Source organism: Ceratotherium simum, chromosome 27, assembly GCF_057802395.1.
Source record: "Ceratotherium simum simum isolate JZ-2026a chromosome 27, ASM5780239v1, whole genome shotgun sequence".
In the NCBI taxonomy this organism is placed as follows: domain Eukaryota; kingdom Metazoa; phylum Chordata; class Mammalia; order Perissodactyla; family Rhinocerotidae; genus Ceratotherium; species Ceratotherium simum.
Genome location: NC_141926.1, coordinates 4,288,308 through 4,359,284, shown reverse-complemented (window position 1 = coordinate 4,359,284; position 70,977 = coordinate 4,288,308). Strand labels below are relative to the sequence as shown.

The following is a 70,977-nucleotide window of genomic DNA, read 5'->3' as shown; positions in this document are numbered from 1 at the left end:
CGATCCATTTGTGTTGTTATAAGCCACTAAGCTTGGGGTCATTTGTTGCAGCAGCAACAGGAAAGCAGCACACCTGTGGTGGATCAGCCTCACCACTGACCTGAAGGGATCAACAGCCTCTAACTCAACCTACTCATAAACCCAGTTATCTTTATGTTCTATAGGCTTACAGCAGGGCACACCCTTATTCCCATTCCTTCAGCGTGTGTCAGCTGGTGGCATGTGGGTCTGAGTGCCTCGAAACCCACACTGTAAGTGTTCTCTGAGTGTGGGTTACACCATGGTTTCTGCATGGGCTTCCCCAGTCCACCCACACACCCACTGTCCTTGCAGTGGGCACCACCTGGCCATGAGGTTGCGCTGAGAGTGGTGCCTGTCCCTATCATCCCATAAGGATTCGAAGAAGACGATGGAATAATCATCCTCAGGCACTTCAAGTTCATGAATAACAACACGAATAGGCACATGGGCGGAGGAGCATGAATGTAGAATCCCAGATCTTCCACCACGCGGCTGTGTGAGCCTGAGCAAGATGCTCAGAGCCCCTCAGCCCCAGTCTCCTTTGCCCTCAAGATGAGCACGAAAATAACACCCCCTCAGGGTTTCCATGAGAAGCAGGAGGTACCTCCTTGAGACATTCAGCTTAGAGCCTGGCGTGTGGCGAATCTGCCTAGTGATCCAGCGCCTCGTCTTCGGAGTCCCACACAATAAGAACCACTCTGGTGGTCTGGTGGTCCAAATGAGAACTCACCGTGAAAGGAAGGGGAGGGTAGAGGGGTGTCCCTGCTCCCCACCACAAAGCAGAGGTCGCGGGGCCACTGGTTCTGACAAAACCGGAAGCCCCTCGACCAGCCATGTCGGCACAGAGCAGGGTTTGGGCAAGTGGGTGAGCATGAAATTACAAATAGCTGTAAGTCCCCTGAGCCAAGGTGGACACCAGTGCAGGTGCTGGTGGGAGTGTGGCCAAGCAAGTCCACATAGACCCTCTGGTTCTGGGTAAGCCCCCATGTACCTTGGACATTCAAGAGGCAGTGTGCTCAGCTAATAAGTCTTAAGAGGAAAATACTGAACTTTCTGTATTGGGTTGAACTGTGCACCCCCGCCCGCCCCGCAAATATGTCCACCTACAACCTTAGAATGTGACCTTATTTGGAACAGAGACTTTGCAAACGTAATTAAGGTAGGAATCTCAAGATGAGATCCTTCTGGATTTAGGGTGGGCTTTAAATCCAAAGACTAGTGTCCTTATAAGAGAAAGGAGAGGGAGGCTGGGGACAGAGATACAGGGAGGAGACCGTGTGAAGACAGAAGCAGAGATTCGGGTGATGTGTCTACAAGCCCAGGAGAGCGGGAGCTGCGAGAAGCCAGGAGAAGCCTGCAACAGATTCTCCCTCAGAGCTCCAGAAGGAACCAACCCTGCCCACATCTTGATTTCAGACCTCTGGCCTCCTGAACTGTGAGAAAATAGATCTCTGTTGTTTTAAGCCACCCTGTTTCTTTGTTACGACAGCCCCAGGAAACTACTACTCTTCCTACCAACGAGGAAAGCAACGGATGGGAAATCCAAGAATTGTGAGCGCATTTGTGGCCCCTACTGACAAAAGGACGGCCAAGGTTTCCTCCACACGGGTTGTTCTCATTGACATTACTTCTTCTATTATGACTACAGCAATAAGGTCTTGTTTGCTTTTTCTACTTGACCTTTGTCAGATGAAATAACACATCTTCTGAAGTCACACAAGACAAATTTCCTCACCGATTACAAATCTCTGTCTTCTGAATAAACCTTGGGAGGAGTTCTCCATCCGGGCTCCTTATGTACTTAGTTAACACGGTGGGGAGGAGGAAGAGGGAGAACCACCTGCTGTGTTGGCAAAGGTGTCTCCACTAAGGAGTGTCCACGGTTGTCCTTTGTGTTTTATTTCTCTCTTGAGAAAGTACAATTTCATGTTGTCACAAGATAAGGGGGACCATGACTCATGACCCACAGCTACTCGGCCAACTGCGTGTTTCCCGCAGTGGACTCACACTCCCTGACCGGGACGTATGGGCATCCCACAGGAACAGTACATTGGGGCACTGGAAGGGAGCATGTCATTGTGGGCATGTACCCCAGCCATCTCAGTCCTGGGCTCCCTGGACTCAGAATCTTGATTTCAGACCACTGACCTCCGTCCTCTGTGGCCCCCCATCCTGACGTCCAGCACATTTTTCCATCAGGAAAGTTCTCTTCGGAGTTGGGCAGACAAACTGGCTGGATCATCTCTGTTTAAAGGGGAAACAACCACTCTCAACTCAATTGAAGCAGTAGTCCGAGGAAACAATCTCATCAGGGCTTACCTCTCTGGGGAGCGCAAAGATCTCCCAAAGAAAGGTCAAGTCCTTGGTTGTTTGAAAGCTCAGAGCAGGGACCCCACCCCCTACCACCAACCAGAGCACTAAAGCCTTAAGAAAACCCTAGACTGTGGCAACACGAGCGAGTCTAGACCACGGGCCAGCAAACTCTTTCTGTAAAGGGCTGAATAGTAAATCTCTTAGGTTTTGCAGGCCAAGTGGTCTCTGTCACAACCCCTCAACTCTGCCACAGTAGTGTGAAACCAGCCATGGCCAAGAGTAAAGAAATGGGTTTGGCAGTGTTCCAATAAAACTTTACTTACAAAAACAAGAAAAGGTCAGATTTGGCCCGTGGGCCATAGTTCGCCCACTCCTGGTGTAGACCATGGGGAGGTTGCCTTACAGAACGTCACTCCATGAATATTCCTATGCCTCCTGTCACATCTAGAGGCAACAAACTTGCCTGTCCCTGTGGGCTGTGTCACATAGTCCTCCACCAAAGACAGAGTCATGGCTGTCGTGAGGCTTTCACGTGAATACACTCTGAGACGCGCTAAGCTTCCCTGGGTATGACACTAGTGGACAGGCACAGAAGGAATAAGGGGAGGGTTCATTTTAATTTTCGTCAAAGTGCAAGTGTTGGCACCTCATTTTGAATAACCAAGTATCATTAATAATAATTAACAAATGAACACTACATTACAATTTCTCTTTGTTTCCCTAGAAAGATTTGTTTTAGAGCGTACGTGTGCCACGTGATAAACATGCCGAGGATTCTGCCAGGTCAAACCTGCAGCTAGTCTTGCGCCAGGATTCTGCTCCGATAAGGGGCCTCATTTCTTACACTCTGCCCACACCCCAAGCTGCCGTATTCCTTGGAAAGGAGAAGGGGGGGCTTTAATTTACTTAGGAGGAGGCCCCTAATGCTTTGTTTGCATCTGCAGAACATTTGATCCAGTGTGGCTTTTGTGGTGTTTTTATAACCTCCAGAGGCCAGGACTTGACTTTTCCCGTGGAGAAACAGAGCCTGCTGAACTCAGCAGCTGGTTGGGAGAGAATGTTTCTGAGTACTTCAGGGAGCTGAGGATGCCCGGGATCTTCTAGGTGGTAAAGAAATGGCTGCAAGAAGGATCTCCCCACAACCAGCTGGCTGCCCTGGGAGGTGCTCTCTTTCTTAGATAAGATAGAGACTCTCATCCTCCATCTAGAGACACTGGGCAAGCAGGTGGCACTGGCTGGGGGACCACACCACAACAATCCCCAGATAGGACAAAGCTCTTTGTCCCCATGGGCCAGAGATGCCCTTCCACCACCTAAAGGCACCAGGCAGCCTGGCCTGGGGAAGCTCATTTCATCTCCAGCTGGCACCAGCAGAGAGAAAGTGGCACCAATGGGAACCCCAGGGGCATCAGACAAACCAAGTTGACCAAAGTAGAACCTCAAAGGCTCTGAAATCAAATTATCATCCAAAACCACAGCCCACAATAGTAGATCAAGACCTGCACAGTCAACCTGAACAGGGTGACCGCCTGCTAAAATTGAGGATGCGTGTAGGACCCAGCATCTCCTAATATAATAGCCCAAATGTCCAGATTATGATTGAAAGTTACTCATCATACCAAGAACCAGGAAAATCACAACTTGAACGAGAAAAGACAATCAGTTGATGCCAACACTGAAACGAATCAAGTGTTGAAATTATCTGACAAGGCTTGTAAAGCAGCCATCATAAAAGTGCTTCAACAAGCAATTACAAATTTCTCTGGAAACAAATGAAAACAACAGAACAACAAAGAAAGCCAGACGTACCGTTGAAGGTGAGTGGCCCAGCCAGCTTCATGAGGGCGATGTCATTGCCCAACCTCTTTGGCTTGTACTTGCTGTGGTAGATGATTTTTTCCACCAGATGGGAGGGGGCTGGGCTGTCCAGCAGGGAAACTAGGCCCACCTGGATGGTCCATTTCTTGGGGAGGTACAGGCTGCAATGAGAAGACTGAGAGGTAAACAGGAAAAACCCAAGCGCTTTAACACACGGACATCAGGTGTCCCGTGAGCCAGTGCCAGGGAGATGGCGGGAGACTTCCCACTGCCCTGCTTGCTTATGCCTGGATCTGACCTCGGCTCCCACGCCCTGCAGAAGCTCAGACGCACCCCATGCATTTCCTAGATAGATCTTGCTCCCTGCACCTCTGAGTGCATCTTCTCAACATTGGAGGACTGAGCTCAACTTTGCTGACTGTGAGGGGTCCATCAAGGCCTCTTCTCGATCAGACAGCAACCAAAATAGTGGCAGGTAAAAATAACAGGGAGAATTAACCTCCGTGTTTGGAAGTATTTTCTGTGGTTTTCTTCTATGCTACCCTCCCTTGAGAGAGACTGCTCTGGGGAGACTAGATGCCCACCAACACCCTGCACCATCTCCAGACCACAACATGGTCCACCATAATTAACTACAGGGAGATCTAGGGCCTTTATGTTGGTGGGTTTCCTCCTGCAAGAGAGCTTCTTTCCTCCTCTTTCTATCTTTTCTATAAGAGCTGCAGGCCTGAAATCTTTAAAATGAGCTCGGGGTCACCAATCACACCCAGCCAATGGTGACAAGTCCACGGTGAGGAGGAGGGGTTCCTCCGTGGGGACATTACTTCGTGACAATTTGATCTGTTTGCCTGCTCTGTGGACCTGCTGCTGATCACCCAATTCAGCCCCATCCCCACGTGGCCCAGACTGGACAGGGGGCTGCAGAGGACAAGGACCCACACCCAGGAGGTCGGGAGACTCACTCATACACACAGTGGGCAGCGGTGACAATCCACACGGGGGTGATGACGGAGCCCCCGCACAAGTGGTAGCCCTGAAACTGAAGGCTGGCCTGCCAGGGCCACTGCGCCAGCGAGGACATGTTTCCACCCACGATGCGCGAGCTATAACCCAGTCTCAGACCGCAGGCTGCCAAGGGAGAACGAGGGTTGGGGGGTCGGTCCCACAGACCTTTCTGGGGAAAGTGGTGTCGCAGCCACAGACCTCTCCCCCCCTCACATCCTGCCTCCCTCACAGAGCTTGCAGCCCGGGAAAGAGCGCTGTAGGGGGAGCACAGCATGAGGGGTGGCGGCAGGTCCCCGGAGACGTGGGACGAGTGGGCTATTGTGGGGGTGCAGTGGGAAGAGCCTGCCAGAGCAAAGAACCTGGTGCTGGCAGCACCCCTTCTCATGATGCCCATGTCCCCAGGATGATGCCAACACGCCAGGAGCATGGGGACCTTCCACAGCCCCCTCCTCACTGACGCAGGGGCTGGCGGGCATGTGCCTGACCTCTTCAGCCCCCAACCTGCACAAGAACCCTCCGCCCTGCCAGGAACGAGGGGCGTCTGTCCCGGGAGGAGGGGGCCTGGGGCACTAAGCAGCCTGTGCACACTTTTCTGCTGGGGGAGTGGGGAGGATAAAGTGACTGGTGAGTCAGGCTACAGGGGCCACCACGGAGTGACAGGACATCATGGACCATGGTCCTGTCTGCTGCTGAGGAGTCACTCTGGGCTGCCTCCCCGCACCTGACAGGTGAGACCAGGCTGACTCTGCTCCCCTCCTCCGTCAGGTGGGGTCCACAGAGTTCCCACCTGGCACGGAGGAGGAAGGGACTCCCAGCAGTCTGAGGAGGGGACAGGGACACAGGAGTCTGTGAGTGAGCGCTGCATTCCACTCATCTCTGCGTCTCTGACTTACCTGTGCACTTCAAGGTGACCACGTGGCCCGAGGCACACCCCTCCCTAAAGAGGGAAAAGAGTGGGCTTAATGTTAAATACCCAAGGCTTGTGAAATGAACACTTTTGTTTTTACTTAATCTTGGAGTAAAAGAAAAATACACCCTATTCCCCTGCTCTTAAATACAGATTACAATTTTAGTGTATATAAAAATACCAGGAGAGTGAGGTCTCCCAATTCATTATAAAACCCTCGACTACAGAGAAGTATTGTGTATGTGAGAGGCTGTTGAGCGTTTCTAAGCCCTGTGCAGCTAACGATAACAGATGCACAATGAGCTATATTATATAAACGTATACTGGTGTCATTTGCATGTCGGTTTTACCCCGATGTTCCTCACTGGCCCCTGGGGGTGATGGAGTGCACATTGGACGGCGTGGCAGCTCTCCTGGCATGAAGTCCTCACAGCCTGGGGCACACACACCTCAGAGAGGACTCCTCCCTGGAGTAGAGATATGATTGCCCCGAAAAGGACACCGCTCCCCCTGCAGGGCTGGGATCCGGGGCGCGTGCTTGCTTACACTCCACCCCGGATCCCTTTGTAACTTCTCCTGCCTTCAGAGCCCCAGTCCTGTCATGCAATCATGCAAACAAAAGCTAGTGTCACCAGACTGAGGTTTAGAACCCAAGAGATGTGCTGTCCCTACAGATCGCCTGTGGGTCCAGAGGTGAGTGTTAATGATGTGATGGACAGGCTGACAGGCTGCTGTCTCCCAGAGCAGAGAATATCCTCCTCTTGGGGTTTGGTCCAAGGTGTCAGAAGAGCATATGGAACTTGGGTTCAGAATATTTGACTGTATCTCCACTCACCTGGCAGGTGACCCCTCTGAGCCTCAGGTACCTGACTGTCATTTAAGGACACCTCATTTTACCTCCCCCATGAGGTGTTGAGGGAAGCATGGAATATAAATGGTGAACAAAGAAGGAAACATTTCTTTCTTAATTTCTTTTTCTCTTCCTCCCTCTCTCCCTCCTTTCTTTTCTCCCCATCTCCCTCCCTCCCTCCTTCCCTTCCTTCCTTCCCCCAAACATATCCAGAGCGCCCACTGTGTGAGAGGCGCATTTATGACGTGCACATCACTATTTCTCCTTTACCATCCTTCCTCCCTTTCTCTGTCGGGCCTTATTTGCCCAGTTTGGGGTTAAGTTCTTGCACCCCAGCCTGGTGCGTGAACCCAGTCTAACCAAGGTGGCCAAACCCCCACCGTGCACTTGGAGAAAACACCCTCACACCTCTTGAGTCCTTGTGGAGCTGCACACAGCTTTGCAAACCTAGCAGATGCTTGACCCCAGTGCGGACAGCAGCACTGCCCAGCCACTTACCTCACGTACACCGAGTGGTGCAATGCGGTCACTTTGTCATCCGGCAAGAGGTGATTGATGGAAGCAAAGTCCTCTCGGAACTGCTCCTCAAGCGAGTCCACTCGGAGGGCATCTGAACTTACATAACTGCAAACACATTAGAAACACAGACTCGACGTGTGAAATTGACTCTATGCTTCAAATCAACCTGTGCTTGAGTCACAACAGCACAAGGATCACACTGGAGGGATGTCATTTTGTCCCCCCAAACTGTCAAGGGCTTCCTTTCACCAATTTAGCAAGGCATTGCAGACCTGGCATAGTCTGGGTTGGTGGACCTTCTGGCCCCCACCCCACAGCCCCACCCACCCTCCATGGGCTCCAGGCACATAGGAGGGAAGACCTCTTCCTGGTGTAGCTGGTGGGCCCCCTTGACACATTCCACTGAACTGGGCTTTGCTTGGCCTGAAGCAAGCCCCCAAGGGAACAGAACACAGAACTAGGAGGGGCCTTTTCAGGTGGGCACCAAAGTGGGTACCGAGCACCCCAAGAACAACAGATGGGGGAGGATGAAGGACTTTCCCAGTCTGCCCAGAGTGGGCGTGGGCTCCCGTTGGAGAGAGATGAACACGTAGAAGGAAGGGAATCAGGGGGCACCAGGAGCAAGTCAATGTTTAAAGTTTCAGGAAACAGGTCTTCTGGAGAACAATGGTAAAGAAGGCACCCTTTTTTAAAAAATCAAGTGTTTGAAGAGTTATGAGATGGGCCATGGCGAATGAATGGCCATTTTCCCCTTTCTTCGTAGAATGAACAAAACACAACACAGCTGGCTTGCTTCACGCACTCAGACACCAGCCTATGAAACAGGCCTTCATCAGATTACTGTGTGTGCTGTGGAGAGGAGCGCACATGGAATGCAAAGTTCAGACAAGTTGAGTTCTGAGGAAAATGTAATCAAGGCAGCAGCAATGACCTTCCCAGCCCTCCCAGGCATTGCTCAACCTGCTGATAGTGTGGGCGCTGGGTGAAAGATCGGATTGCTGCTGGGATGGAGACCCCAAGACAGGTGGGCTGGGCTACAAGGAGGGGGAAGTGTGAAATGCAAGGGGACCCCAAATGCTGAAACTGGAGCCCCCTAAATTGCCAAAGCCTTCAAGTGGTAGTAACAACCACAACCACAAACTCACAGGGCGTCCCTATGCGCGGGCTCACTTCCAATCACTTCAGGTCCTTTGACTCTCATGATGACCCTTTGGAGCCCATCTATTACGATCCCTATTTTTGAGGCACGAGTTATGTAACAGGGCTGAGCATGCACTAGGACTTGAACCCAGGCGATCTGACTTGACGGTCTATCATTTTTTTAATCATAGATGTCTGACATAGGATATAGTAGAGCAGAGAAGATCAAAGAAGGGCTTTAAAGAGAGAAGTAGGAAGAATAAACAAAAAAGAACACAGAAGAAAATTTTAGAGTTGAAGCAAAGACAGGAAAGAAAAGAACAAGTTTAGAGTAAAGGAAACGGACAATGTGGAGGAGACAGACTGGAAAAATTGCGCTCTCCAGACCTGCCCTTGGAGGGAGCACTAGGGCAGGAAGTGCTATCTCACCAAGTGGCTGGGGTGGACAGAGCGGGCTGCCCAGAAGAGTGGGGTGGAGAGGGAAAGGGGTCAGCTGGGTCCTTCTGCATATAATAGAGGGGAGGCCTGGGATTCGAGGAAGGAGTGATGCCCCAGCAGGGAGGAGGAGGAGAGACAGGAAGAGGAAAGGACGCCCCCCTGTAAGTCCAAGGAAGGGCCTCCGCAGGGAACAGGAACGCCGAATGGGGAAGCTTTCAGCTCTTTGAGTGATGGGGGGGGGTGTGCATGTGTGTGACGCGTGTGCATGTGTGTGTTTGTGCACGACGTGACGTGTGTGTGCATGATGCAGTGTGTGTGTCTGTGTGATGTGTGTGTGTGTAGGTAGGGTGGGGGGTATGTGTGTGATGTGATGTATGTGTAAGTGGCGCGGTGTGGTGTGTGGAAATCTAGCTGATTTCTGGATCCGGGTTGTTGCGAGGTGAGAAGGAGGCAGGTCCAGGGATGTGGGCTGGAGGACATTTGGGGCTTCACTGGCTATGGAGAAAGGGGCTGAGAATATGAAGCATCGCACTGGAGAGGGAGACTCCGTGGATTCTGAGCGCGCGGCTCCCTTGGGCGCAGAGAGGGATGCTGACCTCCTGAGAGGAGCGTGGGACCTCAGCCTGCCTGCTCTGAACTCTGAGAACGGAGAGCAAAGAGGAGCAGAAGTGAAGTTGTGGGCGCCATGGAAGACAGCAGTTGTCGGAGTCAGAGGAAGGGGCCGGAGAGGGAGGGGGCCCACGTCAGGGCGAAAGTGTGTCGCCTCAGTGCAAAATGTCACGTAGACAGAAAAGACATGCTGAAGTCCAAACCCCTAGTACTTCAGAATACCGCCTTCTTTGGAAATAGAGCCTTTACAGAGGCAATCAGTTGATCCCAGTACAGGCCAAACGCTGAAAGTGAAGAATCCGCTACCACAGTCCTTTCCTCTACATGTTGCTAAACAACTGTTTTGAATGATTGTGCTTTCACTAAATTGCCGACTTTTCAGACTTGGATTTTTAGGGGTCCTTGGGAAGTGTGTATGAACGGCCACATGTTGCCCACCAGCAGGTGGGGGTGCCCGGGAAGCTGCCCTACAGCTGCAGCCTGGGATCTAGGGGGTTAGTTTTCAGCTCCAAAGCTCTTTCTTGTATGTTTGTATCGAGGGTCCTGTCCTGGCGCTGAGACACCCCCAAATGTGCCATTTCCTGAGCTACCTTGAGCAGGTCACTTATCGCATCTGGGCCCTGGTTTGCACACCTGTAGAGCGAGGATGATGTCAGCATTATAGGGTTGCCATGATGACGCAATATGATAACAAGCACCTGTAAGTGCCCCACTAAACGATGGGTGTCTCTCTCTTGATCATATTATCACTATTAATGTTTTACCCATGAGCTGGAAAGACTCCTTAAATTACCTTGGAAACCCCAGCTGGGCACAGGCGACATTAGCATGGTGACCTTTCCAGTCGTCAGAGCACACGGTCCTCCAGGCAGCAGCTGTGAAGACCTGGAGCACGGCGTTCTGCCCGCTCACGCGGACTGGCCGATGCACGGGAAGAACAGTCCATCAGTGGCCGGCAGGGCCCTGAGACCACAGGCGGAGATTTCTCTGCAGCCAGCTCAGATCCCTGCTCTGCTGAACCTGACCTGCTCCTCACCCACAGCGCCCCCCACCCTCTCAGGGCAGTGACAGTTCTTACTGTCTGGACCCCCTGAGCTCTCTTAGAGGTCTCTTCTTATTGCTTGTGTAGTCTCCTGAACTGAATTTAAGCTCCGGCCTTCCCTTTACACCCAGCCCAGTATCTCCTGGGGCGAATGGATCCCAGTTGAGGACATGACTTGACAATGGCACCGACTTGGACCCATTTCACAGATGGGAAAGTCAGGGTGGGGCTGTGCTGACTTCCTCCTGCTTTTGCAGTGAAAAGGGATGCCCTCACCACATCGGTACTCATCCTCCGCGTCTTTGCAGTCTGAGACCCCGTTGCAGCGAGCTGTCAGTTCAATACACTTAAAAGACGACCGGCACCTGTACTTTCCGGAGCAGTCGAAGTGGACTGAGGGAAGGGGCAGAAGGGAGTGTTAATAAGGAAGGGCTCCTTCAGTGTACAGCACTAACAACCGCCCACCTGCCACATGGCCTTGAGCTTGCGCGTTAATAATGAAACCTGCATTGAAATTGCGCCTCTGTCAGCAGCCGGTTTCCCTCAGCCCAGTTCCTGTTCCAAATGCCCGGGGGTGCGGCTGCTGCCCCACTTTGTCTCACTAAGTGGCCTGGAGCCACGGCTTAAGGCGAATTTAGACTCCGGAGGGCTCAAGGTCAAGAGAGAAAGCGCACGGCGGCTGCGGACTGACCGGCTGAGCCGGCTGAGCAAGGAGCTCTGAGTGAGGACTCGCCCCTCCAATCCACCTCCTGTTCTCTCTGACTCGGGGCAAGAAGTGAAGGAACTGTGGACGACGACGCAGGTAAGCAGGTGGAGAATTAAACTGATCTGTGATCGAGTCACTTGAAAGAGAAAATGACAAATTGTTCGCTATGAGATGCCGTTCAAATGACTCCGTTTCTCAAAAGCCACAAACACCTTATTTTAAGAACGGCCGGCGTGCGCGGCCTTGCATGAACGGCCTCCTTGTCTCCTCCACTCAGCTCCGCACCAGCCCCCCTGCCCTCGGGATTCTGTTTCATCAGCTGCCTTTGGACACTTCTAACCGGGCAGCTTCCTTGGTGACAAAGCCCCGAGCATGGCCAACAGCCCCTGCTGGGCCCCAGGTTGGCTTTACACTCATGCAGGCACAGAAAACCCAAAGTCAGCAAAGCCCGAGGGCGCCAGCCTCCGGTAATTAAGGCTGGGTGGGAGCGCTGCGCTGCTGTGAGGGGGGAGCTCATGAAAGTTTAATGCCTAGTAGGCACCTGAGAACCTACTAAATAATGAATCGTACTCACTGCCCAGACCAATGGCCAGTGCCAATATCAACGCAATTATCCCAATGACGATGATGGGAAAGAACTTCAGTGGCAGCAGCGACAAAATCTGTGCAGCAACCGCATCTGCATCTGGAAACCAAGGGCGGGTGAAAGGGCAAAAAGCCGCTGAACAGCGCATTTGAATAAAATAAAACTTAAAATTTAGCTATTCATTCCCACTGCCCTCGATGCAGAGAATGTTCCAGCCCAAAGAAAGTAGCCTTAATTAGAAAAAGTGCCACCTTCCAGGGGGAACACTCTCTAGAAGTTCGGCCCCACGCTCTCCGACTCTGACCCAGTTCTGTCCGTCCCAGGTTAGGGGATGGTGTTGGGGGTTGAGTTGTGGCCCCCAAAAAAGACATGTTGAAGTTCAAACCCCTAGTACTTCAGAATAGCATCTTATTTGGAAATAGAGTCTTTGTAGAGGTAATCCAGTTAAAATGAGGTCATTAGGGTGGGCCCTAATCTAATAGGACTGGTGTCCTTATACAAAGGGGAAACTCGGACACAAAGACAGACAGCCACAAAGGGAAGATAGCATGAAGAGACACAGACAGTGTGAAGATGAAGGCAGAGATTGTGGTGATGCATCTACAAGCCAAGGAGCACCAAAGATTATCAGCAAACCACCAGAAGCTAGAAAGAGGCAAGGAAGTCTTCCCCTGCAGCTTTCAGAGGGAACATGGCCCTGTCAACACCTTGATTTCAGACTTCTAACCTCCAGAGTGGTGAGACAAGATTTCTGTTGTTTTAAGCTACCTGGTTTGTGGTGCTTTGTTTCAGTGGACCTAGGAAACTAACAGAGGGGATATAGAGCCTCAACTCCCAAGGACATTTCCCTACAGAGGAGGGTGACAAGCAAAACCCAAACAGGGCACTTTCAGGAGAGGGAGAGCTGGGACCTCTGAGAAGGTCACCAGATGATGCAGTAGACCATTCTCCATGAGTCTTGTGCACAAGGACACTAATGGTCTTTGTTCCAGACCAACTCTTCAAGAATGTTGGCAGAGCAAACAGCCTTAGAAGATACAGAGAGTGTCTCTCTCCAGAACAGTCCAGCTTAGTAAATATAAGGTCTTCCTTAGGGCGAAAGTTTGCATAGGTCTGCTTGCAGCACATTATAAAAGAGTTGGGTTCCCATAGCTCTGAGTTCCTTAACTATGACGCAGACCCACTGTCTGTGCAACATACACCTGGTCTCCTCCATATTGCCTCCATGGGACTTGGGGGCAAGGATAGCCAACTCAAACAGGATGCGTGTGCTACTTGTGCTGTAACTAACACAGTCCTTTGTGTCTGACCCTGGAGTCTCATGTCTTCTGCCAGCATCCAGGGCACTGTGGCAGGCTGACTCGTTAGCTTGCAGGTAAGGTAAAACTCCAGACCCGTCCCAGTTCTTGCCTAAAGAACCCATCCGACTGGGCAGCAAAGAAGATGCACAGAGCATTAAGATACCCACAAGTACAAGGCTCTCTGGGCAACCAGGAGAATTTCCATTCGCACCCTTTACTTTTAGGGAGAATAGGCCATTTCATGCAAATTATCTCACCCATCCTGAAAATACACCTATGCCAAAGTTGTCTCCACTTCAAATTAGAAAGGTTGGAATGCAGGAAGGGGAGAAAGCCTTCCAGGCGTCACAGGATCACGCAGGACAGAGACAGCCCCTGCCTCTCCTCTCCTGGTCTTGGAGACGTTGAGCCCAGAAGCTTCCCACGGAAGAGCCAAAAAGACCTCTCCCTGCCTGTCTCTGGAGACCCACAACTCCACCCTCTGGCAATAGCGTGATTACAAAATGGTCAATATAGTTTGAGGCCTCCTAAAAAGGAAGAGAATTTGAAGATAAAAATGGAAAAAAGGGGTGTAGTGTGAGGAAAAGGAGAAAGGCGTAATGGAAGGAAAAGGGTAGAGAGAAAAGGGAAAGAGCGCAGGGAAATAAGACGACGCATCGCACACCCAGTGACAACGTGGATACAGAAACAAAGAGAGACAAAGGGCAAGTCTCTGCTTTGGTTGGATGAGCAAGTGTTTGTGGTGGCTGTGTTCTCAGCACCTAACAGCACCCAGCATGCGGTATTCCTCGATAAATGTTAGTCAATTGAATGGATGAGTGAATGAATGAATGACAGCGTGATGATGAAGGCTGTCTCATCTCAGGGTCAAGGACCAATCCTTTCAGGGCAACCAACTCGTGGTCTTGAGTTAGCAGAGCAGACTTCTCTTCTCCACCCTCCCCACCCCCAGAAGGCTGCACCAAACTAATACCTCACCCCACTGAGACGCCTACTCTCCATTTACACTTCAAATGACCCCAAGAATGACCTCTTATCGTTCCAGTTGTTCTGTATCTAAGAGTTAGATCGAGGAAATGAGTCCAAATTGTTGATTCAATTGTTGTCCAGTCAGAACCTTTGTATCAGTTCACCTTTGACCCTTTACAGCTCCTCCTCCACGGGGCCCTGTGGGCCCTCCTGGGGCCCCACCCTCTCCTTGTTCTGGAATAAAAAGCCAAATGCATAGCATCTCTCCAAAGAAGGAAGGCAAACAGTAAACAAACACAAGGAAACTTCGACCTCTCTGGAAATGAAAAAAATGCAAATTAGACATAACTACATGTCAACATGGCTATGATATTATTATTATTATTATTATACCCAATGCAGTTCAAAGCAAAGGGAAATGGACCTCCACTTACAGCCAATAGGAGTATACATTGTATAAACTTTTTGAGAGTCAAATTGGACATAGTACCAAAAAGCTTAAAAATGGATGGAATTCTTGACCTAGTAATTCCACTTCTAAGAATTTATCCTAAGATGTCATCATAGATGTACACAAATTTCTGCCTACAAGGACACTTAGAGGAGTGGTATTTATAACATTGATGCATGTTATAATACTGCATGCATGCAGCTTAATGACGGACGGAAGGAACTGGTGAAATAACAAATGGTATAGAGATACTTAAATGACAGAGAAAGGGAGTTGGCAAAACTTTTCTGTAAAGGACCAGATAGTAAATATTTTAAACTTTATGGGCCCCATGGTCTCCATCACTACTACTCAACTCTACTATGGTGTGAAAGCAGCCACAGACAATATGTGAATAAATGGATGTGTCTATGTTCCAATAAAACTTTATTTATAAAAACAGGCAGTGGGCCAGATTTGGCCCCTGGGCCATAGTTTTGCCAACCCCTGAAGAATATTTAATTATTTAACATCATGGAAAAATGAATGTGAGATTGTTGAGTTAAAAAAAAAAACTTCAAAATGGTACAAATAGTATATGTCATTTCCAAAGGGAAATAGCAATATATTGATAGGAAAAAGGCAAGAAATCCAACGATGAAGTGCTAATAGGGTTATCTGTGAGTAATGGTAAAATTGTGGGTAACTTTAAAAAATCGTTTTGTATTAACTGTATTTTCTAAATTTTTATAATGAACAATACATTGCTTTATTTAAAAAGAAAAGTTTAAAAAAGTTTTTTTCTTTCCCACTAAAGGAGTTAATCATGATGAAATAATAAAAAATTAGCAGAGAGCAATATATATAGCACTATTCACATTCATATTATTTATCTTATAAAAATATTAGAAACAGGGGCCGGCCTGGTGGCACAGTGGTTAAGTGCTCGCCCTCTGCTGTGGTGGCCTGGGGTTCGCAGGTTCGGATCTCAGGCGCCCACCAACGCACCGCTTGTCAAGCCCTGCTGTGGCAGCATCCCACATAAAGTAGAGGAAGATGGGCACAGATGTCAGCCCAGGCCCAATCTTCCTCAAGAAAAAAGGAGAGGATTGGTATCGGATATTAGCTCAGGGCTAGTCCTCCTGATAAAAAAAAAATTAGAAACAACTGTATGTCAAATGATGATAAAATGACTATGTAAATTACTACATCTATTTGATGGAATGTTGTGATGCTATTAAAAAAAAGGGCATTTATGAGGCCAGTCCAGTGGCGTAGTGGTTGAGTTGGCATGCTCTGATTCGGCAGCCCGGGGTTCGAAGGTTCAGATCCCCAGCGCAGACCTATGCACGGCTTGTCAAGCCATGCTGTGGCAGGCATCTCACATATAAAGTAGAGGAAGATGGGCACGGGTGTTAGCCCAGGGCCAATCTTCCTCAGCAAAAAGAGGAGGATTGGCAACAGATGTTAGCTCATGGCTAATCTTCTTCACCAAAAAAAAAAAGGCATTTATAAAAACCAAATAGCACATGGAAAAACATCTGTCTCTGTCTGCACTGTGCAAGAGTGTGTACCTATGGGCAAGGACCAGAAGAGAATGAATGCAGACATAAAATCCAGGTAAGTTTTGGGGATCAGGTGATTATGGAGTATTGTTTAAATTTACATTTATGCTAATTTTTTGAGCTGTATTTTTAAATTGGGTATCTTTTCCCTTACTTGAAACCTCTCCTCCCCTCTCCCATCCTCTCTACCACCCCTCCCACATCAATCCTCCAGGCAGTTTAAAAGGAATCGTTCGGGGAGCCCCCCCCTCCATGCTTTCTGGAACCTCAGCCAGAGCCCCCAGGTGTTCCCCTTCCCAGCCCCAGAGGTCAGTCTTCCTGACTGCATCCGGGACCAACGAGCCACAGCTCATCAGGACGAGTCCTGATAGGGTCTTGCCTGAAAGATCCCAGCTGGAAAGGCATTATGGAGTCCACTGCTTCTCCAAGCGTCTGTAACCTATTTACAAAATCAGCTTGCCTTCCTTTACGGCTAGGAGCAACTCTGACACTCCCTGTAGGATTTTAATCGAGGCTTCCAATATCTTCAGTGATGTCCAACTTATTTTAACTTTTCTGGAAGGGCCAGTGAGCACTGGCTCTCAGGACTTCCCGGAAAGCTCAGAGATTTCCTGGCCAGGATCTGACCCCCAACTCCCGGGGGCAGTTGGAGCCTCAATTTTGAAAACCTCCATCCAGAGAATGCAAAGGCCTGTCTCTAGGGAGCTGGCAAGTGATGCCCTCTCGAATGCTCCTTCTTTCTGGGATTCTGTAACCCCGAGGAAGCACACGTGTCCGGCTGTGGGTGCAAGGACTCCTGGGGAGATACTTCCTCGGAGGGACACTCAGCCACGTTTGTCATCTAGATTGGGGCGGGGTCAGGGGGGACAGAAATCACACCTGGTTCCACTTACCTGGCGCAACAGGACTGATTTTCAAATCGTCCAGGCCAAAAAGCGATCTGAAGGAGAAGGGGGCTTCAGCTGCAGGCGGGTCGTTCTCCCCCATGGTGACTATTTCAGGACCTCTGAGATGCGGCCCCACCTCTACCTCCACTTCCTTCGCCAGGGAGAACAGAAGGTGTTTGCTTCTCGGTTTATAGTTACAGCATCAAACGCATCTTTATCACGTTAAATCTTTGAAATTCGACAATCCACGTAAAGCACATTCAGTACCGATTAATCAAAACTATCTGTCCAGTGGGAACGCGTTTTTTTCTGAGCCACAACAGATAACAGAGAAACTTCTAGAGTTAGCGAAAAAACGTGAACTTAATTCTGCTAAAATAATGACTTTCCCATTGTTGTTTGATCAATCTTAAAATCAGTCAAATAGCATGTCTTTAGAGATATGCCCTTTGACCGTTGAGAAGTTACTGTATCCTTAATTTTTGGAAGATAAATTGCTTTTAAAGCATTTTCCTTCTCTTTTTTGTCATTGTTCTTTTTCCCATGTAAACTCGACCCTTTGCCCACGCATGTGGTACCCCTACCATACACACAAGAAGTTTTAATACTCACATAATGTCGGTGCCCCAAAAATGTAGATGGCGCCAGCGCCCGGACTCTTGCCCACAGTATTTGTAGCCTCCCATAAACACAACCCTTTCCTGGCTCACACAGGCATGACCTAATTAAGGATGAAACTATCCGCGCCCTCTGGGTGCCCAGCCCCCACTAGAACGCAAAGGGAGAGGTGGCTGGGAACTGCTGGCTTGCACCAAAGCTACACTGGCGCTCTGTTTCCTCCAAGAGAATTCCACTATCGCAACACCAAAGAGGTCGGAAGCCTTTCGAAGTCATTCCCTGTCACTCTAAGAGGGGCGGAGGGAGCAAGAAACGGCTGAACGTTCCCAACTATATTCCACTTCACTCTCCCAGGGATCAGGCATGAGTTCTCTAGGAACCTGCTGCTGCAAAGCGCTAAAATCCAGAGGTTCCCACAGGCATAGAAACATAGATACTTAGATCCCTCATTTTCATTTTCTCTCTGTTTGCTTGTTGCAATGTTTGAAATTCAAAAGGGAACTATTAAGTCGCTTAAAACAAACTTTGTCCTCATGCTGTTTCACGTGGAAAATCTAAGCAAGAGTTATGCACTAAAAATGTTTATTTCATTTCCATCACAAGAGTAGTTTTGAAGAATATCTTAGAAAACTAATAAATTCACATTCAGCATTTTTGACTTCGATTCTTGCCAATACTTGCTGCTTACTATCAGCATGTGGCAAATTACGCAGCTTAACTTTATAACAAGAATAAGAATACATGGTAAAATGCTTTCTGAAACATTGCACCTCGATAAGGAAGCCCCTTTCCCAAACAAACAGGCCGTGGTTGGTAGGTTTCACAACATAGAGAAATGCTGAGAAGTTGTCTTTTAGAAGCGTCTTCTCTTCCCCCACCCACTTTACTCACCGTTTCTGGAGCCGCCATCATTAAAAGCAGAAATAATTTCCTTTTTCATTATAAAAGCCAGTGTGGTGGTGAGCAGGCCGCCAACAGGTTAGTCCAATCGGGAAATGTTTCCACCAAGTCACTCAGCCTTGTCCACTCAATCATCGCAGCAAATGGCATTATCGCAGGTGTCCATGTAACCCAATCTGGTTGTGGCTATCAAGTGGCCTTGGCAGTATGACTACAGAGACCAGGGAGGGAAAAAATGTGGCTTGCCTTTAATTAGTAAGTAAGGTAAGCAAACCTTTTCAGAAACTTCACAGAAGAGAGTCTTTGAAACACAGGCGTTCCTTTCATTTAAAAGAACAGAGAGGTCCTGCCCAGTGCTGAGCAAGAGCACCAAGAGGGGCAGGTGAAACGCTTTGCTGGGGGCTTCTAGCCCTCCATGTGACTGAGCCCACGTTTACACTTGCAGCTGCTCTGCAGACAAAAGACAGAGAACCTGACGTGTTCTCACAGAGAGCACTGGAGAGAGACACGTCACACTCCGTGCTGCAGGGGCCTCTGCATCCCAAGAGGTTTCTGCACACAATGCAGCCTAAAGATGTTTAATCAGGAGAGAACATCTCTGCTGCTGTGGGCACAGGGGCTAAGAGGCCCTTTGGAAGGCCGGTGGAGCAGAGCTAGATGTGAATCCTGCATTCGTTTATTCAGCAAATATTTACGGGCCATCTGCCATGAGCCAGGCATCTAGACTCAGAGCAGACGGCAGAGGGGACGAAACACTCACCTGTTGTCTCAGGTGACGACAAAGGCTAGGAAGAGATGAGGCTGGGAGAGGCTTGGAGAATGATGGGACAGGGTGGTGGAGGAAGGCCTCCAGGAAGAAGTGACATTTTAGTTGAGACCTCGATGATGGGCTAAAGTGGGTCTCATGAGCTAAGAGGAGAGGTTGTTCCAAGCATGGTACCATCAGCACCAAAAGCCCGGAGGAGGAGATGAGCTGGGGGTGTTTGAGGACTCCAAGAAAGCCTGTGCACCTGGAGAGGCCAATGGGCAGATCATGGAGGGCCCGGGCCATTGGGAGGACTCTGGTTTGGTTTCCATGTGAGGGAAAACCACGGAGGAGCTGAGCTGGGCAAAGTCGGGATCTACAGGTGTGCACAGAGTGGAGGGGCAGGGTGGAGGCACAGAGAGCTGAGAGGAGGCTGCTGAAAACCCAGGCCACCATGGCCGCGACTTGGACCAGGGCGCTGGTGGTGCAGATGCAGATCAAGGCTAGATTAGGGATTGATTTTGAAGGTGGAGTTGGCAAGATTTGCCGATGGCAATAGTAGCCAAAGAGAGATATTTGGCCAATCGTGTTTAATTCAGTCTTGTCTCCCTGCCTCCCAGCACCTGCCCACGCACCTACCAATGTCTTTTGGATATAACACCAGGTATTCGTCGAGCTCGTACATCCCTCCTTTCCATCTTCCTAACTACTCTCACCAGTCCCTGAACCAACATTTGCCCTTAAAGATAGTGATAGGAAACTTAGAATTTGATTATTCCTTTGCTTCTACCTGAGTGGTAGGTGGTGCTCTCAACTGGAGTACAACTCTTGGAGGACAGAGTCTAGAATGTACTCTCATGGTGCCCAGCACAGTGATGAGTGTGTGATGGGGATCCTTGTACATCGATGAGCTGACTGTAAACCAAGGTGGACAAACAATACTGAGTAGACATGCAGAAAACTGAAAGCAACACGAGGTCATATTAACATGTGTTAACATGCTGGCATGTGAGTCAGATGAGGTCAAAAGTCGAGCCAGTTTACCAAGGGATAGTAGGGAAAAGACCCATGAGGGTGGCTGAACTTCCACCACTATAAAGTAGCTTCTCAGAAAAACCTACAGATCAGTTCCATCAAGCTCTGTATAAAATTTTAAGGAAAGAAAAATCAGCACACCTAGGGCTGGCATCTGATGTTCACCAAGCCGGCGTCTTAAGTAGTCTTGGTTTGGAGGTATGAGAAGGGGCATCCTACCCTGAGGGCTCCCCTAGGACCTGTGAAGCTTTCGTAAGCACTTGCACACAGCTTCGTTCTAGGCACAGTCTCAGTCTCCACCTTGATCCCTTTATCGAGTGACGGGAGGCTTGGGGGTCAGCCACAGGGGAAATTCTGAGTCAGGAAGCTTTAGTCTTTTTGCTGTTGGCCTTGGAAGATAACTTTTCAAGCTAAGAAAAAGGGATTAAGCTAGATAGGGCGTTTCCTGGCTTACACAAGTAAGATTTTTTTTAAAGAGAAATTTACATTTTAATATGTTATAAGCACAATTGCTGAAAAGGTAGTTTACTATTTAGAAGAGATAAATATATTTGAGTAGAGGCCGTCACTTCAGACCCAAAATCTACTTTTTTGTTGTTGTTGTTGCTGTGGAAGATTAGCCCTGAGCTAACATCTGCTTCCAACCCTTCTCTTTTTGCCCTTTTTTGTATGTCAGCCACCCCCATAGCATGGCCACTGACAGGCGAGTGGTGTAGGTTCACACCTGGGAACCAAACCCCGGCCGCCAAAGCAGAGCGCTTGGAACTTAACCACTAGGCCACCAGGGCTGGCCCCTTCCCTTTCCTTTTTTAAAATCAATTTTATTGAGGTTTAATTTACACACTATCAACTGTACCCATTCTAAGTGCTCAATTCAGTCAGTCTTGAAGATCTATGCATCCATTTGGTCACCACCAAATCAGGATGTGGAACGTTTCCATCACCCCCAAAAACTCCCTCTGACCCTGGCCTGACAACCACTCATCTGCTTTCTGTCTTCATAGGTCAGTTTTACCTTTTTTAGAATTTCATTTAAATAAAATCGTACAGTATCTATATCTTGTGTTTGGCTTCCTTCAGTCAACAATGTTCTTTTAAATTCATCCATGTTCTTCTATGAATCAGTGATGTGTTCCTTTTTATTGATATATGTTATCCCACTGATTGAATACACAGTCATGCACTGCATAACGACATTTCAGTCAATGACAGACCACGTTTACGATGGTGGTCCCATAAGATTAGCACCATATAGCCTAAGTGTGTAGTAAGCTATACCATCTAGGTTTGTGTAAGTACGATTTACGATGTTTGCACAATGCTGAAATTGCCTAACGACGCATTTCTCAGAACGTATACCCAACATTGAGCAACACATGACTGTACCATAATTTTTGTATCCATTCACCAGTCTATAACAGTTGTATGTTTTTGGATTCTTTTCAATTTGGGTCTACTGTGAATGAACCCACTACAGACATTTCACATACAAGTCTTTGTGTGGTCATACATTTTCATTTCTCCTAGGGAGATAGCTAAGAGTGGATTGGTCGTATAGTAAGAATATGTTTAACTTTATAAGACTATGTTTTCTGGAAGTGGTTGGACAATGTGTGAAAGTTCCAATTATTCCACGGTTGGTCAAAACTTGATATTGTCAGTCTTTTCAATTTTAGCTCTTCTACTAACTGTGTTGTGGTATCACATTGTGGTTTTAATTTACATTTCCCTGATGACTAATGATGTTGAATATCTTTTCACGTCTTCATTAGCCATTTGCATATCTTTAACCACTTAACCCATTTTTTAACCAGATTGCTTCTTTTCTTATTATTGATTATGAGAATATACATATATAATAGATGCAGAAATACATTATGTTATATTCTGTATATTCTGGATACAAGTCCTTTGTCAGGTATCTACGGTGATATTTTCTCCCAGTCTGTGGCTTACATTTTTATTTTCTTTATGGTGTCTGTCAAAGAGCAGAAGTTTTCAATTTTGATGAAGTCCATCTTAACAATTTTCTTCTTTTATGATTCATATTTTTTTGTGTCATAACAAAGCTTTCAAACTCCAGCATAGCAAAAAATTTTCTCCTACATTTTTGTTGGAAGTTTTATAGTTTTAGCTTTTACATTTAGGTCCATCATAAATTTGAGTTAGTTTTTGTGCATGATGTGGAGTAAGGGTTGAAATTTATATTTTTCCCATAACGATATGCAGTTTTCCAGCACCGTTTGTTGAAAATATTATCCTTTCCCCTATTAAGTTACATTGGTCCCTTTGTTGGGAATCAAATGACCACATATGGGGGTCTTTCTGTGCTCTCCAATGGCACACTATGGCAACCTGATTTTTAAATTTATATGAAAAAGCAAAGAGCCTAGAGGAGCCAAGACAATCTTGAAGAAGAAGACAAAATCAGAGGACTTATCGCTATAGTAATTAAAACAGTGTAGTATGGGCACAAAAATGGACAAATCCAATAAGAGAACATAATGGAGTCAGAAACAGACTAATACATATACAGTCACCTGATTTATAATGAACATTCTACTGTATTCACTGGGCAAAGAATGGTCTTTTCATTGAACACAGGTATGGGGAAAGAAATGAACATAAACCCCTACCTCACCCCATACAAAGAATTAATTCAAATGGACCATAGAGCTAAATATGAACAGTAAAAGTAGTAAAGCCTCAAAAAGAAAATGTAGGAGACAATCTTCATCAATGTTGGGTTAACAATGATTTCTTGAACAAGATGCAGAAAGTTCAAACCATAAAAGAAAAGATTGATAAATTAGTTTTCATTCAAATTAAGAAATTTCGTTTCACTCAAAGACATTATTAAGAGATTAAAAAAGCAAACCACAGCCTGGAAGAAGTTATTACCATTAAATGCATCCAACAAAAGACTTATCTCCAGAGTTCCCACAAATTGATAAGAAAAAGCAAACAACCCAATTTTTTAAAAGGCAGAAGCTTTGGACAGGCCCTTCCCCAAAGAGGTTCTTCAAATGGCCAATAGGCTGTCTCGTGGTGCTCAATGTCATTGCCATTCAGGGAAATGCAAATTAGAACCACAGTGAGATACACACACCTAGATTGGCTAAAACTAAAAAGACTGACAGTATCAAGTATGGATAAGGATGCAGAGCAGGTGAAACTCGCATCCACTGCTGGCGAGAGGGCAAATTGGAACGACTGCTTTGTAAAACTGCTTGGCAGTTTTTAATGAAGTCTGCACATATCCTATGACCCCCAAATCCCACTCCGAGGTGTGTACCCAGCAGAAATGCATACATTGGGCATTAAAAGATGTATACAAGAACACCCACAGCAGCAAAATAACTGAAACACACCCAAATGTACATCAACAGAGAAATGGAGAAATAAAGTATGGTGCATTTATCTGATAGAATGTTACACAGCAATACAGGGAACTAACTACAGCTACAAGCAACAATGTGGATAAATATCACACACATGATTTGGGGCAAAAGAAACCAGACACGAAAGAGTACATGCTGTACGGTTCTATTTATATAAGTTTCAAAAATAGGCAAAATTAATGTGCAAGTGTGTACAGCGGTTACCTTTTGGGGCGAGAGAGGAGGCAACTAGGAAGCTGGGTGGGGGCTGAGAGCAGGGGTGCTTCTGAGGTTCTGGTAATGTTCTCAAGCAGAGTTTCTCAACCCTGATGCTATTGACATTTTGGGCTGGATCCTTCTTTGCTCTCGTGTGCACTGCAACATTCCTGGGTTCAATCTGCTAGATGCCAGTAGCAAGCATCCCCTCCAGTTGTGACAACCAAAAATGTCTCCAGACCCTGCCAGCGGTCCCCGGGGATGGAGGCCAATATCCTCTGGTTGAGGACCACTGTTTAATTGCTGGTCCTGGGAAGGTTAGGTGTGTGTGCTCACTTTATGAAGATTCATTGAGCTGTACACATATGATTTGTCAACTTTTCTGCACGCATATTAAACTTTAAAAGTTTTTAAAATAAAAAAAATGTCAATGAATAACTAAAGAAACCCAAAATTTCAGAGCTAGCAGGGAAAATAGATACAGCGTAGTTTAATGTCTTGCTTGCAGATAAGAAGACTAGATCCAGGGTCGCTTGGGGTTCTACAGTCAGTGGGACCCGGTAGAGAACACTTGCCCCTGGTTCCACTCCCTCGTCCTGCCCCCTCGCTCTCCCTCTCTTGCAGACTTGCTCCCCAATGCAGCCCACGTCAGTGCAAAGGCTTGGTTGGACCTCCGGATCCCAAACCGCGCTGTGGAAAGAGGCTTGGTGGATATTGCACCCCAGCACCCCACAAAGAGATTTTTGAAAACCAGTATCTCATGCAAACAGGATATTAGCTTTTGTTAGAAAGATCAAAAAAGGCTTGAGGTTTTTCTTCACAGCTTCAGCCTCTCTTGCCTCTCCCTCTCTGGCTTTATCTACTCATTTCAGCCTGCAGGCAGGAAGACATGGCAGCCGGGGAGACTCAGCTCTACGCCAAGATCTCCAACAAGCTCAAGGGCCGCAGCACCCCCGCCCTCCTGGACTCCCTCCTGGGGATGGGCTTCCCGGCACACACCGCGTGAGTACTGCCCTGGCTGGGGGAGCCTGCGACCCCCGAGCCTGACCCTTCTGTGGCTCCGCAGTGAAACTGCAGGCAGCTCCGAGCACCAGCTTCCTGTCGAAGGGGTACACCACGCAGGATGAGACACTGTCTCAAAATAAGACCCTTTTCTGCTTTTTATAAATAACGTGATCTTTGCTTTTTAAAGACAAACTCAGCTGGTTGATGGGGGGGGACACTGAAATTTGTGAAAATTAGAAACCAAGTATTACCATGGCAGCCCCATTTTTCAGAGTTTGGAGGAGCTTGGGGCCTGGTTGTACCGTCTCTGTGAGCAGCTCGGCGACTCTGAGACGACATTTCAAACTCTAATTTGAAAGATCCCAGAGCCCAGTGAGTCTCTATTGCTGGGACCTGTTGAGACGGGACTGTGTTTCTAAACAGTGCAGGAAAACCATTAGTGCTTAGGGAAAATCTCTTGAATGTCTGAAAACGAAACAAAATGATGAAGAAACTACCGGAAGAGTGTCAGCACAATCCTACTCGCCCAGGAAAAATGTCCACACGGAAGATTTTAACCTTAGGAGTTACCCCTCTCAGAGAGTGGAGAAATCCCCAAAATCAATGACTGTGATCCTGACCCTGGGTTACAGCTTCCACGGGAAATCGATTGCTTAGTTCTGGTCCTTTTCACATGCTTATTCATATGGGAAAATACATCAGAAGTCCCCTTAGGTAACCTTGGATTTGAGAGCGGGTCAAACCTTCCTTAAACATTGTAACAAAAAGCCTGACCCAAGTGGATGAAATAACTTTGAAGCTAGACCCCTTGCATCTCCAATCCAATTCAGGACTCAGTCGTCACCACTATGTTCATAATAATCCGGGGGTCTGTGCAGTGGGAATGGAAGCAAGCACGAGCAGAGTGCCTGCCGTGTGCTGGGCACCGTCCTGGGCATCGTCCAACAGGTGCAGATGGGGACACTGAGGCCAGAGAGAGCAGGACAGGAACCCTATTCTCGGTGCCTCTAGAGCCCGGGCTTTATTACATCACTGAAGCTGTAGTGTGGACGCATACTCAAAATTCCTTCTAGTTTACACCTTAGCCATATGCTGGGGGTAGAGAAACATGTTTAACTAAACTTCTCCCTTAGGTTGGAGCACCCCAGGGAAGCCCGGAGCCAAGGCCTCCCTGTTAAAACCCCTCCAGGTGGCCACATCCCGTCGGTATTGGGCGGCACCGTACTGGGTTCCTCAACAATTCCAGCCACTTCCAGGCTGACTGCCTGAATGCATTACCTTAGCCGGGTTTCACTCTGTACAATTTGGAGGTTCAGTTCAATTCAATTCAATATATTTACATCCAGTTACAATGATAAGTAAGACATCGTTAGGCCTAGGGACATCATGGTCTGGTAGGGGAGGCAAACAGACACGAGTTCAGTGAGATGAGAAGCAAGGTGACCACACGTGCGGTGGGGAAACACAGGAGGGGCTGCACGTCCACCCTGCTTGGGCGGTTCAGGGAGGACTTCCTGGTGGAGGGACGTGTGAGCAATCATAGAAGACCCAGGGCCATGTCTTTGAGGGCATGTCAGCACAGGGCCGCATTTTGGCAGGGAGGCACGTGTGCAAGCCGAGGATATGACCCATCACAGGCAGTGGGTCCACCTGGCTTGGGTGCAGGGTGCATGGGGAGGGTGGAGCAGATGGGGTTGCAGGCGTGGGTGGACCTCAGGGCATGAGCCCTTGGTCTCGTTGCCAAGGACTTCAGGGAGGGATCCCCAAAAGGAAAATGAGCAAGGGTGGTGTGAACAGGTCTGCATTTTCAAAAACCACAGTGATGCCTCTCGGAGGACAGAGACCTGGACACTCAAGCTGCCAGCTGCAGAGTCTAGCATTCCAGCCCCTCCAGGTCCTGATATGTCTGATATGAAGGTCCGACAAGTTGTAGGGCTGCCCCTGCTTCTCTCATCCCTTCCCTGAGAATGCAACGCAGGCTTCTGAATGCTCCTTGCCTTCTGCTTCCCTACAGGCTAAAGGCATTGGCAGCAACAGGAAGGAAGACAGTGGAAGAGGCATCGGACTGGTGAGTGGGGCTGGCTTTGCAGACGTGGAGTGTTTGGATTGAGGTGCCCGTGCTTTGAGGACTCTGCGGGATGGACACTGGGAAGTGCCCAGTGCACTCTGGGCGGGGCAGGGGCCACCTCCACGCCTACCCACCCAGCACCAAGGGAAGGGAATAAAGAGCTCACATTTAAAATGCAAAATGAAAAAGAGACAACCGTGCACAAGGCTTTCTTCACTTAAAAATGTGATTTAATACAAATGTGACTGTCAAAGAAGAAAAAAATGCACGTGATTTGTTGAGTACAGAGGGCAGAGCCATTTTTTGCTGATGTGAAAGAGAGGTCACCGTTCTCAGGTTATGTCTGACAGGAAGAGAACTTACCAGTGGTTGTGAATGCCCCCAAAGGCATCGGCATGGTGCACCGGAGCGGGTGCCGGCTGGTTGGGGGGACGGGGTAAGGGGCTCTGGGCTCAGGGTGGCCCCTCCATCCACCAGCTACTCGACTCTACAAGCCACCCACTGCTATGGACTGCAGCTTTCTGCTCTGGAAATCAAAGAGAGGGCACCCCCTTTTCTAAAACCCAGTCCCGCCTGAATGTGCCATGATGCCATCGTTCTGTCCTCAGGTGGGAAGTCCCCTAACACTCTGCCCCTGAAAAGCCACAGTGAAAATCAAACAAAAAAACTGGGTCCCGCCAGGCTGGGGTGCCCTCCCCAGAGCGGGTGGAAATGCTGCCCGTGGGTCTCCGGGTGTCCAGCACGTCCTCAGTGGAAACCCCCTTCCTCCTCCAGAAACCCTAGGCTGAGGGTAAAATAAGTAACCTGTCTACAGGACGAAGGAGACACCCGGGACCCTCTGGGCTAAGAAAACTCTAAAGCCAGTTGCCAAATTTGAATTGAAAACCAAAACTGCACTGCTGTGTGGGCAGGGTTGGTCCTTGCTAGTTACCACGCAGCCAGTAAGACTAGCAGACCCACCAAGGAACGGCGAGACCCCAGGCTCAGCCAAGAAGGAGCCCAACCTCTCTACCAACCAGGAAGGTGCAAATTAAGATGCCACTGAAAACAAGGGGCAGTTTCAAATGCTGGTGGGGGGAGGGGAGGTGTGCTCTCTTACTTTTCTGGCTACAATCTGGGATGACTGTCAACATTGAAAATGTGCGTAGCCACCTGCCCAGCAGTTCCACGTCTAAGCACGTTTCCTGGAGAAATACAGAGGGTCTAAAAAAATGTACAAAGATCTTGATTACAGTGTTATGAAATTTTTAAAAAGAAAACAATTTAAATGTGCATGAATTGAATGGATGAATGAAATATTACATATGCAGATGGTGGAAAGTTCACTGTGACAAACTTAACTAGATGTATATGTATCAACATGGAGAAATTGCGAAACATATTGCTGAGTAAAAAAATGTGACTTACAGAATAATTTGAATAGTAGCTTACGATGTGTATAAAACACACACAAGTGCTATCTACAGATTTGTTACTTAAATGTCTAGAAGAAAACAAAGCAGAGTAACAACTGGAGTTGCTTCTAGAAAAGGGGAAGAGAGCCAGGATGAACAAGGGATAGCTTCCTCCACTGGTATTTTTTCATTATTAAGGAGAATGTATTTGCATAAACCTGATGTTTTCCCAAGTGGTTGTATGCTCCTAACATTACACCACGAGCACGTTCCTGAGTCACCAGAAATTATTCAAACCCATAACTTCCAATGAACAGATGATACATAAATTTACTATCATTTATCTAGTTTTTCCTTCTTTCCGGTTATAAATAACACTACAATAAATACTCTGTATATGCAGTTTTACCTATACTTTTTACTTTTTCCTTTGGATAAATTTCTGGAAGTAGAATTATTAGTTCAGATGGAATGGGTATTTTAAGGCTCTTGATACATTTTGGCAAATTGCTTTATATTAAGTTTGCACAAATTCATCCTTAAGTCTCGCTGCACCTTTGACACAATTGAGATAACAGTTATCCTTTGAAAGACATTTTGTTAATCTGACAGATGAGAAAAACGGTGTCTCACGGTTGTCTCAATTTTCATTTTTATTATTAGAGAAATGAACTTGTATTTTGGGTTGTATATCATTTTTCCTTGTGTTCTAAAATAACTTTCTGAATCAAAAGAAAATATAATAGCCACCTAAATTTTGTCTAGTTTTTTGTGGTTTTGATTTTAACATTTAATTTGAAGTTTGAGATAAAATAAAAATGTTAATTTTTTCAGCAAACTTTTCAACGCTAAGCAGATGGCTGGACCACAAAGATTACGTGAAGACCTGTCTTGAGTTTTACTGTCGCCTTTCTCTCATTATCTTGGTCTTTGGCTTGGGGATCACACTGACCTGAGTCTGGGTAGACACCAACCTTCTCTGTGGCCACACAAAGCCCCTTGCTGGGTGTGTCTCTCCCAGTGATTTTGCCCACTTATTCTGTCGTTGTTATTGTCTGTCCTCCTTGGGGAAAGAATCTTTGCCATGACGCCAGGTGAATGTGGCCTGTTCTCCATTGCAGGCTACACTGTCATTGCAATGACCCTTCTCTGGATGACCCCATCCCCCAGGAGTATGCCCTTTTCCTCTGTCCCATGGGGTCCCTGCTGGAAAAACTTCAAGAGTTCTGGAGAGAGAGCAAGCGTCAGTGCGCAAAGAACAGAGCCCACGAGGTCTTCCCTCACATAACGCTCTGTGACTTCTTCACGGTGAGTTGGCCCCAATGTATCTTTAATGCTCATTAACATGGCAGCTGAGGTCATTTTCTGTGAGAACTAGGCAGTGATGGGACACAATTGAGGGCAGCCATATGATTTGTTTTCATGGGGTGGTCCACAACTGTATTGTTAGCTGGCCTCTCTTTGTAAGATATCCTTTACTATCATCCTCACCTTGATCTGGTCAACTATTCTTTCTTCAGAACAAAACTCATTTGTCCACTCGCTTTTTTAAGTCTTCCTCAGCTCCCCAAGGAGAAGGGGTTGCTGCCCTTTGTGCTCCCGTTAGCTTTTTTTTTTTTTTTTTTTTAAAGATTTTATTTATTTTATTTTTCCCAAAGCCCCAGTGGATAGTTGTGTGTCGTAGCTGCACATCCTTCTAGTTGTTGTATGTGGGACTCGGCCTCAGGATGAACGGAGAAGTGGTGCCTCGATGCGCACCCGGGATCCGAACCCGGGCCACCAGCATCACAGCGCGCGCACTTAACCACCAAGCCACAGGGCCGGCCCTCCCGTTAGCTTTTCATTTGTATCTTTAGTGTCACTTTCCGTGTTGGATGACAGTGACAATGTGTCTAGTATAGCTCTGTATCCCTCACTGGACTGAATCCCTCAAGGGAGAGTGGATGCCTCCCTCATCTTTGTAACCCCAGAGACCAGCACAGTGCCTAAAACAGAGAAGGTGCTTTAGAAACATGTGATGGATCAACTGGAGAACAGGGGATTGTGGGCCAGTCACAAATGCAAGACTTTTCCCTGCCTCGGGTACCAGCCCTCTGACTTAGAAACTGGTCAGATGGGCAGCTCCCTGGGCCCCTGGGAAGGTGAGAGGGATGGAGGCTGCGCAAAAGACAAGGAGGCATATGAATGGGGGAGGGAGGGGCAGAAGTGGCTTCCTCCGAGCTCCCCACCAGAGGAATCTGGAAAAGGGACCCAGGCCCGGCCCGCCTCTGCTGTCAGTAAACTCAAAGGGTTCCACCCATTTCTCGGGTCCCACTAGGGCCCAAGGAACCCTTCATTCCAGGCTCCACAGCACGGTGTGGGGAAGGGACACAAACCTCCATGGGGAAGGTTTCCAGAAGATACCCCAGGGGAAGCAGCACCTTCCAGAGCCTTTGACAGTCATCCCAATGTGCCAGGGCATTGGGGGGTTTCCTGGGACACAGGACTTTGGCTAAAACCAGGAAAGTCCCAGGCAAACCAGGGAAAGCTGGTTGGTCACCCCACTTTGCCAGCGATGGCGTTTGTCATAGTCAGGCTCCTCTCTGGCTTGTCCTTGGGGCTCATCAGGGAAAGGAAAGGAGCCAAAGCCAGCAGTGACCTTAGAAATGACACCCTGGGTGACGGCAGAGAGAGCAGACCCGGGCCTCAGGTCCTGCCCCCAACCCGGCACACACACCACACACAGGTACGTACACACACACTACACACAGCTATATGCACACGGATGTGTACACACACACTATACACAGAGACACACATCACACACACACCACATCACACACACACCACACAGACACACACCACAGAGATAAACAGATATAAACAAACATACAGACACACACAGACACACATAGATACGAACGCACCAGACACACACAGCTCCCTTCTCTTTCATTAGCCTCCCCCTCTCCCGCACCCCACGTCTGACCCTGCCTTAGTTGGCTGAGCGCCCCTTTCAGGCAGAAGAGTGTAATAGAGATTCACACTTCCCCTTTGATACTGTCAAATGAAAACATTCAGCCACTAAATGTGATGTTGATTCCAGCTGTTTATAATGACTCTGCTTCCAGATCACTCATCTGAGACCACACATCTGAGATCACACATCTGTCCACACATCTGTGGACAGATATTCATTCAGCGTTATGTGTTGAGTGATCTCCACGCATAGTGCCCTTTCCTAGGCCCTGCAAAGACTTCAAAGATAAAACAGACAGGGATGAATTTCGGGGCTCCTGGACTAGAAGGGGAGCTGAAATGCACATTAAAGATGATAATGTGGTTCATACTTCAGAGAATAACAAATACTGTGGGAAATTCAGAGGGAGCCAACTGCCAGGAAGAAAAGGGAGTGGGTTGATTTCCTGCCGGCGGACGTGTGTCTGGGTTTCACTGTGGTCCCACATGGCCACGAGGAGTCTTCCATATGGAGAAACATCTTCAAGCCCAGACGTGGCTTGGGCAGTGCTGAGCCCGGGAGCCAGGAGGTGCTCGGCCGGCCGGAGGGCGGTGTGTGAGTGTTGAAGTGGAGCAAGGGTGCTAGCCAGCCCCACGGGCCTTGGCGGTCAGGCTGAGCAGTTTAGACAGAACTCTCCAGGTGACGGGGGAGCGCCTGCCGCTTCGGGGTGGACAGTGGCATGGCAGAGGTGTGGCATTAGGAAGACGGTCAGACTGTGTGCAGCAAACTGGGGGGCAGAGAGGGACCAGGTCAGAGTCTGTGTTGGTTCAGGGTCCTCCAAGAAGCAGACCCCGAGGCAGAGTTAGACATGCAAGAGATTTATTTGGGAGAAACGCCTGTGAAGGGTAGAGGAGAAAAAAGGACTGGGCAGGGCGAGCCTTCAGACAGCGTGTATGTCTGACGGCTGTGAGGGAGAGGGGAGGAGGACTGGACGGCAGAGCTCCCGCCCAGCGCAGCCCAAGAAAGACGGCGGGGCGGCCAGGGAGCCTGAGAGCCAAGACTGCCCCAGAGGAGACCCCGTGGGGGCAATGACTGGCTGGGTCATTGCAAGATCAGGGCATCTCTGAAGGTCAGCAGCCCCACACGTAGGCCACTACCCTCCTCGCTGTAGGTTCTGAGCAGTGCCCACCCACCCCGTGGCTGCCTCGGAGTCTACGGGTAACATCTAGTAGCCGACTAAGGCACTGTGAGCACAACTATGGAGGGGAGACTGGCTCAGGATGAGAGGCAGGAGTCAAGTCAACGTGAGCCCGGGGGACAGGTTGTAGTTTAAGTGACAAGGGATTTCCAACCTGGCATTTAAAGGACATTCCATTCCAAAAAGAATTTTACCTGAAATCTCTAAGAAACTGAGGACCAGGAATAGAGCAAACCAATAGCCCCAAGCACCTGGACTAGATAAATTATGTTACAGCATTGTAAACAGGAAAGAGGCTCATTTGGCTGCATAATCTTTATTAATTAAATTAACAGATGACCTCTGTCTCTTTTCCTGTAGTGTGAAGACCAGAAGGTGGAATGTCTGTACGAGGCTCTAAAGAGAGCCGGGGACAGGATGCTGGGTTCCTTCCCCTCGGTTGTCCCTCTGGTTCTCCATTCTTCCGTCAGCTACCTGGGCTTCTTCCTGGACAACGGCCCTGCAGACGTCATCCGGGAATTCGCCGCGACCTTCGCCACAGAAGCGTCTGTCTTAGCAGGTAGGCAGCCCGCCGGATGCACATGCAGGGCCCGCTTAATGGAAAGGGATCGCTTTGTGTCTGGGGCTGTGGTTGCCACACTTGGATGCGATGGGTGGGTCCCAGGGGAGCACAGTGTAGACTGTTCCCTGATGCAGCAGTGGTCAGACGCTGGCTGGTCAGGCTGGTCTGGGCTCAAGGGTGCAGGCACCCCTACCCAGGCCATGTCCATTCCCATTTCCCCCTTTTCAGTCAGCTACTCTGACATGGCCTTAACCTGAGGCTGGATGATTTAACTAGAGCCTCCCTAATGAGCCAGGATGCTCTTAAAAGGTAAGCAAAAAGATTCAGAGAAACAGCACTAGTTTTTTCTCTAAGTGGGAATAGCATTGTTTGCATTGATGTGGTTTTTCAAAATGCTTGCCGTATTCCAGCTGCCTAGGAGATTGCCCCAGGAGGGGACGTTATGTGGCTCCGTGTTGACAGGGAATTGTAGGCTGGTACGCATGCACGGGGATCGGGGCCTCCCCAGTCAGTGCTGTGTATAAAACACAAGTCCTAGTTGATTTATTTTAATTTTTTAGGTGTGAGCCTAGTCTTCTCTCTGTGGCCTCTTGGGGGAAAGATTATCTAGACTCACTGTGAGAATCAGCAAAATTCCCTTTGCTCCAAACGCCAGCTCTGGTCTGGAGACTGGGGCTCCAGCTAGGGTTAGTGGGAGGAATTCTGGACTTGACCTCAGAAGATATGAATTTCTCCCAAGTCTCTGGTTAGTGGGGTGACCTTAATCAAGTCATCTCAACTCCCTGAGTCATTCTTTCTCTGTCAAATGACGAGGGCTCTCGCTCTTCAAACCATTAGGCCTGTTTTCGCGGAAATTCTACCATAGTTCCTGGCACACAGGAGCTGCTCAATATTGTTGTGATTTGCTGAGTCTGAAACTCAAAGAGGCGGCAGTGCCCTGGTGGGAAGACCCTCCCTGCCCCTGCACAGGCATCTGTCCTCAGACGTGTGTGAACGCAGATCCCGGCCACATAAGGAAGTCCATGAATCCCGGATTTCCATGTGGAGCCTGGCTTGTCTGGGGACCGTATTTGCCGAATAATTATAAACCTCCCCCGTGTCTTTGTGGATTAGTCTCCTTGCTGTAAACGTGAGCTCAGAGGACGGCTCTTCAATCTCCTTGCCTCTAAAAGGACAATGAGGTTCTTGTTGTACTGATGCGTCAGCCTCTTGCCTCAGAGCAGGCACGGCACCTCACTTACTCTTCACGTCTCTGAAAAAAGTGGATCTAACTGTCTCATCTCAAAAATGGAGCAACTGAGGGCTGTGAAGTGTAAAGTGCTTGCCCGAGTTCACTGTCGTGGGTTGAATGGTGTCCCCTAAAATTCAATTCCACCCAGGACCTCGGAAAAGGACCCTATTCGGAAATAGGGTCTTTGCAGATGTAAGTAGTTAAAATGAGGTCATATTGGAGTAGATCGGGCTCTAAATCCAAGGACTGGTGTCCTTATAAGAAGAGGAGAGGACACACAGAGACTCAGAGAGAAGCCACGTGAAGATCGAGGCAGAGACCCATGCAGCCACAAGCCAAGGAACGTTAGGAGCCACCAGACACTGGAAGAAGCAGAGAAGGATCCTCCCCCAGAGCTTCAGAGAGAGCACGGCCCTGCTGACACCTTGGTTTTAGACTTCTATTCTCCAGAACTGTGAGAGAACAAATTTCTGTTGTTTTCACCCAGTTTGTGGCAATTTGTGACGACAGCCCCGGGAAACCAACAGAGTCCCCTAACCAGTGGGGGTTGGAACTGGAACTTGCGTCAAGCCCTGTTTTGCTCCACACTGCCCGCACTTCATACTGACTGGCTCTGCCTCCTGAGAGATCACCTTTGCCCTCCTGTCCATCACCCAACCCTGAGTAGGCTCCACCCAGCTCCTCCACGCCTGTGCCCTGGGGTCGACCTGAGGGGTTAGGAGAGGCCAGTCACAGCTGTGGCATGTCCTGGGTCCCTCTCAGGGCAAGTGTGTCCCTGGCCAGTAAAATATCCTCAGGGGTGGGCCCGCCCAGTGGCATAGTGGTTAAGGTCGTGCACTCAGCTTCGGCAGCCTGGGGTTTGCAGGTTCAGATCAGATATGCATGCTTATCAAGCCATGCTGTGGCGGCGTCCCACATATAAAGTAAAGCAAGGTGGACACAGATGTTAGCCCAGGGCCACTCTTTCTCAGCAAAAAGAGGAGGATTGGCAATGGGTGTTAGCTCAAGGCTGATCTTCCTCACAAAAAAAAATATATATATATGTATATATATCCTCAGGGGCATGGGGCCAGGGGGAGAAGAAAGACAAGGGCCCATTCAGAAGTCAGGCGTGACTCAGTGATCACTCCAGTGACAGCCAGCCGTGGGTCTTTCCCTGGCCTCGCTGACTCATGTGGCAAGGCCGTCCTCCCCCCAATGCTGAAACACCTAAGAAAAGGAATTTCCCGGCCACCCACACACTCTCACTTTAGGCTTCTCACCCCCGCAGCTCAGGGCGTGATCTTGACAGCTCCTCCTTTGCTACTAAAGGCTCAGGTAGAGACTGGAAGGCATCAATGGGGCCTCCAAGTCTGGGCCCCAGGAAGCACGTGCATCGTCCTCGACAATTTTCAGGGGGAGAGCAGATCCTGTTTGTTGGCTGTGCTGCCCATGGGAGAGGTGGCAGGTAACTGATATTTACTGAAAGAGACTGTGAGTTAAGAGACTGGATTCCACAGCAGCCCCAGCAGTCGGCCGTCACCACCCTCAAGTTGTTGCTGTTGAAACGGAAGCTGCGTTGGGCCCAGATGCTCCTCAAGGTCACCCTGCCAAAAGGGACAGAACGGAGTCTAAAGCCAGGTTTATCTGATACCAAAGTCTGCGCTGCTCTCGTCCATCGCCGCCTCCCCGGAACGTACCCTGCTCTGTGGCTGAAAGCAGATCCCGGCTGACCTGAGCGCCCTGGCCTGAGAACCAGAAGGACTGGGCCCCGAGGGCAGATGCCACCCAAAAAGACCGGGGGCTGGCCGCTCCCTGGGCTTCCTGCTTCGTCAAAGTGGGTCAGATGTGAGAGATGCTGTCATGTTTGACAGAGTTCCACTGCTTATGGTGTTTTCTTCCCAAAACTCCGCAACTGAATAAAAGCCATTGACCTGGAATTTGAGCCAACCAGGCCAGGCCGCTGAGTAACGTGCACACCCCAGGGAATGAGGAGAAGCTGTCCACTTTGGACATTCTAATCAACTGTTTGGGCACCTAGCTTGCAAATTTAGGCCCCAAACACCCCTCAAAACCCCCATCTCTACACCCTCCTCTTTCCTACTTCCTGGTAAAATCCGCAGGTAGTCACCCATCTCCTTTATACAGTGAACTGCGAGATGGCACAGTCTGGGCCGCGTCCTTGCCTTGTCAGGGAAGCCCCAGTACAGAGTGGGGAGGAGCGGGCAGCGGCAGGACGCGCCACATATAATGGAGTTTGCGGGCCGGCCCCGTGGCTTAGCGGTTAAGTGCGCGCGCCGCGCTGCTGGCAGCCCGGGTTCGGATCCCGGGCACGCACCGACGCACCGCTTCTCCGGCCATGCTGAGGCCACGTCCCGCATACAGCAACTAGAAGGCTGTGCAGCTATGACATACAGCTATCTACTGGGGCTGTGGGGGAAAAAAAAATAAATAAATAAAATTATAAAAATAAATAAATAAATAAATAACGGAGTTTGCACTGCCTGGGCTTGTAGCACCCTGGGTGGTAGTGCTGACGGTTTGGGTAAAGGTGCCCCGCGTGCCTGTGTTCACCCGATTTCGTAGACTGCACCGTGAGGCCTTGCACCAAGCAGCTGCACATGACCCTGGCCCACAAGTTCTACCCCCACCACCAGAGGACGCTGGAGCAGCTGGCCAGAGCCATCCACCCGAGCCCCAGCTGCCAGTGGACTGCAGCCCTCTACTCTCGAGACATGCGCTTCGTGCACTACCAGGTGAGCAAGCCAGGCCCGGGGCCTCAGCCCGAGCAGCCCGAGTCGGGCGGTTGGACTGATCCTCCCCGTAGGAAACGAATGAATGAAGGACAGAACACTTACCCCCAGGAGCACTCTGCTGGAGGTATTTCAGTAGAAGGGAGAATTTCTATTCCTTCTCTAAAATCATTGCCTTTTTTGTACAATTTGGAACTAACGTTTATATATGAGGTGCAGACATACAGAAATTTTTAAAAAATGGAAGCACTTCTGGTATTAAAAAGTAGACTGTTGCAAAGACTAATGAATACATTGTGTTGCTTATTCATTTGTTTAAATAATGATTTAGGTGAAGCCTCATTCCAGGACTTCCTCCCCACTGAATTGATTGGTTTAGATAGAAAGCCGGCAGAGCTCCTTTCAGACCCAAGGAATAAGTGTGGGTGAATTCACCATGTTTCGTGTTGTAGGAGAAGCTGTAAACAACCTCATGCCAAGGAAAGTAGGTGCAAAAGTGTGGTTATGCTTTAAGATCTTTATATAAGAAATAAGTAAATAGAGATAGGTAGAGAGACAGACGGACAAATGATCGACAGATCGATAGATCAATAGATAGTTATGATAGATGATAGCTCGATAGATCGATAGATATGATAGATTGATAGATCGATAGATTGATATAGATAGATCGATAGATTGATGACAGATGGATGGATAGATGGATAGATATGATAGATCGATATAAATAGATATAGATGATAGATAGATAGATAGATGGATAGATAGAGATGATAGATAAATGATAGATAGATAGATATAGGGCTGGCCCCGTGGCTTAGCAGTTAAGTGCGCATGCTCCACTACTGGCGGCCCGGGTTCGGATCCCGGGCGCACACCGACGCACCGCTTCGCCTGCCATGCTGAGGCCACGTCCCACATACAGCAACTAGAAGGATGTGCAACTATGACACACAACCATCTACTGGGGCTTTGGGGGGAAAAAAAAAAAAAAGGATGATTGGCAATAGATGTTAGCTCAGAGCCGGTCTTCCTCAGCAAAAAGAGGAGGATTAGCATGGATGTTAGCTCAGGGCTGATCTTCCTCACAAAAAAAAAAAAAAAAAGATAGATAGATAGATAGATATAGATACATAGATACCAAAATTCATTTCTGAATCTATCCAAAGAATTGTGTGCTGTATTTCATTATATTCTACATTATCTGTCATTAGACAAAGCCTTAGATAGTGTCTTGGAGGTGTAGAAACCATCAGGGAGCTTCAAAGCAAGAGGCTGAAGTAATAGACCTCCTATTGCCATCTTTCCCAGCACAAGTCCTTGCTTGGGGCGTGACAACACTTGCCTCTTTTCTAGACCCTGAGGGCCCTCTTCCAGTACAAACCCCAGAATGTGGACGAGCTGACGCTAAGGCCCGACGACTACATCTTTGTGGACCCCACTCAGCAGGAGGAAGCCAGCGAGGGCTGGGTGATCGGCATCTCCCATCAGACGGGCTGCCGGGGCTTCCTGCCGGAGAACTACACGGAGCGAGCCAGTGAGAGTGACACCTGGGTGAAGCACAGGTGAGTGGCCCCTCTAGCCTCCGGCGGCAGCCCAAACATCTCTCTCTGAGTTAGCATCTGACAGCGTCCGTCTGAAAACAGTGGTCGCAGTGTTCGTATGCTTCTAGAACATTCCACCATTGGTAAAAATTGCCTCCTCTGTGCTGGCAACATTATCCCTGCAGGTATACAGTGAATATCTTGGTTGATTTGTGCTTTTCTGCTGATAACGTTCAGAAAACATTTCTGAGATAGTAATCCCAAAACAATTGCAGAATACCACTTCCTTGGTATGACCGTAATAAATTATAGTCAGATATCCTAAGCTTGGGCTTATTTATCCTTCTGCTCAGTGTGTAAACTGTTGAGTCCTAAGGTGCATTATTAGTTTACTATTGCTATATAACAGATGACCATGAACTTAACAGCTAAAACAGTAGACATTTATTATCTCGAAGTTTTCATGGGTCAGGAGTCTGGGCATGGCCTAGCTGGGTCATCTGCTAGGGGTCTCCCAAGGCTGTGATTGGGCTTCAGCTGGGGCTGGGGTCTTATCTGAGGCTGGCGGTCCTCCCCCAAGCTCACATGGCTGTCGGCAGAATTCATTTCCTTGAACTGTAGGACTCCTGGTGGCTTGCTTCTTCATACTCAGATGAAGACTCTCTTCATTTTAGTATCTTTAGCATCCTCTGGAGAGGCTGAGGATTTTCACAATCATCAGGTACCAGTTCCTTTTGTTTAATGTTTTTTCCTTCAATTCATCTCTCTCTTCACACATTTTACTATAAGCCACAAGAAGAAACCGGACGATACCTTTAACACTTTGCTTGGAAATATCCTTAGCTATATAACCAACTTCATTGCTTATAAGTTTTGTTTTCTGTGGACAATTGCACTAAACCTCTTGCCGCTATATAATAAGGATCCCCCTTCCTCTAATTTCGTACAACATGAAACTCACTCCCTCTAAGTCCTCACCAGTGATGCCTTTAATGTACATACTTCAATTAACAGTCTGTCCAAGGTCATTTAGACTTTCTTATCGTGCTTCTCAAGATCCTTCCAGGCTCCACCCGCTGCTCGGTCCCAAAGCCGCTCCCGAATTTTAGGTATTTGTTCCAGTAGCACTCCACTCCTGATACCAAATTTAGTGTCAGAAAAGGTTTAACCAGAGAAGCAGAACCAATAATTTTTATATTATATATATACAAAATGCAAATACATATATAAAATATGTAATTTTTATTGTTTCATATTTGATATAATTATTTATTAATAATATAATAATTTGGATATTTTATTTTATATTATTTATATTATTATAATATATACTTACCTTACACACCGTGTATACATACATGGATTTGTTACAGCGAATTGCCTTATGTGATTGTGGGGGATACCTAAGCAAGGGCAGGCAAGACGGAAGAGAAGGGGACCACAGCAGGCTGCAGCCCATGGGTGAGCTGAAGCTCGTCGTCTACAGGTGACAATCGGGAAGGACCACCCAAGCAGGTGGGAGAGCAATTGCAGACGCAGCTGCTATTTGGAAGCTCTGAACTCAGGGGAGACCAAGCCTTTTTTAAAGAACTTCCAACTGAATAAACCAGACCTGCCCAGGATAATCTCCCTTTTGATTAACTTAAAGTCAACTGATTAGGCACTTTAGATTAGCATTTGATTGGAAAACTGGGAAAAGGTGTGTGTATGCTCAAAGTGACTGCTGCCTCCCGCCCTCCTCTAGCTCTACTGAGAACATCCCTGGTAGCTGCCCCGACCAGACACCACCTAGAAAGGGAATCTGGGGCCGTCATTCAGTCTAGCCGAGTTGCCTCGCCCTGAAGCCATGGCAAGGCGTTAAAGTAGCCCTCTTTCACTCACTCCTCTCAGATGTGCAGGGTAACACGCAGAGGCGAGGGAACATAGGGTCAGGAGAGGCTGAGGCTGCACCATCTCCGGGTGCACATGTTGGAGTGGGGCTCACGGCAGAAGGTTTTGATGAGACCGATGGTTGAAACAACTAAATGATGAGAGTGCGAAGAGCAAGGAAAAAGACACAGAAAACCCCTGTGTTGTAGTCCAGGGCTTTCTGGCGCCTTCAGAGGCTGGGGAAGAGAGCTGGAAAAGCAGCGACATGGCTGTCCCTCTGTCTTCAGGACGGATGCATTAAAACTATCTCACTATTTCACTCACATGCTTATTCTCTTCTAAAAATCTCCACAGCCTCCCCTAGATGGTTTTCCCCTACAAATGGACAAATCGTTATGTTGAGCACAGATGTATTAGCAATCTGCTCCATCTACAAATTTTCAGATCGGTGGTAGACATTTGCTGAGGACAAATACTTTCCAGCATCTATATATCCAGGGAACTTTTTCCTGTTGATGTTCATACACAAGGCAAAGCTATGAAAATCATGCCCTTTTATTTGAGTTGCCATTGGAAGCTACTTAAAAATTGTCATAGAATTTATGCATAACCACAGGAATTAGCATTTTGAGTAAATTAAGAAACAATGCATTTGGAAGAGCTGAAATTAATGATTGTTGGTTGATCATTTTCACCCAAACCAAAAAAAAAAAAAAAGTGGTTTAACAGTGCCTAATAGAAGTTCTTGGAGAAAATGACTAGATTTTGCAAGAAATAGTAGCCAAAAATTGGAAGTGTTTTCTGAAAATATTAATGAGAGATCAGGTGACTACGGCTGGTTTCTCTAGATATTACGATCCTTCCCGCTAATTGTTCATACACTGAGGTGTGTATCACAAGCCAGGGACAGCATTTGTGTCCCTGAACTTCTCCACCAACATAATGGCAACTCGACACTCAATAAAAGTGGATTCCAGCCAGGGTCTGGCAGCTCAGCAAACAGCGTGATGTTCCACCTTATCTTAACTTGAGGCCATTTAACTTCTTACCCTAATTGATAAACCCTGAGGCCCATCAAATATAAATTAGGAAAGAAAATGTAGCAGTGGTCACATGGTTTTATTTATTGGTGTATTAACTCATAATCAACTTAATTCAAACAATTTTAAGGCAGCTTAGGTAATGCATGATAGCTTTTAACACTAACGTCACGCTTGCCCTGTGCCAGGCTCTGTTCCATAAGTTTACCTTTATTAACTCCTTTAATCCCCCCAAAAGCCCTGAGGTGGGCACTATTATTGCTCCATTTTATAGTTGATGAAACTGAGGCAGAGAGAGATCAAACGACTTTCCCAAGTTCACACAGCTAATGAGTAGAGGAAGCGGGATTCTAACCCATCCTGATCCCAAGCTCGGGCTTTCAACTGTTACCTAAATTGCCTATAGAAGAGATAATTAAACTAAAAATAAGTCAGTGAAATAAACTACGATGCATCCATACAATAGGATACTTGCAGTTCTTAAAAATGATCATGAGGATGCATTTTGTGTACTGATATGAAAAATATCCAAGATGAGTTGCAGAACAGTATGTGCAGTATAGTACTATTTGTGGGGAAAGGATGAAGAAAAATGTAACTGAACGTATATATGCATGATATTATTTATATTCACGTCTGTGCCTAAAAGTTCCCCGGAAGGGAGAATCTCTAGAAACTTCTAACAGTGGTCGCCTGTGGGGGTTGGGGGTGGGAGCTGAGAGAATGGAACAGGAATGGGAGGGAGATTTTTCACTCTCTACCATTCCATCATTTAAAAATTTTTGAACCATAAGAATGCATTATTTATTCAAAATTAATAAGTTAATCAATTTCAAATGTAAAGAAAAGAATGTAAGGAAATTGGGGGTCAAAGGGAGAGTAAAGGGAGAGAAGTCAGACAAACCCAGGGCTGAGGTTTGCACACACAGGGCAGACTGCAAGGTCTCCAGCTCCAAGCTTTCCCACACCCAATGCAAACGGGCCACGGCTTCTACCAAATGATCACGGCCACCCCAGATGCGGGTAGACCAGTCGTTCAGGAGAAGGACAATTTTGCAGGTGTAGACATGGCCATGGGTCCCATGGGCCACAACAAAATCAAATGATGTTGGTGCCACAGGGGACTGAAGAGATAATCACATACTTGCTTCCTCCTTGAGAGCTGAGAACACTCCGGCCCAGGGAGGTGGAGAGGCTGGATGATGTCACATAATTGTTTCCTTTAGAACCAACTCAGTCCATCACCAGGCCCAATAAACCGTTTGAGGAATAGCAAGAGAGGAGATGCCAGCTCCACCCTAAGTGACCGTCTGTTTCACGAGGCGTGGAGGCCACCTACGGCCCCCTGTCCTGTAGCAAGTCCTCCACTCCCCGCACAGGACGGAAGAGCTTCACTGTCACCAGGGAATCGGCAAACACAGATGTTTCTAGAACCATGCAGTGAAGTCTCTGTAGAAGATGAGTTTGTGGCTATCACATTTTTCGCCTCACAATTAATCTGTCAGTCACCTGTCACCAGCACCACCACTCCAGCCTTCCAGCCTGGCATTCCTGGGACTATTCTTCCTAAAAACAAGTTTCCCTTGGAGATAATAAATATTAACAAGAATTGCAACAAAAGGAGAGAAAAATAAGCACTGGGCTAGGCTGTCGGGTATCTACTGGCCATGTTTTGGAAGCACCCCCATCCTCACTGGAGGACCAGCAAGACAAACGGTGACATGCAGCTGTGGCAAGAATGGCTATACCCAGCATTATCGTCCCATTCAGTGGTCCTGGCTGAGTCTCATAAAACTGCCTAAAGTGTACTTTATGAAACATGGAAAGCCTTTTAAATCAGAAAATGGTCCTTGGATGTCCCCACACATCACTAATCTGTTGGGCAGTGGGAGATATGCCATCTGACTGTCCAAAGGCTACCTTAGCCATGGACAGACAGATAAATACTTCCTACAGCATCAGCCGCAGGCCTCACACTTGGCATATGCAACCCACGCAGCAAGAATTGCTGGCCTTCCAGTGCCCGAGGAGGGACAGGGGAATACACCGGGAGGAGTCCCCAGCCTGCCGTAGGAATGAGCTTGCAACTGTGATGCTCATTATTTGGCAATTAATCCATCAGTCACCCATTCCCAATACAACAACGTCAGCCTTTACGCTGATGGTTCTGGGAGTCTTTGGACTGACTCGACAACAAGATCATGCTACAATATTTGTCCATTACTGTGAAGACAGAGATCAGAAGTGGTCAGAGTGATAGTGACGGAGGAGAGTATTCATGAATCACAGCAGCTTTCAGCTCTCCACACAGAAGAATGTATGGAACAAAATCGTAGAACAAAGAGCAGAGGGGCCATGAATGTTAGAGCTTAGAGAACGTTTTGTCATCTTCTAGCCAAGAGGAGTTTTCCACACTGAAGCCATACGTGCCTAGTAAGTTTCCAAAACCACAGAGCAAGTTGATGGCAAGTAGCTCAGATGTAATAAAGAAATCGTTATGGGCTGAGTTGTGTCCCCCCAAAACTCATACATTGAAGCCCTGACCCCCAGAACCTCAGAATGTGACTATATTTGGAGATAGGGTCTTTAAAGGGGTGATTAAGGTAAAACGAGGTCATTGGTGTGGGTGCTAATCCAATCTGACTGGTGTCCTTATGAGAAGAGGAGATGAGGACACAGGCACACACAGAGGGTCGGCCATGTGAAGACACAGGGAGAAGGCAGAGTCTACACACCAAGGAGAGAGGCCTCAGGAGAAATCAACACTGCCCATACCTGGATCTTGGACTCCCAGCCTCCAGACTGTGAGAGAATAAACGTCTGTTGTTCAAGCCGCCCTGCCTGTGGTTCCTTGTTATGGCAGCCTGAGCAGGCTAACACTGGGACGTCATCCATACAACCCCACAGACTGCAGCTATGCCCCTTTTAAAAGCCAAGGAGAAGGTAAACACATCTTTTTCTATGCTGTAAGTTAACCTAAATGGTTCTCTTAAGTTCAAGTGGAAAACAGAAATATTGAAATGCCACGTTCTTTCCTTTCTCCTCTCATCACCAAGGTCCTGTCATAATCTAGACTGTATTTCATTTGAAAGATCATCAAAAAAAATTCAATTTTTCTCTCCAACTGTAGACTTCACAGATGTTATTTATAGATAACGAGGCATTGCTATCTGCACCGTGAGCCACAAGCAGGGTGCGGGTGCCCCCGCCTCGTCTTCAGGAAGAGAAAACCAACCACCGCTTCCTGTGTCAATATGAGACTCTGAAAAGTGCCTCCACTCCTGTGAGCGTGTTCGTTTGAAGAGGGAAATGTCAATGTTCAAATATGAATATCGATGTTCTGGGTCTACTTACAATCAACAAAAGCCCGCATTTCGTATGTGTTGGCATCTGACATGTGAGAATATACGAACAAAGCAAATCTATTTGACCTGGATCCCGCTGATAGGACTTTACAGCTCAAGACAGGAGAAGTAACAACTTGAAAAGAGAAGGTGCAACTTGTAGACATTTTAAGAAATACATTAACTAAATCACACACCATGTGAGCAGCGAATGGTCCAGGGCGTTTGGCTGTGGTGGCGAAAGGCAGGTGACCTGAGGCTGTGGGCAGCTGAGATGCAGGAGAAATGATGCTGCTCCTGGCCCTGGACCTCAGTAGGGTCTCAGGATGGAGAGTTGGGGAGCTATTGCTGGTTTTAGGAGAATTTGGGGACTTAAGCCTCTATGAGAGAAATACAAAGGTTTACAAGTGGACTGAATAAATAGAAACACACCACATTCGTGATTGAGAAAAATGAATCATGTGAACATACCAATTCCTCTCGGAATCATTTCCAGGTTTAAAGAAATTCCAGGAAAAATCTCAGTGGGGTCATTTGTTGGAACTTATGATTGAAAAGTTTATCTGGAAGAGTAAACAGGAGAGAAGAGCTGAGAAAACTTAGAAAAATAAAAATGATGAGAGGAGATAGTTACCCTTCCAGATGTTAAAAACATATTGTAAATCTGTAAATGGTACTGGCTCAAGGGAAAGAGAAAGAACAGATCAGGGGAACAGAATAGACAACAGAGCAGGAGACCTGACGTATTGGGAAATTCACATCTGATGGATGCATCAGCAATAGGGAAAGAAGTGGGTATAAGATAAGTACTATTTTATATGACCTCACATCATAGACTGAAATCAATTCCTGACAAAGCCTAGAATAACACAGAAAAAGAAAAAATAGAAGGCAGTTTAAAGGAATGTATTTCTGATTTCTGGACTGGGGAGAGCTTTGAAAGCATAGAAGGAGTGGAAGGGATCTTAAAGTGAGACTTAACAAATCTGTCTTTAATAATGGTTATTAAATGCTTAAAATTTAAGGTTTCTATGTGGTAAAAATCATAAAGAATGCTGTAATCCAAAAAGCAAGATGAGAGCAACACTTTTCAGAAAACCATAATAAAGACGATGCTCCCCCACCAGTCACCCAGGTGAGCGGAGTACCTGCCTGCTTCTCTTCCTTCGTAATTCACCCCAACCGGGGCCCGGGCGCCCGTGACACTCAGCCCTTGGGCACTTCCACCCACCAGGTGATTTATGTCTGACTTTTTCATTTAACCGAGAGCCCATCTACTATACTCTTCATCCCTATCCACCGTGACGTGTGAACAATCAGAAGAGTGTCCATCAGCTCTCGCCACCAGCTCGTGCCTCCCACCTGCAGCCTGTGTGCCCATGTGCCCTTCTCTCTCCATCAGACAGTGATGCTCAGTCCAAACTCCTCGCCAAGGGCACCCACCCGTGGCACCTTGCATCCCATCCCTCCTGGGCATCTCATCCTTCCTCAGCATCTCGCCAGCATCATCTACTGTTCCCGGGGCCCTCTCCATCATTCTTACCAGCAAAGAAACGTGCTGTCATCTTAACAACAAATTCAAACACAATTTCTTTTTTCCCATTTCCCTCTCCAGCGACTGCCCCATTTCTCTGCTTTGACTGTAGATTATTTTCAAATGGAGTCTATAAAGATGACCTTTCCTTTTATAAAATGATTTCCCCCTGGGAACCTGTCCACTTGCCTGCTCTTGGGGGACGTATGTGACCTTCGCTCTTCATCCCTCGCTCACTCTCCTCTGGCACCTCCCCATTCCTTCCAGACACACTCTTATGGCGCCCCACAGTCACCCCGTCGTGTTCTGGAGTGCTCCCTACTTGGTTTGCTGTGATCTTTCCCCTCAGTCATCCCCAGAGCTCTGAGCGCCTGCCCACCCCCTGGCACCTTTCTTGACTTACTGGACAGGCAGCAATTTCCTCATTGCCTGCAACTCGCTGGGTGCTCTTGTTACCCACTCTCCCGCTACACGCACCTGCCTTTTCCTATGTGTCTCCACGGTGCTTAATGTGTCTGCTCACTGCTTGTTCGTTCCCGCACCCCAACACGTCTGTCTTCACACCTTTGGCTATTTTAGAAGGTGAATCTAAGAGGATGGTGTACTAGTTTACTAGGGCTGCCACAATAAGATGCAACAGACGGGGCCGCCTAAACAACAGAGATTTATTCTCTCACAGTCTTGGAGCCTAGAAGTCCAAGATCGTGGTATGGGCAGGGCTGGTTCCTCCTGAGGCCTCCCTCCTTGGCTTATAGACGGCTCCTTCTCCTGTGTCCTCACCTGGTCATCCCTCTGTGTGTCTGTGTCCTGATCTCCTCTTCCTATAGGGATGCAAGTCAGATTACATTAGGGCCTCCCCTAGTGACTTAAGTTTACCTTAATCACCTCTTTCAAGACCCCCATCTCCAAAAACGTCACACTCTGAGGTGGTGGGGTTAGAACTATAAACTTTGAGGGGATTCGGTTCAGCCCATAACAGGTGGTGATGGTGATAATGAACAACTGCCATGTCCTCAGGATTTCTGATATGAGGGCTGAGCCCTTTGAACACATGGTTTTGTTTCGTCCCCACGATGACCTTACCTGCCCACCTTGTGCACATTCTCAAGCACATGAATGACCAGATGCAAACAGAAATTCCCAGTGTCTCATGACGTGGCATCTCGTCTCTTCCCCAGGACGTACACCTTCAGTCTAGCCATGGACCTGAACTCCAAAAAGGATGGTGAAGCCAGCAGCAGACGAAACGGGGAACTTCATCCTCCACAGACAGCAAGGAGCCTGAGCAGCATGCAGGCTTTGCAGGTGACACAATCCTTTTGTTTTTAAGTGAACTAAGTGAAACCACACTTTATATTAACTCCGCAGTAGACATGGCCTCCCCCTTGGGCCTCCAAAGATGGAGCTTCTAATCTTTCGAGTCAGGGCTGGGACAGATGAGGAGGCTCATGCTCAGTAACCTGGAGGGACGGCAGCCTCAGGACCAGGGTCTGGGGCACAGCAGGGGCACCTGAGCCCTGCCACCACACGAGGCACGTCCAGGAGTGAAGGCTGCCAGCAGGGGTCCCAAGGAGCAGGCAGCCCCTCCCCAAAGGCCAACAAGTAACACAGCATCCCCTGATGCTATCTTGGGGTGGGCAGGCTGGCCCTCTGCTCTGAAGCCCTTTCTTACAGAGGAAACCCCAGGGGGCAGGGCAGTACCTACAGCCGACCCTTGGCTGGTTCCCACGTCCATGGAAATGCCTCTCTGGCCTGTGTGGTTTCCAAAACAGTCCCTGTACCTGTACCATACACGTTACATTAGTATTTCATCTCAGCCACCCCCACACGGCAGAGGAGGCGTTAGTCCCTCCCTGTCCCCATTCCACAGATCTGAAGACTGAAGCTGACGGAGGCTGGGAAGCTTGGTGGGGAGCACACAGACACCTAAGTGCCCCCCCTGCATTGGGTTGTCATGAGGATTACATGAGACGGGGTGTCCAGTGCCCACTGCAGGCTAGGTTCGTTGCCCAGAGACTATTATTGCCCAGCGGGCAGAGCCATGGCTGTCCGGCTCATTCCTGTGTCCCCAGAACTGGCTTGGGGCCTGGCCTGTAAATCTCATTGGATGAACCACGGAGTGACATAATGAAGGTCCTGATCAGGACTCGGGATTGGATGGCCCTAAATCCAAAGTTCACCCTCCTTCCTGAAGAATCCATCAGCCCCACAGAGGCTGCCTCCAGGCTGGGTGGGCTCCATCCAGACAAGAGCTGAGCACAGGGTGCTGGGCCCCCACTGGGAAGGCCACGGGCCATCCCCTTTTCACCAGGTCTTCAGTCAGAGAGAATGGCCCGGGCAGAGGAGCCACTGACTGGGAGCCAGAGACCTGCCAGCCACAAACAGACAAAAACGGGGCTCCCCACATGGACTGAGTGGGGGGAGGGAAGGCTGTGTCCCCTTTTCAGATTGAATGAGGGGGAGAAGCTGGAATGAAAGGCTCAGGCCGTAGCTCAGCCTGTGTCTAAACTCGCTGGTACCTTAAATGGATGAAAACTTAGCATGTGCCTCCCTGTGAACAGAACGCTCCTCGCCTGGTCTGAGTTCGCCCCTTCCAGACAGTAAGAAAAGAAAACTGTGGCATCGGGTTTGGTAAAATGGACGTGTAGTAGGCTGAATAATGGCCCCTAAGGACATGAGATCCTAATCTCTGGAAGCTGTGAATGTTACAAGGAAAAAGGGTCTTTGCGTATGGGACTGAGTTAAGGATCTAGATGGGGAGATTATCCTGGATTATCCGATGGACCCTAAATCTAATCACAACTCTCCTTCTGAGAGGGAAACAGAGTGGGGTTTGATACCACAGAAGAGGAGAAGACAGAGACACACAAGGAGGAGGCTGGGCGACCACGGGGGCAGAGATTAGAGCAATGGGGCCACAAGCCAAGGATTGCTGGGGCCACCAGGAGCTGGAAGAGGTGAGGAAGGATCCTCCCCTAGAGCCTCCAAGGGGGCATGGCCTTGCGAACACCTTGATTTCAGACTTCCAGCCTTCAGAACTGTGAGAGAATAATTTTCTTTTGTTTGAAGCCACCTAGTGGGTGGTACTTTGTTACGGCAGCCACAGGAAACACATGCAGTACCTTATGTCTAAAGATGCAATGCAGCCCTGGTGTTCTGTAGACTCCAGGGGTTAGTCCATTCCACCCCCCATGGACCCTTCACTTTATCATATTCCTGCTGCAGAGCCCTGCATTTCAAAGTCCAAATGCTCTTAGCTCTTCCAGGGAAGAAAATGCTCCAAATCCACAACCTCAACCCAATTGTCATACTTTTGGATTGTCAGTAAGCTGACCAAGGCTGGGAGCACGTGCGTGTCTTGCAACGTACTTGCAGATCAGCCCTTGACAGGGGAGTAGGATGGGCTATTTAATTGTTATTGGGAATATATTCATTGTCATAATATTGTCATTGTCATAATATTGTCATTGTCATAATATTCATTGTCATGGGGAAAGGGCATCCCAGTGTCAGTAGAGGCAATGCCTGCACAACCATACTTCAAAATTACAAGACAACAAGACAAGCTTCCCCTCTGAGCTCTGCCCTAGGTGGGTGTTTGCACCCAAAGCAAATGTCTGCACACTCCATCAAGAGAGAGTTATATCTGCTTTGCCTTGACCGTATGTCCATTTGAAGACTCAGCCCCGAGTCTGAGAAACTGCATGTATGGAGACTTCGAACATTCCTCGTTTCATTGGCTCACAAATACCACAATTCATGCACTCAGCAGAATGCAGTCGGATCCACCGAGAACAGCCCGGTGCGTTAAGCACCTGGAGGTTCTGCGTCACCCAGATGGGTGTGGACTTGGTAGGGGTTGTGAGGGTCTAGAGGAGCTGCCCGTGGTGCTGGCACCGAGAACGCCTGGGACGCGGGTGAGACCCTACTTTCTGGTGTCCCCTCCTTCTCAGCAGTTCCTAACCACTTCCCAGCAAGCAGGGACACCGCTGGGAGGCACTCTTTCTCCTCCCCGATGAACTCAAAGAAGTGCAGGAGGAAGCAATCAGATGCGCAGACCTCCAGGCCCCACCCTGTTTGCAGAATCAAATTGGAAAGGGAATGGTCAGTAGCACCAGTTACGTTTCAGCTGAGCGCTGCCCCTCCAGGGGGGTTGCGTGTTAAGGTATCTGCATTTCCTCCCTAGGATTTGGGGGAAATCAGAGTGATCCTGGAGCTAGTGCATGGGGGTTTACACTGAAGAGGGCCACTTCTAGTCACTTCCCTTCCTTACCCCGCTCAGTAGCAAAAACACACAAAATATCAGCTCTCTCATTTTCACCCTGAAGCCCGACCTCAGACAGCTGTGAGGCCAAGATCAGGAGGGGGAGCAAAGGGTCCACCTGAGGAAAAGGAGCTGGGCAGGGCAAAGCAGACAACCAGCTACAGCTGCCTCCTGCTCAGATTTCCTCCCCATTCTGGCCATCCCCAGAGACTTGGCCTGTCCATCCTGGTGACCTTGGCTCTCCATCCTGGTGGCTTAGATCTCTCCATCCCTGGAGATCTCTGAACTTGGCCCATCCATCTTGGTGACCTTGGCCTGTCCATCCTGGTGACTTTGGCCTGTCCGTGCCTGGAGACCCCGGCCCATTCATCCCTGGGGATCTTAGCCCATCCATCCCTGGTGACCGTGGTTCCAGGCACCACCAAGTTCTGTGTCCTCCCTGACGTCCCCCCAGCCCACCTTCTGTGACAGGCACTGTCACTCTGCCCCTGATCCTCTTCCATCTATGACTCATCTTTTCATGTTTGTCCCTCAGTCCCAGTGTGATCTGAAGCCCCCTAAGTGGGGAACCTGTGGGCTGCAGCTTGTGTCCCAGCATCTGGCATGCATGCTCCCAAACGCCAGCCCCAGGGATACTGATGGCAAGAGTCCCAGTAACCAGCAGGCAGCACCACTGGGTCTGTGTTGATGCAGAGGTTCCCCATCCTGCTCTAGAACAGCCTTGGTTTGGCGCTGGGCGGCACCCCTCTGGAGCTGGGGAGGTAAGCGTCAGCTGGCTCCATAGTGCCCTCCAGGGTACAGCCCAGAGTCAGTGCGTCTCTCAAGGGGTTCCCTGCTACTTCTGGGGCTCCTGGAGGAGGGCTGTGCTCCACACAGCTGTCCTGGTGGCCTCACGTTGGCTCAGTCCTCAGCACTCTGTGTGTCACTCCCCACCTCTCTGGCATCCTCGGCTCTCGCTCACTCTCTGCAGCCCTTTCACAGAAGGTGTGCTCAGCCTTCCCCTCAAGGCCCACCCCTCCCTCCTACACTTCCTCCACGGATGGAGAAGAGAAAGGGCAGCCCCAGCTCCCCTGAGGACCAAGTCCCCACACCACCCTACACACGGGGGCCCCTCCTAAAAGACTCCCCACATGACTGCCTGGAATGGGGCACTTGGGTTACTTCACCGAAGCACTGGCCCCCCCAAGAACAGAGGTGGACATGCACCCTGCAAATGTGGGGTCAAAGGACATCTGAGCCCCTGGCCAAAGCAGAGGAGGAGTGCTCCAGAGACATCTGCTGTTTCCACAGCTGGAAGCTGCTCACCGCCTGTCGATGCCTTTCTTTCGCCAAAAATAAAGAAAGGAAAATAAACTTCTCTTTCCCTCCAACGCTCAGCCAAGTGGAGAATGGCCAGTATGGGGAATAAGCAAGAGGGATGGGTGAGGGGCTTCTCCACTGGGGGCTCAGAGGCTGAACACCTTTACCACCTTTACCAAGCAGAGAACCACCTGTACCATGCCAACACCAAGGTGGTCCTGGAGGGCCTCTTGGAAGAGGAGGAGTGTCAACAACAGAGGAGACTTGATAGATGATAGATAGATAGATAGATAGATAGATAGATAGATAGATAGATAGATAGATAGACAGACATATAGATAATAGATTAGATAGATAGATAGACAGACATATAGATAATAGATTAGATAGATAGATGTAAAATCTATATATATATATGTATTACATACAGATAATATATAATATCTATTATATCTTAATAGCTGTATATATTATAATATATATATGTATAGATACAGATAATGTCCTAAGAAGTCACTATGGAGGGAAGCTATGGACTGAATATCTGTGTTCCCCCAAACTCGTATGTTGAAATCCTAATGCCCAATGTGATGGTTTTTGGAGATGGGGCCTTTGGGAGGTGCTTAGGTCATGAGGGTGGAATCCCCATGATGGGATTAGTGCCCTTATCAAAGAGACCCCCCAGAGCTCCCTGGCCCACCCTGCCACGTGAGAACACAGTGAGAAGTCAGCCTAGTAGAGGGCCCTCACCTGACGGAGCTGGCACCCTGATCTCTGGCACCCGAGGTGTCCAGCCTCCCGAACCGTGAGAAATAACTGTCTGTTGTTTATAAGCCCACAGTCTGAGCACTCTGTTATAGCAGCCCCAGGGGATAAAGACAAGGGACACAGACTCAGAATAGACAGAAATGCAGGAAAGTTGCTGTGCTGTGGTGGGCTATTCCTGTTGCTTTTCATTTCCTGTATAGTGTTACAATGCAAGAAATTAAAGAGACTTCCGCCCGCAATTCCTAGTCTTCTTTCCTTGCAATGACTTTGGTAAAGTGGGCTGTAGCTACTGCATGAGGAAGGGATTCCATTTCTGGGCCAGCTGTTGGATGACTAGGAGAAATGCTGTTTGAACAAGTCTAATAATGTGGATGTTCAATTGCACATGCCTTTCTCTCCACCATCTCAGGCCACGATAGTGAGGAAAAGTGTTTTGGTGGTGCGCCACGGGGAAAGAGTGGATCAAATATTCGGGAAGTCGTGGCTGCAGCAGTGTTCCACTCCTGATGGTAGGTAAAGTGCTGAAAGAATCTAAACACAGACATGAGATAGATCTAACAAATGAGATCAGCTTCTTGATTTTCTTAGTGTTAGCCAGAGCCCCTATGGCACCGTTCTTTAGAATGACTATGTACAGATTGTATATGTGAGATGGATACTTGCTACATCTTTCCCCACAAGCATTATATGTGTGCATTGGGGTGTGTATGTGGTCTACAAGGATCTTACCTCAAACGCTTTGTAGAAGGTGGAGGAATGGTTGTCGACAGTAAGCCAGTCTGCTGGTGTGACACATGGATGGTCCTGTTGACTCTAGCAGCACACATATGGTCTTTGGTTAGTGAAGGCAGCAGTGACTTGAGAGCAAGTCACCCTGACCTGTGGTCTCTGAACCCTTGGCTACTGGCACATTCCCTATCTCGCAGTCTCATCGCTCTATCTCTCCAAGCTAATCTTCAGTGCAGTGGTCATTTCTCTGCAATGCTTGGCTCTGCTGCTCTACTGGTAGACGTATTTTTGAACGTGTGTCTTGCTTACCCCAATTTTACCCCTCTGGATGCCAAGAACTAACGACAGTGCTTGTAAACACAGCCTACCCACAGGCCAGTCTCTGTACTGATGATCCACGTCTGTATCAATGCACATCCCCAAATGGAAAGCCCAGCTTGCCACAATTTTCATGCCATGGATAATCACATAAATGAAGATATTGAAAGAACATAGTGATAAAATTCATTCACAGTAACTGGACTAGCTGCACCCTTTGGGATCCCTCCAGGAGCCCAGCAAACCAAGAAAGGGGGAAATGAATAGGGAAATCATTGGCAGATGACCAGCACACACTAGAAAATTCTGAGCAAATCCCATCATGACCAAACATATCTCCAAGAATGCACAGAAGTGGTTGTCTCTACCAAACAAAATCAAGTAGAGACACAAAGACTCAGGAAAGAAACAATAGGACGATAGGTGGACGTGGGGATGAATTGACATTCAAACATAGAATTATAAGAAACTTTCTTGTAAGAAAACAATTATCGAAACTACAGAGGAAATGGCACACCACGTCAGTGTGTGCATGGTGATGGTGGTGCGAGAACCAATACAAAACAACCAACACCAAAAACAGTTATTGCACTTCATGGAAAGAGGAAGAACATTGGTCATGTAGACAAAAGATCAAGTCACCTATAAGGGAAAATATTTTAAAGGCACTGGAAATTCCCAGCTTAAAGGAAACTCCTGGTGGATCTTTTTACAAAGTAAAGAAGCCCTTGATAAAGGGAATACTGACAGTCTAATTTGTCTGAATTTTGCATATTGCATTGTTTCATCCACGATAATGGGGTATTTGGGGATTCTGCTAGCCTCTCCTCTGATTCCAGTTTTCCTCCTCATTTCTGCTCGCTTCTGGCCCGAGCACTCACACCCTCACATGGCCCCTCACTTCCCAGCAGTGCTGGCCCAGGGCACCCCCTATTCTGTACTGATTCTACTCCCGTCAGAACCTAACCCTACCCTATACCCTCGTCTTCTTCTGAGCTCTGCTCTCTGCCTCTCACGGTGACCACAGATAAAGCGCCAATGAGGGCAAAAGTCCTAAATGGAGTAGTAAAATTTGGGGGGTCACAGATGCCTTTGAGAATACGACACAGTTGAGGGACCTTCTTTCTGAAAAAGAAACAAATACCACCTTTCCCAGCAAACACAGCATATACTTTGGCTTTTAATAAAGGCCTTTAAAACTGATAGTTCAAATAAAGTCTCTGCCAATGGAAATTCCAGGAAAGGAGCTTTCAGAAAAATCCTGCATGGAACCTAAAAAGTAAAGCAAGCAAAATAGCCAGCTGTCTCCCTCTGCGTTTGTGAAAGGCTGGGAGGAGGGCTGGCATAGAGCATTCAGGCGGGTGCAAAAGACAGGGCCTGCCATGTGAGGTGTAGCAGGTCTCAGGAAAGGCGGCTTGGCTGCTAGAACCTGTTGGCAGCCAGGAGATCTGGGGGTCACTTGGGAGGATGTGAGGGCTTGGAGTGGCGTAGTGTCCTCTGCAGGGGTAATCGATAATTTGATAGTGAGATCGGACCCACCACTTCTTGGCCACTTACTCTGAGCCAGGCTCTGAGCTGGGGGCTTTATCTCACTGATTCATTGCAACATCTCTATCGTTTCCCCCTTTTTACTGATAAGGGAGATTAAGTCAGTTGCCTCTAATCACACAACTGGTAAAGGTAGTGCCAGGATTTGCACCAGACTGTCAGATCTTAGAGCTTTGACAGCCTCTGAATGGGCGGGTGCTTTGAGCCTCTGGATGGGTGGGTGGGGGATCCCAATGAATCCACTTGATTTCCAGTCCGGCCTCAAGCAATTGACTGAATAATGCACAATACAGGAGCATCTCTGGCCGTAAGTATTCTGTCTCCATGGGCCATATGACACACTTAAAGCTATAGGAATGGCTCCAATTTCACATAAGTAATTAACACCAACTTGAGATCCTTACCAAGTTAAACTAAATCGGTAATGGAGACACTCGGTTCTTAATCAGGAAAATTGTATATGTGAATCCTCACGATGGATTACAAGAGGGCAAAGCGGGTCGCGTGATTCCCGGGGCTGAAAGCTGAGTTTTCCGTATTTGAGGAAGTGTGTGCACTGTAGAGCAGCAGTTTCACCACAGGCTGAATCCACATCACAGAGCACATTGGAGGAAAAAACACGGTTGACAACAATTTAAATAATAACCATGCTTCTAACGTGGGTCTTGATCTCGAGAGTTTTGCGGGACGAATACACACTAACTTGGTGGATCTGAACATCCGGTGCTTATTTATGCTCTAGGGAAATACTACCGGCCAGACCTGAACTTCCCTTGTAGTCTGCCCAGACGGAGCAATGGTATCAAAGACTTTGAAAACGATCCACCGTTATCGTCTTGTGGAATTTTCCAGTCCCGAATGACAGGTATGTTTGAGTGTCATTCTGGTAGGAATAGTAGCAATAATCATAGCAATGATTACAGCTAATGTACATTGAGCCCTTGCTACATGCCCAGTGAGGTCAGTGTCAGCATTATCCCCACTTGGCTGACGAGGAAGCTGGGGCACAGGGAGGTTAAGCAAGTTGCCCAAGGTCACACAGCTAGTAAATGGAAGTGCAGAGATTTCATCCAGGAATGGATGGTTGGGGAAGTCGGGAGGAATGAAAGACAGGCATGGAAAGAATCAGAGAGGGGAGGAAAAATCAAGGATGGCATTTAAATATAAAAAACCACATCTTCTCTTTGATTTTATTTCAAAGTCTGTCCCTTTGGGGATCTTGCTTTATGTCTGGGGTTCTGGTTCCACGTGATTGACTTTTTAGATGTTGAGTTCATCTGGAGCTCATTTTATGAATTAAGAAACTCGAATCAAGAACCGGGAAGCTGCGTGGGCTTCCCAAGTTGCACAGCGGGTTAACTGAAGGGATGTGCTGGGAGCCGGTGCTGCTGGCTCCTCGCTCAGTGGTGTGCGGTAAACGCTGGGTCCCCGGCTCTCTGGGCAGGGCGGGGAAGCCCTGATTTCTAGTGTTTGCTGATTTCTGTGGTTTAAATACTGTGTTCGTGCCACGGCTGGTTTCAAGCTACTGATCTAAGGTCCCTGAACGTGGAGTTGGGAGAGGTGACACAGTCAGCCCTCCCACAATTAGATGTGACCTGCCTCACATGGCCCTTCTGGGCTCCTTCTTCTGCAGTGCACTGTGGCCTGTGTGTGTGTGTGTGCGCGCACGCGCGCGTGTGTGCTGGTACATGTGCCCCCTCTGTAACGTACCTCTGCAGCTCTGTGTTTCATGGGTAAATCCTCCCCTAGATGTTTGCACAGCTTTCCGTGTGCCATGTGTGTGTTTGGGAGTATCTGTGAATGGGTATCTGCCTGGGCAATCGCCGGCCTCTGTATTCGTTTCCTGTGGCTGCCATAACAAAGTCCCACAGACGGAGTCACTAAACGGACAGAGATTTATTATCTCGCAGTTCTAGAAGCCAGAAGTCTGAGATCAAGGAGCCAGCAGGGTTGTTTCTTCGGAGGGCTGTGAGGGAAGGATTGTTCCAGCCCCCTCTCCTTGGCTCGTAGATGGCCATCTTCTCCCTGTGTCCTCACATCATCTTCCCTCTATGCCGTCTCTGTGTCCAAATTTCCCCTTTTCATAAGGACACCAGTCAGATTGGAGTAGTGCCCACCCTAATGACCTCATCTTAGCTTGATCACCACTGTAATGACCCTATGTCCAAAGAAGGTCACCCTCTGAGGTAATGGGAGTTGGGACTCCAACATATGAATTTGGGGGACACAATTCAGCCCATGGCAGCACCCACTACAACCTCACTGGCTTTGGTACTGTGTAGACTTTGTACTGAAGAGATCCCCTGCTTTCCCAAAGATCAGGCCCTCTAATTTTGCAAGTGTGGTTTACAGGCTTGTCCTTCCATGAGCCTCGGCTAGTCTTGAGTTTCCCATCACTGCAGAACAAATTACTGTGAACTGCAAACAGCACCCACTTGTCGGCTCGCAGCTCTGTAGGTTAGAAATGCAGGCACAGCATGGCTGGGTTCTCTGCTCGGGTCTCAAAGCCTGAAACTGTCTGTTTCCCACCTGGAGCATCTTGGAAGCAGTTTCAGTTTCTCCCCAAGGCTGTTGGGAGAATTCAGTTCATTGTAGTTGTAGGACTGAAGTCTTCCTTTCCTTGCTGGCTGTCAGCAAAGGGCTGGTCTCAGTTCCTAGAGACCACCCACATCCCTTGCCACGTGGCTGCCTCCATCTTTGAAGGCAGCAATAGAGTATTTCTTGCATGTCAGATCCCTCTGCCTTTGAATCTTTCTGACTTCTTTTCTGTGATCAGCGAAAGGAAATCTCTGCTTTCTGTGTGTGTGTGTGCGAGGAAGATTGGCCTTCAGCTAACATCCATTGCCAATCTTCCTCTTTTTGCTGAGGAAGATTAGCCCAGAGCCAACATCCATGCCCATCTTCCTCTATTTTGCATGTGGGATGCCGCCACAGCATGGCCCGACGAGCGGTGCGAGGGTCCGTGCCCAGGATCCAAACTCTCGAAACCTGGGCCCCCAAAGTGGAGTTTGCGGACCCAACCACCACACCACCAGGCCAGCCCAGAAAATCACTGCTTTTAATGGGCTCAGCTGAATGGATCAGGCCCACCTGCAATAAGGTCCCTTCTGCCATATGACATAACGTAGTCACGGAGTGCTATCTCACCATAGTCACAGCTTCCAGCCACACTCAAGGGGATACAGGATGTGTCTACCCGGGAGTGGAAATCTTGGGGCTACTTGAGGTTCCGCCTACCACAGGTAGTAAGGCACCCATCAGAGAGGCCGCCATGGGAGGCTATGGTTACGAAGAGGCGTTTTCCTCCTGCTGTTTTCCAGGGGAAGCACTACTGGACAGTGGCATCAGAATCACCTCCGTCTTCACCTCCCCAGCCCTCCGCTGTGTGCAGACAGCCAAACACATCCTGGAAGGTCGGTGAGAACTGGAGGGAGCTTCTCATGTTGCCTTAATCTCATGGTTATTCTCCAAGCAGGGAGAGAAGTGAGCGGAGGGGAGAATTGGATGAGTGGTAGTGAATGGCCACCTAAGTCATAAGACAGTTAGGAACCAGCCCTCCAAGAACTGTGAGCAGGCACTGAACCCATTAACGTTTCTGGAAAGCCAAGATTGGCCTGCTTCTGTCGTGTGTTTAAAAAAATAATAATAATCTGGGGAGGGGCATTCAGAAACCCAGAGAGCTGGGAACTGCTGTGGTCCCTTTTAAGTCCAAAATGCATGACTCTTCCAGGGGCAAGAGGATGGGCTGCTGGGAGCTGTCCGGCACCGTCAAAGGCTGAGGTGTGTTAGGAAGCCACGGGCAGGCCTGCAGCCTCCACCTGCAGGAAAAGGGCAGCCTGTTCAGGAGGCTTCGGTGCTGCTCCTCCCTCTGGACCCCTGCTGTGCCCACCCTGAGTGGGGAAGAGGGCACGTGATGTAATTCACAGTGCAGGGCACAGGCAGGTCCCCCACAGGGATAGGACGGAGGGCAGAGTGCATGGACACAGGTGCAGCAGGTGTGTAAATGTGGAGGAGGGGCTTGCCTCAACTTTCTCAGAGACGTAGGAAGTCAGGTCACCAGCTGAGAGTGAGAAAGGGGAGGGCCTGCTGATGTTTGAGTAGCACCGAAGGTCTGAAATGTTTCTGAGGGAGAGGGGCCCGGTCATAGGAAAATATAGGATGGCCACTGGGCCTCACGAAAAGCCCATCTGAGGTCAGTGAGCACAACTTTACATTGAGACCACCAACTGGGAGTGGGGCTTTCCTCCAGGCGTGGACATGGGGCAGCAGGTGGAGCGCTGGATCAAACCATGGGCGGGTTTGAGAAGTGAGTACGAGGAAGCAAGAGAGGGCATGAGGAACTGAGGGTGCACCCCAGGGGCAATGACGACTGACAGTAGATTTTAAGCTGGGTCACATGGGAAGTTAGAGCTTTAGGGAGGTGAATGGTAGAGAAAAAGTGGTGAGCTCAGTGGAGTAAAACCCTGGGTGGATGGCTGAATGGTTGGAGTTAGAGGATGAGAGAAAGGAGGCTGCAAAGAAAGGAGCACTGGTTGGAGACAGAGAAAAGTCAGACTCTGAGCTTAGGGAAGGGTTGCAGTTGTTGGTAACGACAAGATCAAGGTGAAGGGAATGGGCTGCTGAGGCAAGGAGGAAGGCACATAACTGGAGGAGGGGGACACGGAGCCAAGAGGCTAATGCTGGGTGAGCCATCTTGCAGGTAATGGTATCGCCAAGCATTGTACCTGGAGTAGCATCAGAGAGAGGGCAGCGAGCCGGGGCTGAAATCTTCACGGGAGGAGCTGTTGAAATGATGGTGGATCAACACAGCACGTGCACCACCACTGGCTCCCGAGTCTTCTCCCGTCTCCTATACTTACATCAGAGAAGCTCTGACAGGTGCCATCCCAAGTCTGGAAGCCCAGTCAGAATCCCTCCCAGGAGTGGAACTGATCCGTGCACTGGACCTGTGCAGGCACTTGGCACAATCCATTCCTTTCCTATGTTCTCATAAACTTGCTGTTTCATAATCCAGTCTCTAATTCCTGAGGGACAAAAATCCGTTTTATCAGCAGGGAGTGTCCACAGTCCACCTTCCACATATTTAAAACTCAGAGGCAGCATCTGTATACCTGTAGCCTGCAGCCATCCCTCATTTGTTGTTTCTCACCCGAGCATGACAGCGGACCCCCAAGCCCCCCTGCTTGGTATTTCAGGTCACTAAGACTTAGAATGCCAATTTGTTTTGCCTTACCGTGGAGGGCTCCATGTTAACTGTGTTGCTCCTCTGCCCTTCTGTGCTCTCAACTAGTTGAGCCAGATGCAGGTTAAAAAACAATGTCAGGTTTCTAAACAAACCACGTGAGGGCAGGACCCCCCAAACATGTGAATTCTAGTGTGGCACGTTGAGAGATGTGGCCTGGCCCTGAGGCTAAAACGAAGCTTCTTAACACAACTCATCCCCTCCCTACCAACACACACACTCACACACACACACACACACGTGCACACACACACCTTGAGGTTTCATTCAGCTACAGAGTCATAGACTCCAGTGTTGGGGGGACAGAGATTGGGAGAAGGAGACGGTCACCCTGCTGCTTTTTCAAAGCAGTGACTCCCACCCAGGAAACATGGACCCCATGATGTCAAGCTCCCTATTTCTGTGTTCAGATCCCTAGATTGCCCCACCCCACTCCCTCCATTCAGGAAGGAATAAGAAACGAGAAGTGGTTCCTCCAGTACTGCCTTTTCCAGAGGAGAATGGGGGAGAGCAGAAATGGCAACGCAAAGGCACGGGGTTCCCCTAATAGCTGGGTAATCTCTTCCTGGATGTATTTGTTCTAGCTTTTCAATTTGAGAATAATTCTTAAATATGATGGAATAAAGCTAAATAGATACGAAGTAATCTCATCCCTGGATTGTTTAGGATGAATATCTCTATTAATCTAACAACTATAATAATCAGATGTGAACAAAGCAAGAAACACATGCAAATACATGATAAAAGTGACGGACTGGTCCCTGAATCTCCCATCTCCCCCCGTCTCAGCCCTTTATATGGGCCATTTAATGAGCTTACTGTGTTCTAACCCACCCAAGAGGCTGCTCCTTTTCAACTAACTTTCAAAACCACCAGTTTCCATCTTTGGCTGGCAGCCCACTGACGAGCTGGTGTGAAACCTTGCAGACCACCTGTGTCCAGCCAGACCAGCACTTGAACATCAGTGATAATGATTTCCTCCCAAGTCGAAGGTTCTTTTCTAAGGATGATCTTAATCTTCCTTTCCTACCCAACCTGTCTCACCATGGTAACAACATACGAATAAGAAGATAAAGAATATTCTTTTGGCCAGCCTTCCTAATAAAAGAATATGACTGAGAGCTTCAAAAACATTTTTCATAACTTTATCCCTTTTTTGTCATTGTTCATGTTTCCTCGTTATTAACGTATTTGTTCCAATTTTTTGTAAATATTTTTGACCTCTATTGTTTGTCTCTCTTGCATAAAAAATAAAAAGTTCTCAAAAATGTTTTCTGACGATGATAATGTCAACGTCTTTAACATGATCTCTCTTTGGCTTTTACTCTGTATGCAGATGATGATGATAATGATGATGATGAAGGCTGTTTAAAGAGCACACATTTATAAATCCTGTGCTAATCCAGAAAAACAAGGATACCCAGCCTTCTTCATAGGTCCTCAAACATGACCCACCTACTTTTCAGGCTGACATCTAAGACGCTGATAGGCTAAACTTTATTTCAATACCATGTCAATGAATGTCCAGATGGACCGTTTCCCAAAGTGTGACCCACACAACAGTGGCTACACAATGTCCTCAAAGGAAGAGTGGCCAACCTCATTTGGGAAACTCTCCAACTGTTCCTTCGTATGATCTATACACAACGGACACGAGCCCTTCACAGGCTCTGGGGAGAGCTCAGGAGCCTGGTTAGCCCAGTTTCACTCTGTTTTCTAAATGTTTTGACAAAGGAACCCACTCCATGGACCTGGAATACATTTGGGGAACTGGTTTTATTTCCAGCATCTGAGTTTAATGACACTTGCTCCATTTCAAACAAAAACATTAAGATTTTTTTCCCCCACTCAAAAAGAGATGGTCTTAGATTATAGGTCTTTTAGTCAGGTATAAAATGCTTAGGAAGGGTGAGTTGTGAGAAGTCAGAATGTTCCAGAAGATGGCTCCCTTCCACCCTTCACCTTTTGCTCAGTCTGGTCTAAGTGTTTATCAGGATGGCACTTCAGTGCAACTAATATGCTCTGGGACTGGCCTCATCTTTTCCACAGATCGTTGGATTGGCCAAGTTCTTATAGCTGCACTCTCCTTCTTGACCCGAAGCCAAGGCCCCAGTGTCGTCTGGCTGTAGAGTTGCATTATTGGGTGATCAGGATGAGCACAGGGTGGGCCTGCTGCTGGTGGTGGCTCCTGGGGGACCCTAACCCTTCCTGATGGACAGAGGGTCATCCTCCTCTGATACCTTCCAACTATCTGGTGGTTTTTGTCTCAGAAATAGCACGACTGTGCTTAATCACAGAACAATATTTGCCAAGAAAAAAAAGAGATCACATTGTTTGAAAGTTATTATTTAGACTTAGGAGGAGACTTATTTACATGAAGCCAAAAGGGACACTGAAGATGACAAACATTTGTATTCTGTTGAATCCAGAGCTCAAACTGGAGAAAAAAATTAAAATAAGAGTGGAACCCGGAATCTTTGAATGGACAAAATGGGAGGCCGGCAAAACCCCCCCGACCCTCATGAGCCTGGAGGAGCTGAAAGAGGCGAATTTCAATGTCAGCATGGATTATAGGTATGCCCTCTCACGTTGTCTCCTGCTGGGGTTTATCTAGTTCTCATTAAGGAAAAGCTATTCACGACACTTGTAAGAGACGGTAAGGAAGACTTTATTGAGGAGGGACCACTGCAGTGGGCATTTGCAGTAGGGGAAAGAGATTGGACTCGATTCTGGATATAATAAGGACAAGTGGGGATTTTTAGCTGAGGAGCAGGGTAGGGGTGGGTGGATGGAAAATTACTAAGAGGGAAGGGTAATTCTTGCTTAACTGACCTAACAGGATTCTTGCTGAAGGCAGGCCAGAGTGGTCAGACTCTACTGGGGCAGTAGTGGGAGATGTTTGCTCAGATATTGAGGGTGGGGGATTCTGGCTACACTGACTTGGCAGGATTCTTGCGAAAACTGACTCTCCAAGGGCAGACACTGAAGCCCAAAGGTCGGGCTAGTTGAGAAGAGGGTTCAGAGGAGCCTAGAGTTTGGTCAAGGAGAGAATCTTTGCCATTCTCTCTCCGTGGCAGAATCTTGGCCATCACAAACCCGTCTGGTGTTCGGTAAGAACGCAGGCTGGAGACTGAACGCCAGCCCTCTGCCAGTTCTGAGCACAAAACTGGAGCCTCACTGTCGAGGCCTCGAGGCAGAGCCGTCTTGGAGAAGGTTCCCTTCTCCAGCTGACCACAGGCAAGCAGCCAGAGTGGCAGCCAAATCTTCCCCTCTCTCTTCTTTTAGGCCTGCGTTCCCCCTCGCCTCCCTCATGCCCGCTGAGAGCTACAACGAGTACGTTGACAGGTGTGCGGTGAGCGTGGAGCGGATCGTCAGCGCCTGCCCAGAGGATGGTGAGTGCCTCCACCGTCCTCGGGTGTGAGCAGCCCCCGGGGCTGGGGTCCTACCTCCAGGATGGAAACTGGCCGATCTTTCGAACCTCCTAATGCCCCAACCTCCCCCACCCCCACTCCCCAGCCAGCAGAGTGTTTTAGTGCTGTCTCTATGGTAACAGAGAGCATAGTCACATACTCCCCAACTCACAGGCCGTGGGCCCCCAATCCTGGGACTGAGAGCCGATAGGATCCAGGACAGCAGGGTCAACACAAACTGCCCGAGCTGCTTCCTAAAAAAAAATAAGAGTGTCTGTCCATATATTCTGCCCATTTTTTGATCAAGTTATTCATTTTGTTGTTGTTGAGTTGCGTGAGTTCTTTATATATTTTGGAAATTAACCCCTTATCAGATATATGATTTGCAAATATTTTCTCCCAGTTGGTGGGTTGTCTTTTCGTTTTGTTGATCATTTCCTTTGCCATGCAGAAGCTTTTTAGTCTGATAGACACGTGAACAGACATTTTTCCAAAGAAGATATACAGATGGCTAACAGGCACATGACAAGACGTTCAGCATCACTAATTATTAGGGAAATGCAAATCAAAACTACAATGAGATATCATCTCACACCTGTCAGGATGGCTATAATTAACAAGACAAGAAGTAACAAGTGTTAGAGAGGATTTGGAGGAAAGGGAAGCCTGGTGGGAATGTAGCAGTTATGGAAAACATATGGAGATTTCTCAAAAAATTAAAAATAGAAATAACATATGATATAGCTATTCTACTACTGGATATTTATCCAAAGAACATGAAATCAACAATTCAAAAAGACATATGCACCCCTGTGTTCATTGCAACATTATTCACAATAGCCAAGATGTGGAAGCAACTCAAGTGCCCATCAACGGATGAATGGATAAAGAAGACATGGTATATATATACAATAGAATACTACTCCACCATAAAAAAAAGACCAAATTGTGCCCTTTGCGACAACATTGATGGACCTTGAGGGTGTCATGCTGAACAAAGTCAGACAGGGAAAGACAAACACCGTACGATTTCACTCATATGTGGAAGATAAACAAGCAAACAAACATATAGATATGGAGAATAGATTAGTGGTTAGCAGAAGGGAAGGGATAAAGGGGCACATATGTATGACGACATGTAAAACTAGGTGTTCACACTAGACGTGGTGAGCAAGATGCAGTCTACAGAAGCCAAAATGTAATAATGTACACCTGAAATTTACACAATGTTATTAGCTAATAAAATAAAAGTTGCAAAAACTAAAAAAAAAAAAAAGAGAGAATAAGAACAGAAGAACCAAATGTCGGGTCATGTTTGAAGGAAAGTGGGAAGAAAACATCTATATAAGTAGAAGATTGAGACCATTTGAGAAATCTGAATATGGAAATAGTTTAAAAACTTTGTTAACTTTGTTAGGTGTGATAACGGCATGGTGGTTATGTAAGAATGAAAAGTCCTTCTCATTTGGAGATGCAAACTGAGGGATAGTCTGTGACCAGGCATGATGTTGAGATATACTTTACAATAATACTGCAGGGAGGGGGTGCTGGGGCAGAGGAGGGTTGCTGCCTGACAGGCAAATGTCGATAACTGTCAGAACTCAAGATGGGTCCACAGGGATCACCAGACCCTTCTTGGGGTATATTTGAAAATGTCCTAGTAAAAAGTTAAAATCAATGCTATAAAAATTTAAGTTGGCAAGTATGTAGTGAACATCAGCGATGTGTCAGGCACCAAATAAAACATCATGGGAAAACTGAAGTGAAGAAGGCACAAGCTCTACCCTCAAGGAGTTTGAATATTGTTGGGGAAGGGGCACAGACATCTGGAATATTAGGAATATTAAATAAGACAAAGAAGAATCTCAAAGAATCAATAAAAGACCCCCAGGCCCACTGCCCCCACCTGTGTTCTTTCCATCTCTGCTCCCAGAGAGGCTCGGGAGTAGAGAACTCTGCAGAGGAGGATTCGGGGAGGAGCTGAGCACCAGGGGGTATGCGATCCTTGACATCCTTCAGGAAGAGACCGCAAACCTCGCTGTATCCAGCACTCCCAACACACTCGGCCACCAGGCCGGTTTACATGGCTGGTTTTAACTGATGGGTGCCCTGGGGAAGGTACTTTTGGAAACCACGCCTCGGTGGCATCTGATTAATCACCAACCTGACCTTACTCACAGTCATTGCCTCAGGACATTAGAGGACAGAAAGTGAAATTAGAGCCTTCACTGCGTTTTCGGGGCACCACCTCAGCCCGCCCCTCTCTGGATGTCCCATTTCAAGCCTCCACCTCGGGCTGAATGTCAGTGTCCATGGATGACCCTCCCTTCCAAGGACCTCCCTACAGTCCTGAGGTCTTCCAGAATGCGGTGCAGACCATTGTGTCCTTGATGCTGGTGTCTACTGAACACCGTCTTGTGCTGCCCACTGCAGGGACCACACTCGTCCCTCCGTAGTTGTGGCGCATGTGGTGGAGGCTCTCAGGATGCAGCACTTGAGCTGTAGAATGAGGAGGATTTGGAAGGCAAAGGACGCCCCAAGAGGAGACCGTGAGTAAGGCAGGAAGGCCAGAGGTGTGACAGAGCAACGAAAAATCCCGCCAGGCTGGAGGGTAAAAGCTAACACCTCCCACTCCCTAGACCTGGGTGGGCCCTTCACACACATTCTCTGTGAACTCCTCACCTTCCTGTGTGGTCTGAGCGGTCATCTCCATTTACATCGAGTCACTTTGAAGCTCAGAGAGGCTCAGAGTCTGCGTGTCCAGGTCACCCCGCCGGAGAGCACAGGCCAAGAGTCAGCCTAGAGCAGCATCCTGGCAACTGCGCCATGATTTTGGAGGCCTAAGATATAAGAGTGAAATTAACAGGAAAAGTGGATCGGGGCTTTGGTCTAGGTGTCACATTGGAGAAAGTATTGTCACGTTAGGAGGCAATATGAATGGATGCTCTATGTCAGCCATAGCTTTCAAAGGAAGCTCTCCGTTCTGATTCCCTCCTCCAGGTAGAGCTGGTGGGTCCAGCCACAGGCACCTGCCTGACTCGCCAGCTGGTCTAACTCTCCCCAGCTCTGCTTTGTCCTAGCCTTGACTCCCTAGTCGTGTCACCTGAGGGAGACTCACTCAGCCGGACTCTGGATGTCTTATCTAAAGTGAGAGTCATCAGCAGGCTCATTGTGATCAACTGGCTGATAAGCTCATGGATCAGGCCTGGGCGGCAGCCACCACCACATCCCACAGTGGAGCAGTGCCTCTCACCAGAGAAGGCAGCTCAGATCATGCACTGCCCCATCCCTGAAGCTGGCAGGCAGGTGCTGCCACCCCCAGACCCTGCATGAGGATGCGATGCACTCTGAGAACTACATACAAATGAGAGCAGACCAGCGAGTCCTACTAAGCTATCACCAGTCACACCTGCTTCCCACCCCGGGGTCTCTCCAGGCTTTGGGGCACCACGGGGTAGTTTCACCCGACAACTTTGGGGACTAATAAAAGGCACTCTCTGTACCTGCTTTGACTGTGAGGTGTTCTTTTTTCTGCAGTGGGCGTCATCCTGATCGTGGGCCATGGCTCGGCGCTGGACTCCTGCACACGCCCGCTCCTCGGGCTGCCGCCCCGGGACTGCGGAGACTTCGCCCAGCTGGTGAGAAAGGTACGTGCCGGTTCTTTTCTCTTTGGACCACAAAGTCAAGCACCCCGAGGATGCAGGGTCATCACACACCCTTCTCAGAATGAAAACAAGTGTCCAGCCAATGTAGGGCAGCAGGGACCCACCTGTCCCCTGAGAACGTGCCACCTGTTCATGTGCAAAGGGCAGCCTTGGGCAGGGGGCTGACAGAAGAGGTTCGTCTTCTTCATCATCATTATGGCAACTTTGGCCAATTGCTGCCAAGACAACAAAAAACAAGACACAGGACTTTCTTTACAGTCAGCTCACATGATTCCTTGCAACTCCAATAGTTGAATAAATGGTCCAGGAAAGAGTAAGCAATTTAGATAAGAAGAGAAAGGACATGCGCTGGGCTAGCTGGCTCTGGGAATCTAGGGGGTTAGGGTTAGAAACAAGTGTCCCCTCCAAAGTGTCTCCAAGGTGGTGTTTCCCAATTTTGACCCAGATATTCCTGAGCACTCTGGAATTCCTAGGCCACTGGTTGACCATCGTCCAAATACACAGCTCGAGCCCCCCAGGTCACACTGCGAAACGTCCATACAGATTTTGGGGGGGCACTCTCCTGGTCGGCCGCAGCGCCACGTGCTCCCTAAGAGTTCTCTTGCTCCTGCAAATGTTACCATATGTCCCGTTCCTGTGCCCCTTCCCGCAGCCCCGGGCTCCCCTGGGGTTCCTCATCATCCACTCAGACAGCAGTGCTGCTCACGCCAGATGCTGACTGAGAACTGCATGTCGATGCTGTTCCAGAAACTCATTAGTCTTTGTAGCCAAATCGCCACCCCTCCCCTGACCCTTTGCCTCCTTTCTTGGGATTCCAGCCTTGAACTTCTTTGAACTTCCTTGAACCAAGGAATTGCTAGGCATTAAAAAGAGAGAGGAAAAAGGGAAAGCAGAACATGTAAACAAAAAAACCTTAGAAACCAAGATCTACTCTAACACATTCATTTAACAGATGAAGGAATTGGGGTCTAAAGTTTCACTCTGTACTTTTTTCTTGGGGCTGAAAACTCAATACCTGTATTTCTTTTGTGATGCTGAGTTCGAGAATGCGAGCCACTCTTCAGGCAGCAGGGTCGACTAGGGTTCTCAGCCTCAACACTGCTGACATTCTGGCAGGGTAATTCTTTCTGCAGGATGTTTAGCAGCATCCCTGGCCTCTACCCATTGGAAATAGCACCCTGTTGTGACAAATAACAACATCTGCAGACATGTCCCATTGTCCCATGGCGAGGGAGCCGTCCCGCACTGAGAACTGCTGGGTTCGGTGTTAGGGCAGCAATGCCAGTGTGGGCACATCATGTCCACCTCCAAGGCACGTGAATACCTCTCAGTTGGCTTTAGAACGAGTCTCAAGTCTGATTGACCTGATATAAAATATTAATGAGTGATGTAACTCTGTTCTAGATCCCTTCTCTGGGTATGTGCTTCTGCGAAGAAAATAAAGAGGAAGGAAAATGGGAGTTGGTGAACCCTCCCGTGAAGACTCTGACCCACGGCTCGAACTCAGCATTTAACTGGAGGAACTGGATCCTGGGCAACTGAGAGCCCCCTGTACGTTTTCGTAACTTCATAATGAAGAAGCAAAACTCTCCGCAGAGGCGTAAGATACTGTTATTTTGAAGGTATCTTCGCTTCGCCTAATATCATTTGTAGAAGCACAAAATGCACTTTTAGATTCCAGAATGTTTGCCATCGATTTCCTCTTTGTAACTGTGGATTCTTGTCCTGCGAGCTCGGCTGCGAGGATGCCACCTTGAAACGTGTGTCTCTGCAGTGTGGCTTGCAGGGGACTGAGGAACTGTGACTCTAACTTCTGGGAATTAAAGACCCACCACACGTGCACCAAAAGGATATCTCCACTTTATTTTATACGTTCTTATTTGTCAAGTCTCCAACCGTTTTTCCTTTTTATGTTTCAGTCACTCTTTGGCTGTGTCTACACAGGCCGAAAGAGGTGGAATATTCAATAAAACAGAAAGAGAAAACCATCTACCAGATGGAAACCAGGGAACTGCTGCTTGGTGTCCGCAGCCCGGGTGTTAGTCTCCTGTTGCTGCTGTCACAAATGACCACAAACAGCGTGCTCATTAAAAACAACACAAAATGTAAACACACACACACACACACACACACAGATTTATTCTGTTGCAGTTCTGGAGGTCAGAAGTTCTAGAATGGGTCAGCAGGCTACATCGCTTCCAGAAGCTCTAGGAGAGAATCTGTTCCCTTGCCTTCTCCAGCTTTTAGAGGCTCCCACATTCCTGACTCACAGCACCTCCCTCCATCTTCAAACACAGCGGTGTCACGTCTTCAAATCTCTCTGCGTCCCTGTGCTTCGACCGTCACATTGCCTTCTGCATCCCACCCTCCTGTCTCCCTTCTGTGAAGGCCCCGTGATGACATTGGGCCCACCTGATAATCCAGGATAACCTCCCCATCTCAAAATCCTTAACTTAATTCCATCTGCAAAGTCCCCCTTGTCATGTAAGGGGACATATTCTCAGGTCTAGAGACTAGGATGTGGACATCTTTGGGGCCACTCTTTGGCCCACCACATCCCCACACATTGGAGCTGCTTATACAGGAGCCCAGGGGGAAGGATTTAAGACATCCCCCTTGGTACAAGTCCTTTTTAGCTTCTCCTTTTCTTCCTTTTGGTAAAGGGGAGAGGGGAGGTGAGCTTTGCAAATGCGGGGAGTGGGTCCTGCCCTGACTAGCAGGAAAGAGTAAATGACAGAGGAACCCACCAGCTCAGTGAAGTCTGTCTGAGATGGTGTAAATCCAGCGGCGCCTCTGACTTTAAGAAGTTGGTCCAGGCAGTGGAAGGGGGGTTCCCCAATGGTGTCCTCTCACCCCATGCTCCTACAGGTCACACCCGTTCCCACAGCCAATGCATTAAACTGCACCCCATGATGGCGCAGTAAAACTTGATTGGCCTTTCTTCTTTCCCACCCCCGTTCCAGTTCTGATATTATCTCACTATCACAGCTGGGGACTGTGGCTGACCAGTAAGTGGCCTTTTAGAGGGCAAACACGGAGGCTGGAGGGCAGTACCAGCACTTCCTCTGTTGTCTCCTGGGAGCAAACAATAAAGGGTGCTCCTGTGGAACAGAGATGGTACACCCGGAACCTCGAGAGAGGACCAGCCACATCATGGAAAACAAGCAAAAAGGCCATACCTGACAGAAGGCTCCTCTCTTTTTTAGTCCAACTCTTTCTCCTGAGAGAAAGATAATACATTTGTCCCTTGTTTTATTGTATTCATGACATGACTT

General features: G+C 48.3%; 2 protein-coding genes across 3 annotated transcripts in view; one reads left to right on the top strand and one right to left on the bottom strand.

The window, feature by feature from the left end:
* Nucleotides 1–18,995, bottom strand: part of TMPRSS3 (transmembrane serine protease 3) — a 24,561-nt gene extending 5,566 nt beyond the window's left edge. The window contains exons 1-10 of the mRNA XM_087417817.1: nt 18,616–18,995; nt 17,113–17,257; nt 11,943–12,053; nt 10,939–11,055; nt 10,414–10,537; nt 7,413–7,538; nt 6,051–6,094; nt 5,115–5,280; nt 4,144–4,313; nt 2,170–2,265 (exon numbers count right to left, since the gene is read on the bottom strand). Of these exons, the coding sequence (XP_087273943.1) occupies nt 2,170–2,265; nt 4,144–4,313; nt 5,115–5,280; nt 6,051–6,094; nt 7,413–7,538; nt 10,414–10,537; nt 10,939–11,055; nt 11,943–12,053; nt 17,113–17,257; nt 18,616–18,636 (1,120 nt within the window). The 5' untranslated portion in view covers nt 18,637–18,995. The remainder of the gene's footprint in view (nt 1–2,169; nt 2,266–4,143; nt 4,314–5,114; nt 5,281–6,050; nt 6,095–7,412; nt 7,539–10,413; nt 10,538–10,938; nt 11,056–11,942; nt 12,054–17,112; nt 17,258–18,615) is intronic.
* A 5,886-nt stretch (nt 18,996–24,881) lies between these two features.
* On the top strand, nt 24,882–69,613 carry UBASH3A (ubiquitin associated and SH3 domain containing A). 2 transcript variants are annotated; one of them, XM_087417815.1, is made up of 14 exons: nt 24,882–25,002; nt 27,020–27,073; nt 29,589–29,775; nt 32,964–33,162; nt 36,962–37,131; nt 38,485–38,693; nt 47,638–47,764; nt 53,200–53,299; nt 56,128–56,250; nt 58,706–58,798; nt 63,057–63,201; nt 63,913–64,019; nt 67,575–67,684; nt 69,107–69,613. In XM_087417815.1, the coding sequence occupies exons 1-14, from the start codon at nt 24,890–24,892 to the stop codon at nt 69,242–69,244; spliced, it is 1,875 nt and encodes a 624-aa protein (XP_087273941.1). In that variant the 5' UTR covers nt 24,882–24,889; the 3' UTR covers nt 69,245–69,613. The 2 variants fall into 2 exon arrangements, with proteins under 2 accessions (XP_087273941.1, XP_087273942.1); XM_087417816.1 differs by lacking the exons at nt 63,913–64,019; nt 67,575–67,684 and having other exon boundaries at nt 69,107–69,246.
* The last annotated feature ends 1,364 nt before the right edge of the window (nt 69,614–70,977 follow it).

Coding starts and splice junctions, on each gene's coding strand:
- UBASH3A (XM_087417815.1), top strand. CDS start 24,890: ATGGCAGCCGGGGAGACTCAGCTCTACGCCAAGATCTCCAACAAGCTC. Junction 47,765..53,199: donor GCAGCATGCAGGCTTTGCAG/GTGACACAATCC, acceptor CCACCATCTCAG/GCCACGATAGTGAGGAAAAG. Junction 67,685..69,106: donor TCGCCCAGCTGGTGAGAAAG/GTACGTGCCGGT, acceptor ACTCTGTTCTAG/ATCCCTTCTCTGGGTATGTG.